We start from the raw sequence: 72089 nt of genomic DNA, 5'->3' as shown, positions 1-72089 counted from the left end.
CGCGGTGCAGATACCCTCCGTCGTTACTTTATGACCCAAGTAACTAACTTGCTTCTTGAACAGAGAAAACTTTTTGGGACGAAGTTTCAGACCAGCACCAGCTATTCTTTGGAAAACCTCCTCCAAGTTCTTCAGATGTTCTTCGAAGTTCTTCCCCAATACGATGAGTCTTTCAAAAGTAGCTGGTGCATTACATATTCCAAATTGCCAAAGACCATCACCGACACTGAAGGCTGTTTTCTTTTTGTCTTCCTCCTTCACTTATACTTGCCAGTAGCCGCTTTTCAAGTCCAGTGTGGAAAACCATTTCGTACCAGAGAGCGAGTCCAGAGTGTAGTCAATTTTTGGCAATGGGTAGCTATCCTTTTTCGTAACGTCATTCAACTTCCGGTAGTCTACGCAAAACCTCATTTTCCATCCTTCTTCTTTAAAAGTACTACCGGAGAGCTCCATGGACTAGCTGATGGTTCGATGACGCCGCTGTCGCTCATTTCTTGTATGATTTGACTCACAACTTCCCGCTTCGCCAGTGGAATACTACGTGGAGCTTGACGGATCGGCCTCGCATCTCCAGTGTCAATTTGATGTCTCACAACGCTGGTTTGGAGCCATCTTGGTCTAATATGTTCGCGTACTTTAGGAGCAGTTGTTTTGCCTTACTCCGACATTCTTCCTCTAGTCTCTCCGTCCATGCCATGATGTCATATGAAAGACCAATATTGCTAGTTGAAACCTCTTCCTGGCCTGTTCACAATTGATTATTACTTCAGCCTCTTGGCATTTTCCCAAAATAGCTTCTCTTGTCAGTTTGAGTGGTGACTTGAACTCATTGAGTACTCTTACCCGGATACATCCATCCTGTTTTGTTATAGCCAGGGCTTTTCCTACAAGTACGTTCGATGTTGATTTGTTTGCTGCTTCGACAACCCACAATTTGTCCCACAATCTCCATCAACCTTTGCCCAGATGACTGCTTCTAATTTTGGTGGTATTTGCTGACTCTCTTCCACCAGCAATCGTTTACTGCTGCAGTCTCTCTCGTAGCAGAAATTAAGTGGCACATCCATGTTCCTATATCACATCTTCTTGCTTTGCATGTCGATCTTGATGCCTCTGCGACTATAAAATTGTATACTACCGTGACGTTTCCAATTGCGACTTCACATGATACTTCTCCTAGAACCGTGGTGTCTTCTCCAGTGGCTGTACGCAATCTTGCTCCGTTCAATGGTCTTATCTTCTTATTGACTAAATCCGCTCGAATGATGGAATGCTATTCTTTGGAAAGTATCTAAAGTCAGTAAACGTTCCTTTTCATCCACATGTCCTCCGACAGTAATATTGTTTGACCTTCTTCCAATTTGTGAGATAGAAATTATGGGGCATTCAATTGCAGGAGCCAGCTGTTGCCCCTTGTGAGCTTTGTACGCTGGCTTACTCAAAAGTGAGGCTGTTTCCTGAGTCAGTGCATGCGATACCGTTTCATCAAATGTTAGTTTTGGATTCGCATATGTAGCTCGCTTCGTTATCACATCTCGTATGCCATTTATGAAGCTCTGGATTTTTACCCTTTCAGTGTATTCCACGGGTGTGTCCGCATTTGCAAGATGAGCCAATCTTTCAATATCTGAAGCAAACTCCTGCAAAGTCTCGTAAGATTTTTGGTAGCGATTTTGCAATTCTATTTGGTAGATTTTTTCCTGTGTTCGCGTCCGTAACGTGCGGATGTTATGCGTGTATCTTGCGTTTCCAGTTGGGATGCCATATATGTTTTCTGTTCTTCCAGTTGAGGTTCCATCTTGGATGTTATCTGTGTCGACATTTCTGAAATACGTGTTTGTTTCGCTTCAATTTTCGATGTTATTGTCGACGTTTGTGCAGATATTGCAGCCAATATCACGTCCAAGTCTGTGCTGGTAACTGCCTGCGATGTTTCGTTGTATGTTGTTTGTTGTTGTATGAGGTGGGTTTTGTCTAAAGCTGGGGTAACGCTCAGTCAATCCAGAGTCAAGTAAAGGTCCCACAAACCCGTACTGAATAAATACACAATATTTATGTGTTACGAACACACGCACACACGGCTGGAGATATTAGGTGGGCAGCGGCTTTCCGTCGCAAGATGGCGAGGGGGCGGAGCGGCGGCTAACGGTCGTTGGAGTAGAGGAGGTTCGGTAGGGCGGTTGAACGGTCGGGTAACGGACGGACTGGTACGGCGGTACGGAAGCAGCGGCGGGAGAGAAGCAGCGGCTTGACGGGGGTAGGATGGCAGGCGGCCAACGGTCGTCATAGCAGCGGCGGGACAGATACAGCGGCTTAACGGCGGTAGGGTGGCGAACGGCTAACTGTCGTCGTAGCAGCGGCGCGAGGGATGCAGCGGCTTAACGGCGGTAGGATGGCAAGCGGCCAACGGTCGTCGTAGCGGCGTCGTGACGGATGCAGCAGCTTAACGGCGGTAGGATGGCGAACGGCCAACGGTCGTCGTAGCAGCGGCGTGACGGATGCAACGGCGGTGGGCTATGGAGCGCGTACCAGGGCCGGGGTGAGAGGGGAGATAGGCTGGCGACGGGGTTTACCTGGACAGCGGCTGCGTGTTCCGGGCGGGATAGGAGGGGCGTACCAGCGGGCTTGTGTTGGTCGGTCGGCTTCGGCAGGATCGGGCTGATCGAACGTCTTCGGCAGGCTCGGTATCCGGCGGGGTCAGTCACCTGCGGGAGAAACTGCGAGGACTCGGTTAGTGCTGGTTTCACCGCTGGACACCCCCGCCTCCCTACTTGCACGCTAATAGAAAGTGCGTAAGGGGGGCGGGGCTGTACCAGCCGAGACACCGTGGGTCGATCCGTGCGCGGAGGGGAAGTGCACCTTAACGGCACAGCGATAGCCCCTGTGCGCACGCATCGGCTCACGGCTCAAACCAGAGCTATGGAGAGGGGTCGTGCGGTCGTTCTGGCAGCGGGCCATTGTTTACCAGACCAGGGCGACGGAGGGAAAAGTAGCCCAGCAAGGGTTGACTCACGCCACGGCCGCACCCTCTTCTCCCTAGCTAACTAGTGGGAGTGGTCACACCGCTCCGGCAAGCCTATTAAACCAGAGCCAGGGGTAGGGATGCTTTGGGTCATTGAGGCAGCGGGCCGCTCAAGCACCAGGGTGGGCGACGGAGGGAAAAGTAGTCCGAAGACACCGCTCTCGTCGTCCAGGCCTGGTGGAGGGTGACCCGCGCCATGACGGCGCCCCTGCTACGCAACCCGTGCTGATGGGGAAGGAGGCATGTGGTCGTTGACGCAGCGGGCCGCTCAAGCACCATGGTGGGCGACGGAGGGAAAAATAGTCCGAAGACACCGCTCTCGTCGTCCAGTCCTGGTGGGGGATGACCCGCGCCATGACGGCGCCCCTGCCACGCAACCCGAGCTGAGGGGGAAGGGGGTATGTGGTCATTGAGGCAGCGGGCCACCCAAGCACCAAGGTGGGCGACGGAGGGAAAAATAGTCCGAAGACACCGCTCTCGTCGTCCAGCCCTGGTGGAGGGTGATCCACGCCATGGCAGCGCCCCTTCCACTCATCTAGCTAGCCGGAGTGGTTATTTTGTCTTTAACAAGGACTGAATTGCAAAAATGCAAATTCGATGTTTATATAGATGGTGCCGCAAACTGGTTGAGAAGTCAACGCACCATTATTGTGCTTTTCATTGGTTTGCTATCAGTGGTTGTTGACTATGCTATACAAGTGGTTTTTGGCTATGCTATAGAAACTGGTTGAGAAGTCAACGCACCATTATTGTGCTTTTTCATTGGTTTGCTATTAGTGGTTGTTGACTGTGCTAAGCATAAGTACAAGGAGGTTCAGGTTTAAGTGAATAAGGAAATACAGGGGGTGGTTACGTTATTGTAACGCTACGTTACAGTCCCCCTCCCACTTCGGTTGACGGAAAGCTGCGGTGGGGAGAGATGGATCACCAGGCATGGCCTAGGTATTGTGCCGGTGTGCGTGTGGGCGAAGCACTTTATTTAAAGGAAAAATTTTTTTTCCAAAAATATACAGAGTCACTCCACTTAAGTTATAACAGAGTTAATATTAACATTTCAAGAAAAATTTTATTCGACCTAAATAGACAATTTTTTTTTTTTTTCGGGGGTGGAGGCGTACTAAACTGTGTCCGTTTTCGTACTTGTCTTGTTCCCTTTTTAATGTTATATGGTTGCTTTTTGTTTTTTATTTTTTTTTTTGTTTTTTTTAATTTGAAAAATAATTCATACTTCATTTTTGTTTTTGTCTTAAATCTAACAAGCATTCTTGTAATTGTATATAAAAATTGATTTGTTTGGCCTCCTGTGTTGATGTCTTATTCGATTGGTACCATCTGGGTAATCCCATCAGAGAAACTTTCGCCTGGTTCTCGCCCATCATTTTTACTTTAACCCGCTGGTTCTTCCAGTGGAACTTCCAGGTTTTCTTTCCCCCTCTTTTCGGTCGCTTCAGCCTCGGGATCCGGCAATTTGTCTTGCGTTGTTTTTGTCGTTTCGGCGGTTTCGGGGGCGCGGCGTTCTTGCGGCTCTGTTGCCGACTCCTCCTCCCGGAAGGCCATTAGGTGGTCGTAGATCGGTGGGCCGCGAAAAATTTGTATTTTTTGAATTTTTGGCTTATTTTCCGGCCATAATGTTGCCTCAAATGGTGGGCGCCATGGGCGGATAGGTTTTGGTGAGTCCGGTGGTGTGGGTTGCCGGTGTTTGTGACTCATGTCGGGCGATTTGGTTTCTGGAATGAATAAGTAAACGGGTTGTTTAGGATTCGTACGGCTTCAGGTCTTGCAAATGTGAGTGCGCGTGGTGACGCTTTGGTCGCTCCGGGTGGCTTAAATCACCGTGTTCGTGGAAACATATTCCATCACCAAGTATGGGCCGGAAAATTTTGGTGCTAACTTCTGGGCGAATTTGTCTGCCGCGGATGAGAGTGGGTGATCCCTTTTCATCACCTGCTCGCCTATGCGTGGTTTCCATTGCCGTCTGCGTAAGTCGTAGTGTTTTTTCTGTCGCTTTGAAGCTTTGGCTAGGTGCCCTTTTATCTCGTCCCATAACTTGGTGATGGACGGTGGTACAGTTGGTGGCTCTGCTGGTACTGCTCCCTCCGTGCGCACTTGCTGCGGTGCCGTAAGATGTCTACCGAAATTGATTTCTGCTGCCGATGCTGTTGTAGATTCGTGGCTAGCCGTGTTTATCGCGAATGCTATTTGCGGAATCTCCTGGTCCCAGGTGCGGTGGTCGTCCTTGCATCGCTGAGCTATCATGGTTTTCACGACTCGGTTGGTTCGCTCGGTGGGATTTTCGTGCGGTACGTAGGCTGCCGTAAACTTGTGATCGATGCGGTGGTCGTTCAAAAACGTTGCTAATGCCTTCCCGACGAATTGTTTGCCATTGTTGGTGAGGAAGGTTTTCGGGCAGCCAAATCGATATATGACTCTTTCTTGGAGTGCTTTGATCACGCTTGCCGTTGTCGCCTGGCGCACTGGGATCAACTCCACCCACTTGGAGCATTTATCCACCATGACGAGGAGACACGTATTTCCTTGCTTGGAACGAGGCAGTGGTCCCACGAAGTCAGCGGTTACTATTTCCCACGGTCGTGATGATTACATAGTTGCCATCAATCCTGCTGGGCGTCTTTGCTCGACTTTGTATTCCGCGCATCTGATACACTTCCGTACGTGTTTTAGTACGTCGCGGAACATCCCGGGCTAGTAATAGTTCTGCTGTGCTCTTTTGAGCGTTTTCTTCACTCCGAGATGTCCAGCTGCGGCGGCATCATGGACTTCCTACAGTACTTCGTTTCGTCGGTCGGCTGGGACGCACAGCTTCCATTGCGGTGCCCGCGAGAGTTGATTCCTCGGGGAAATGTGGCGGAAGAGTCGGTTATCGACGATCTGGTAATCTGCATGTGCCTGCGGTTGTTCCTGCACTTGCCTTGCTTTCCTCTCGTGCCAGTCGTTTGTTTTGTTGGTTATGGTGTACAAAACATCGTCTTCCGCGAGTTTTAGCGGCCAGCGGGAGAGCGCGTCGGCTACCACATTTTGTGCCCCTTTCCTGTCTGGACAACAAAGTATTGGCGCGCTGGAAAGCTTATCCTTGAGTGCTTTAAAAGCGTGATTTTGTTGCGCCTCCCATTTCCAGACTTGTCCCTTTTTCAGCAGCTGGTTAAGCGGCGCGGCGAGCGTAGAGAAGTCTGCCACGAAACGGCGGTACCAAGACGCGAGTCCAAGAAAACGGCGGAGCTCTTTGAGCGTTTTCGGTGCAGGCATCTCCTGTGAAGCGGATACTTTTGCTGGATCGGTGTGAATTCCCTTCGAACTGATGATGTGTCCTAGGTGATGGAGTTGTTGCTGGACGAAGCAGCAATTTTCGAAGTTTATTTGCATCTTGTGTCGTTGTAGGCGCTCGAACACTTCCCTCAAGATCGCCAAGTGTTTTTCGAAGGTATCTCCCAATACGATGATATCGTCCAGGTAGGCGAAAACTTTTGGTTGGAGTTCGGGCCCAAGTATCGAATCTAGAGCGCGTTAAAATATAGCCGGAGCAGAATGTAGGCCAAATGGCATGACTTTTCACTGGAACAATCCCCTGCCAGGAACTGTAAATACGGTGTATGGTCGAGATGCTCTGGGGAGCGGGATCTGCCAGTAGCCGTTCTTCAAGTCGATAGTAGAGATGAATTTCGCTTCTTTCAGCTGGGCGAGAATGGCTCCCATTTGCCGCAACGAAAAAGGATCTGGTTCGCTGGCGCCGTTGAGCTGACGGTAATCTATGCACATCCTCCAAGTGCCCTGTTTTTTGCGGACTAGCACGATTGGCGAGCTGTACGCGCTTCGTGATGGTTCTATTCTTCCTCCTGCTAATAACTAGTCTACCTCTTCGTTGATGACTTGTTGCATGGCCGGGTTGCGGGGGTAGTATCGTTGCTTCAGCGGTCGGTTGTGTTTGAGTCGAATCATATGCTCAGCTGCAGTGCTTGGTCCGATGATTTCGCCAAACCGCTTTTGGTGATGTGCCACGAAGTTTCCCAGTTCTGTGTTTTGGTTGTCGCTCAGGTGTTCTCGGCTCGTCAATGCACATAGCGTATCCAGTTCGGGTGCTCTCTTGGTCATGGTGGCCTCCAGTGGCTGACCATCCAGCGTGAGGATGATTCCCCTTTTTTCTTAGGAAGTCCATTCCGAGGATTACCTGTTCGGCAGAGTTTGGGATGACGAACAGCATCGCATCTGTGGCTCGTCCTTGTAACACAATCCTTGCCGGGTAGGAGTTCGAGGTAAAGACACACGTTTGGTCTGCCAGCTGGATGCTTCGCTTGTTGGGGCGCGCCTTAATGTTGTTCTTTTCTAGGTGTTTCCGTACGGTGTCATCTACATAGGATAGGTTGGCGCCGGTGTCCACTAGTGCGCGCACGCTCATGCCCTCGATGGCCACTGGTATGCAGAATCGGCCATCTACTTGTGTTTTTGCGGTTGATTTGCCGGCGGGTGGTTCCCTCGGCTTCTCTGGTCGGACGTACGGTGCTTGGCGGCTTCTTTTAATAGCGTTGGGCGGCGTTCGGGATGCGTTCTCGGTACTTGGGCTAGTCGGAGGGCATGGGCAGTCCCTGGAGAGGATGTTGTCTTGGCCACACCGGGACCATAACTTCTTTCAAGGGCCCTTACATTGGAAGCGGTGGTGTCCGCGTTCCTTGCAGCGCCAACAGCACTCATTGCTGTCGTATTCCATGGGTAGGTGGTATAGGCTGTGGACCACCATTTTTCCCTGTTTTGCTTCCTCGCCTCTTAACAGCTCATACTCTTCCGTTAGCTCCAGGAGCTCCTCGATCGTCCTAAACTCGCTGCGCTTGACGAAAAGGCGGTATTCCATCGTAGATCCGTTCGAGGTGATTCTCTTCGCACATCGTCGGGTGTTGGCGGATCAGCGTTTCCAGTGCGATTATGTAGTCCTTGGCCTTTTCCCGGCCTTGCTGTTTGCGTTGTCGGATGGCCTCTTCCAAATGTCGTATGTGTCGCTTAGGTAGAAAAAAATTTTGTACCTCCCTCCGCAGATCGCTCCAGCGGTGTATGTGTTGCTTACGGACGCGGTACCATTGCAGTGCTTTCAGGCGTAGAAGCTCCGGCAGCGTTGGGAGAAGCCGGTCGACGGGGATGCGGTAGCATTCGGCGAGCTCCCCTATCCTCTCAAGAAATTCGTGCAGTGACTCCTCTCCCGAAAAGTGCAAATCCCAGCGGCGAACGGTATTCATAAGTTCACCGTCGCTCATTTCCTCTCGTTTCGGTGATGCGTTCTCTCTCTTTCCTCCGTGCGGCTGTGGGCTGTGGATCTGGATTGAAGGGATCGGCTTTGTTGCTGGCTGAGGTAGCATAGGGGACTTCCCCTCTTCCTCGTTCACTTCTTGTTCCAGCTCTTTCAGCAGGTCTTCACTGGATTTTCTGGCGCGTTTCGCTCGCACGTAAGTACTCAGTGCGCGACGCAGCTCGGCTACGGTTTGGCCTTCCACGTCGATTCGGTGTTCCTTACACTCCTCGATCAGTCGCTCCCTCCTAAGTAGATAGATCCAATTGAGCGAGTCGGTGTTCAGCAGCGTGCCTTCCGCAGCCTGTGTGTGTGTTGTTTCTAGCGGTGTGTTCGTTGAACCCGCCCCGGCAGTGTTGGTGGTGGTTGTAGTTGTTTTTCCACGGCCATCTGCGGAGGAGGGTCCCTGCTCGGGCGCCATTTATGAGGTGGGTTTTGTCTAAGGCTGGGGTAACGCTCAGTCAATCCAGAGTCAAGTAAAGGTCCCACAAACCCGTACTGAATAAATACACGATATTTATGTGTTACGAACACACGCACACACGGCTGGAGATATTAGGCGGGCAGCAGCTTTCCGTCGCAAGATGGCGAGGGGGCGGAGCGGCGGCTAACGGTCGTTGGAGTAGAGGAGGTTCGGTAGGGCGGTTGAACGGTCGGGTAACGGACGGACTGGTACGGCGATACGGAAGCAGCGGCGGGATAGAAGCAGCGGCTTGACGGCGGTAGGATCGCAGGCGGCCAACGGTCGTCTTAGTAGCGGTGGGACGGATGCAGCGGCTTAACGGCGGTAGGGTGGCGAACGGCCAACGGTCGTCGTAGCAGCGGCGGGACGGATGCAGCGGCGGTGGGCTATGGAGCGCGTACCAGAGCCGGGGTGAGAGGGGAGATAGGCTGGCGACGGGGTTTACCTGAACAGGGGCTGCGTGTTCCGGGCGGGATAGGAGGGGCGTACCAGTGCGCTTGTGTTGGTCGGTCGGCTTCGGCAGGATCGGGCTGATCGAACGTCTTCGGCAGGCTCGGTAATCGGCGGGGTCAGTTACCTGCGGGAGGAACTGCGAGGACTCAGTTTGTGCTGGTTTCACCGCTGGACACCCCCGCCTCCCTACTTGCACGCTAATAGAAGGTGCGTAAGGGGGGCGGGGCTGTACCATCCGAGACACCGTGGGTCGTTCCGTGCGCGGAGGGGAAGTGCACCTTAACGGCACAGCGATAGCCCCTGTGCGCACGCATCGGCTCACGGCTGAACCAAGAGCTATGGAGAGGGGTCGTGCGGTCGTTCTGGCAGCGGGTCATTGCTTACCAGACCAGGGCGACGGAGGGAAAAGTAGCCCGAAGACACCACTCTCGTCGTCCTGGTGCAGCAAGATTTGACTCACGCCACGGCCGCACCCTCTTCTCCCTAGCTAACTAGTGGGAGTGGTCCCACCGCTCCGGCAAGCCTATTAAACCAGAGCTGGGTGGGAGGGGTGCTTTGGGTCATTGAGGCAGCGGGCCGCTCAATACCAGGGTGGGCGACGGAGGGAAAAGTAGTCGGAAGACACCGCTCTCGTCGGCCAGCCCTGGTGGAGGGTGACCCGCGCCATGTCGGCGCCCCTGCCACGCAACCCGTTCTGAGGGGGATGGGGCATGTGCTCATTGAGGCAGCGGGCCGATAATGCACCAGGGTGGGCGACGGAGGGAAAAATAGTCCGAAGACACCGCTCTCGTCGTCCAGCCCTGGTGGAGGGGGACCCGCGCCATGACGGCGCCCCTGCCACGCAACCCGAGCTGAGGGGAAAGGGGGTATGGGGTCATTGAGGCAGCGGGCCGCTCAAGCACCAAGGTGGGCGACGGAGGGAAAAATAAATGCAAATTCGATGTTTATATGGGTGGTGCCGCAAACTGGTTGAGAAGTCAACGCACCATTATTGTGCTTTTCATTGGTTTGCTATCAGTGGTTGTTGACTATGCTATACAAGTGGTTTTTGGCTATGCTATAGAAACTGGTTGAGAAGTCAACGCACCGTTATTGTGCTTTTTCATTGGTTTGCTATTAGTGGTTATTGACTATGCTAAGCATAAGTACAAGGAGGTTCAGGTTTAAGTGAATAAGGAAATAGAGGGGGTGGTTACGTTATTGTAACGCTACGTTACAGTTGTCTCGTCCCCATCAGAATTAAAGACATCATCGTCCACATTAATTCCTTCCAACTCCAATACCTCTCATAGCCGTACTTGATGTTCGATCTTATTGCCGGTTGTATTCAATCCACGGCTCTCCAACTCCTTCTTCAGTTGGTGGATCCTCAATTCACTTAACATCGCCATGTCCTCGTTGTGCTCTGCAATTCTGGAATTTATTCAACAATTCCTCTTCTGACACCAATTGTTACAAATTTACTGCAATTCCTCTTATTTACAACCTTCTGCTAACGTTCGAATCACTAAACTGTTGAATAAATAACTCCACTATTCAATAATGCAAAATGGCCTTTATTAAAGTACTTCACAATATACTTATACTACGCACCTAATAGCTTGCTTAAATCAAACTGATTGTCGTGCCTCTACTGTTGCTGCCTTTTATACTCGGTGTTAGTTATCAGCTATAAAAATACTACGTTTATCACTAATATTCGTCACAATATGTATTACATATTCGAGCGCATCTTGTGAGTGGCTCATTGAAACCATAATTAGTGGCATGAAAAATGACATGGAATAAACGAGTTGTCCTTAGATTAAGACTTGATGAGTGAAAATGTATTAAATTAGAAATGAGTTCGCAGTTGATTCTAGAACTCATCACATTATATACAAAAATAATAAAAAATAAGCCCTTCTCTCTTCCAAACCTTGTAGACCTAGCAACTTGCGTCTGCCAATATAGTTTGGAAGCCCACTAGGCCATGACAGAGGACGCAAAGCCATTCTAGTGAACACCATTTGCACCTTTTCAATTATAAAAGTAAGATTTTAATAGTAAGGGTTCCAAATTATACAGCAATAGTTCAAATGACTACGCGCTAAAGATATATACAGCGCTTTGAGAGTAAGTGGTTCCACAAATCGACAGTGTTTCTGCGCATAAAACCAATCATAGAAAAGGACTTCGACACCATATAGTCTACATGGTTGGAAAAGGACAACTTAGAGTCGAAAATAACCCCCAGATCCTTAATAGTGTCTTTACGGCACAATTTTGTCCATTTAGAACATAGCCGCAAGTCACTGTCTTAGACCTTTTAGCAAAAGTGACGCAACATTTATTAACATTTAGATGGAGATTAATTATATATATAAAAATGAATGCCATTTTTCGTTGTGATTTTATAACACAAGAACGGTCTCACCTATCCAAGCTTAGGCTTTGTTCTGACTATTCAGTAGATGGTTTGTGTTTTGAAATTTTAAGAATCGGATACAAGGGTCTCGAGATATAGGCCAAAACGTGGACTCGGGTAACCCTAGGATGTGTTTGTACAATATGGATATCAAATGGAAGCGTTGATGAATGCTATAGTATAGAGTATTTGTCATGCAGCTCCGTGACTAGGGTCTCGAGATATAGACCAAAACGTGGATCCGGATAACTTTAGGATGTGTTTGTACAATATGGGTAGCAAATGGGAGCTGTTGATGAATTCTCTTTATTGACGAAATTGGTTACTTTGTTGTTTTTGTATTCTTTGACGCGTTTCGACGCTTACTGCGTCATCATCAGAAACCTGTTTTTATTTGAAAATATATCAAATATTAACAATTTTTTTTTGTTGTTATATCGGCCTACTGATTTTAAGATCGCGGGTTCGAATCGAGCTCAAGGCCTAACAATAATTTTTTATCATTATTATTGTTATGATAATTTTTTTCTTAATTGAAAAAATTTTTAAATTAGAATAGAAGAAAGAAAAAATTTAGACAACTGCCAAAGCTCGTTGTATAGATCCATTTCGGGAACTGCTAAATTCCTTCATCGGCAACGTTTAGGCGCCGCTGCTATAACCATTCAGCCATCACAGCGGTTTTTTGTTTGTCTTCATTAATTCTACTTCTATTCTGGTTCGTGCCAATTTTATATTCACAACACTGCGACATCTGTTGCAGAATGGATGTGAAAATTGGACTTGTTTGATGGCAATGCCGCCATAGTGTCATATTTTATTGACACTTTTTCCCCGTGCTCTGGGATGTATTAACAATTTTTTTTGTTGTTATATCGGCCTACTGATTTTAAGATCGCGGGTTCGAATCGAGCTCAAGGCCTAACAATAATTTTTTATCATTATTATTGTTATGATAATTTTTTTCTTAATTGAAAAAATTTTTAAATTAGAATAGAAGAAAGAAAAAATTTAGACAACTGTCAAAGCTCGTTGTATAGATCCATTTCGGGAACTGCTAAATTCCTTCATCGGCAACGTTTAGGCGCCGCTGCTATAACCATTCAGCCATCACAGCGGTTTTTTGTTTGTCTTCATTAATTTTACTTCTATTCTGGTTCGTGCCAATTTTATATTCACAACACTGCGACATCTGTTGCAGAATGGATGTGAAAATTGGACTTGTTTGATGGCAATGCCGCCATAGTGTCATATTTTATTGACACTTTTTCCCCGTGCTCTGGGATGTATTAACAATTTTTTTTGTTGTTATATCGGCCTACTGATTTTAAGATCGCGGGTTCGAATCGAGCTCAAGGCCTAACAATAATTTTTTATCATTATTATTGTTATGATAATTTTTTTCTTAATTGAAAAAATTTTTAAATTAGAATAGAAGAAAGAAAAAATTTAGACAACTGCCAAAGCTCGTTGTATAGATCCATTTCGGGAACTGCTAAATTCCTTCATCGGCAACGTTTAGGCGCCGCTGCTATAACCATTCAGCCATCACAGCGGTTTTTTGTTTGTCTTCATTAATTCTACTTCTATTCTGGTTCGTGCCAATTTTATATTCACAACACTGCGACATCTGTTGCAGAATGGATGTGAAAATTGGAATTGTTTGATGGCAATGCCGCCATAGTGTCATATTTTATTGACACTTTTTCCCCGTGCTCTGGGATGTATTAACAATTTTTTTTGTTGTTATATCGGCCTACTGATTTTAAGATCGCGGGTTCGAATCGAGCTCAAGGCCTAACAATAATTTTTTATCATTATTATTGTTATGATAATTTTTTTCTTAATTGAAAAAATTTTTAAATTAGAATAGAAGAAAGAAAAAATTTAGACAACTGCCAAAGCTCGTTGTATAGATCCATTTCGGGAACTGCTAAATTCCTTCATCGGCAACGTTTAGGCGCCGCTGCTATAACCATTCAGCCATCACAGCGGTTTTTTGTTTGTCTTCATTAATTCTACTTCTATTCTGGTTCGTGCCAATTTTATATTCACAACACTGCGACATCTGTTGCAGAATGGATGTGAAAATTGGACTTGTTTGATGGCAATGCCGCCATAGTGTCATATTTTATTGACACTTTTTCCCCGTGCTCTGGGATGTATTAACAATTTTTTTTGTTGTTATATCGGCCTACTGATTTTAAGATCGCGGGTTCGAATCGAGCTCAAGGCCTAACAATAATTTTTTATCATTATTATTGTTATGATAATTTTTTTCTTAATTGAAAAAATTTTTAAATTAGAATAGAAGAAAGAAAAAATTTAGACAACTGCCAAAGCTCGTTGTATAGATCCATTTCGGGAACTGCTAAATTCCTTCATCGGCAACGTTTAGGCGCCGCTGCTATAACCATTCAGCCATCACAGCGGTTTTTTGTTTGTCTTCATTAATTCTACTTCTATTCTGGTTCGTGCCAATTTTATATTCACAACACTGCGACATCTGTTGCAGAATGCCCGAAATGGATCTATACAACGAGCTTTGGCAGTTGTCTAAATTTTTTCTTTCTTCTATTCTAATTTAAAAATTTTTTCAATTAAGAAAAAAATTATCATAACAATAATAATGATAAAAAATTATTGTTAGGCCTTGAGCTCGATTCGAACCCGCGATCTTAAAATCAGTAGGCCGATATAACAACAAAAAAAATTGTTAATACATCCCAGAGCACGGGGAAAAAGTGTCAATAAAATATGACACTATGGCGGCATTGCCATCAAACAAGTCCAATTTTCACATCCATTCTGCAACAGATGTCGCAGTGTTGTGAATATAAAATTGGCACGAACCAGAATAGAAGTAGAATTAATGAAGACAAACAAAAAACCGCTGTGATGGCTGAATGGTTATAGCAGCGGCGCCTAAACGTTGCCGATGAAGGAATTTAGCAGTTCCCGAAATGGATCTATACAACGAGCTTTGGCAGTTGTCTAAATTTTTTCTTTCCTCTATTCTAATTTAAAAATTTTTTCAATTAAGAAAAAAATTATCATAACAATAATAATGATAAAAAATTATTGTTAGGCCTTGAGCTCGATTCGAACCCGCGATCTTAAAATCAGTAGGCCGATATAGCAACAAAAAAAATTGTTAATACATCCCAGAGCACGGGGAAAAAGTGTTAATAAAATATGACACTATGGCGGCATTGCCATCAAACAAGTCCAATTTTCACATCCATTCTGCAACAGATGTCGCAGTGTTGTGAATATAAAATTGGCACGAACCAGAATAGAAGTAGAATTAATGAAGACAAACAAAAAACCGCTGTGATGGCTGAATGGTTATAGCAGCGGCGCCTAAACGTTGCCGATGAAGGAATTTAGCAGTTCCCGAAATGGATCTATACAACGAGCTTTGGCAGTTGTCTAAATTTATTCTTTCTTCTATTCTAATTTAAAAATTTTTTCAATTAAGAAAAAAATTATCATAACAATAATAATGATAAAAAATTATTGTTAGGCCTTGAGCTCGATTCGAACCCGCGATATATCAAATATATAAACATTAACTAATTTATCCAACAATAAACATGAAAATTTAATCTTGACAATTGTTACTTACATTGATTGTTTAACTAATTATAATATCACAGTTTAAAAACACACATACATATTTACATATTATCAAGTAGCACTGATTTGCGATTGTTTCTTTGCTCTTTGTACAACTGCGGTATAGATAGATGTTGCGTATATTGTTAGCGTCCTCTTTGAAATTCATAACCTGGTGTATTTTTTGTTGTATTCTTAAGCTCTCCAAAGTTAGTCGTCTTTTTTCTCTTTTTTCTATGTCTAATAATCTGTAATAATGTGTGGGATCTTTCTGTATCTTTTTGTATACATTACGGTCATCTAACAATTTGTTCATTTTTTCCTCATAAATATTTTTGTACATACAGACTGTCTTGTTTCCTTTGTCAGCCTGAGTTAAAACTATCTCATCTTTGTATTTAGATATGAACTCTTTTGTGTTCTCAAAAGTTTTTAGCAAAAGTTTATCTTTTGCGTTATTGTTGCGCCTACTCTGGTAATTAATTATCTTCATTGCGATATGGCTTCTTACACTGTCCTTAGTTCTGTCATCTTCGATTTCTTGTACTCCTTGTTCCAGTTCCGCGATAACTTGCAATGGTGAGAAATTTTTGTTTGAAACCGGTAGTGAGAATTTGTAGCCTAGCGACAACAAATTGTTAGATGACCGTAATGTATACAAAAAGATACAGAAAGATCCCACACAACAGCTTATGAGAAACAACAACCTAATTATAAATGAAATGTTTAAGCAAAACGAAATCGAGCTAAAACAGAAATTTCAATTATCTAGTGTTGCAGCCATCGCTCCTAGAATATACGGTCTTCCAAAAATACATAAGAAAAACATGCCCTTAAGGCCAATTGTATCGTCGACAAAAGTACCATGCTACAACTTATCTAAGCATATTGGAGTTGTACTGAAGAATATAATATCTGAAGAATATAATATAAAGAATTCATTTCAATTAAAAGAAAATCTCAAAAATATCCATATAGAAGATGACGAAATTCTAATATCTTTTGATGTACTTTCATTATTTACGAACATCCCAATACATTTAGCAATACAAACAATAATGAAAAAGTGGCCAGAGTTGAAAAAACACACAAAAATTTTAAAGAAACGTTTCCAGACTATACTCGAGTTTTGTCTAAGAGAAAATAATTATTTTATGTACAACTCGACTTTTTATCAGCAAATATACGGCATGCCCATGGGCAATCCCCTATCGCCAACCATAGCTGACATAGTTCTTGACAAAATACTTGACGACAGCATAGCTGAACTTAAAACCCATGACATATATATCAGATACATAAAAAAGTATGTAGATGATATATTCGCAATTATAAAGAAAAAGGACTCGGAAGACATCTTGAAAATATTGAACGCACAGCATACTAAAATAAAATTCACAATGGAAATAGAACAAGAAAATGAAATAGCCTTCCTAGACCTAAAAGTAATCCATAAAAATAGAAAATGTACAACGAAATGGTACACGAAAACCACTGCATCGGGGAGAATAATTAATTACCATTCGAACCATCCCACAGTGGCCAATTTGGCTTCGCTAGCGGCATTTTATTCATAGCTTCCAAAGTAAAGAAGTTATCTTCAAAATTTTTTTTTTCTCAATTCAGAAAAAAATCAAACAATTTTTGGAAAAAAAATAAAATTTTTTTTTTAATTTTTAATTTTTTATTTTTAATTTTTTTTAATTTTTAATTTTTTTTTATTTTTTAATTTGTTTTTAATTCAATAAACATTTTCCACCATATATTCATATATAAAATAAGAAAAAAATTGTCAACTCAAAGAGAAACCATATTATAAAAGAAATATTAATCAGATTCTTCAGTATCAGATTCAGAGAAATCATCTTCAAAATGATGCATTATAAGCAAGCTTTTAACTTCGTTATCGAAACGCATGTAAAACCAAGGGTATAAAGTAACAAAAATTTCGGCAGTTTCCATTGCGTAAAGTCTGAATGCCTCCGTGTTTATATCGTATCCACATGCAAGTGCTCATAAGAAGACGCTGAATCGATATATTAAATTTTCGTTCACCCCAGTTATACGAGCGGCTAAATCTGGTTGTTGAAAGAACCTTCTTGCCGTATTTCCGTTGTTGGTATTTCCAGTAACAGCCATTGGTATGTCGACCAACAAATGCATTTCTTCTCGTAGCTTCTGCTGTATATTTGTTTTATTTTGTCCAACAATATCCTTGTCAGCACCACGAGTTTGCCACTTTTTTATTGGTATTCTATAGGATATGTGCAAAATACATTCAAAAAACCTTATAAAGGCGTGGAGACTGGATAGCCCATATTGAAAGAGGTTCACTTTAATTGGAAAGCTCTTCACCAAATTTAAGTCATTCATATTTTTCGGTGTTGCCTTGCAGATTCCGCATATTTGCGAAGAAGATTCTGAAATGACGCTGAAAGTTTTACCATCAAGCATGGTCATGTGAAATTGGTGATCAATAATCAATGAGTTTACATATGTTGGTACAGTATTTAATATTTGGCTCTTAATATTTTCAATTTCCCTGCGACTCAGGTCCGCCGTTTCCTTGTCGCAAAGTATTTTGATTGGTCGACAGTATCGTGTAGAAGAAGGTGGATTGTTTTTCCGTAAAACTGTCGGTCCGTTCTGCACTTGCAGTGGTACAATACAAATTGAAAATAAATATTGGTCTCTCATGTTTCCTTCGCAGTCGTTAAATTTTTGCCTATATGTGGAATGGCCGCTGCTGCCATCACAACCCCATTTGTAGACAGCAGTTAAATGGGTGTTATTATTACTTCTAGATGGGATTTCAAAACTTTCAGAGTGTGCTTCCATGATCCTGTTTATTGTATGGTCCACAAGACTTTGTAGTGGCACTTCAGCATAATAATCAGTGACTGTAATGTCACTAGGATAGCACTTTTTTTTGGCGAAGCGTAATTTTTCGTAGCATGAATATATATCGGCGTTTTGGTTTTTTGCTGCTTTCTTATTCAAGTTCCAAGTGTATCTGGTATGTCCAAGATCTACAAATAGCGCAAGCGCTTTATCGTCCGAAAATTTGGATGGAAGGGGTTTTGGTTTGTTTATATTTTGTATTACCTTTCCGCTAAACTCCTCATCGCCATTTACCATTTCTACAACTTTGGAAGCACTGCGCTTTCCAGCTTTATATAAACTGCAGCTTGCAGCTACCAACAATCCTTCACATGACACTTCCTCTGTAAGCCCTCACATCTTATTGACTTGCGTTTTTCTGCAGCACTTGGAAAGCTCTTTTCCCGGCCGTCCAATATTTTCATTTGCTTTTTTTCCCAACAATACCAATGGTGTATCTAGCCATTCTTGGTTAATTTTTTCGAAAAACACCTTACTTCTGCCACAGGCCTTCCACTTTTGGATAAGCCTACTAACAAAATTGCGCAGTTTCTTTCCATTTTTGCACTGCTCCTTCTGAGTATAGGTATTTTTACTCAAAACGGTACCAAAAACATAATTTTCTACGGCGAGAAACTTCTTGGTGGGGATCGCTTCTTCATGCCATATTAAAAAAAGGGTGCGTTTTGACACAGACATTTTGCCTAAAAAGTACAATAAATTGAAGGCTCGCAGGTACTCCCAGTTCATTTTGGACATTTTGGACACACAATGGTTTACACATATAGGAAAATTTAAAATTACACTGAATCTAGATGAATTTTGAAAGTTCTACTCCACGAAAAACATGTGTACGTTACAATGGGCGAGTTGCTAATACACTTAAACACGATTACGTTTTATAAATAACATAAGTATACACAGATCACAACCACAGTCTTTTTATATAATACATACCTTGGCGTTAGTATATAACAAAACTTTTAATGAAAATAATAAAATTTGCAAGTTTAACACGAATACGAAAACGATGATCAAAAAGGCGGAAATATTTTGCACAACACTTGCAGAAACATGTGTGAACTTTGACAGCTCACAGCTGTTCATCAGCTGCAAGCTGAGCTTTAAAAAATCGATACAAATCTAGTGAATGTATTTGTTATCGATTGTTAAAAAAAAAATTAACGGTTTTTCAAATTTGAAAATTTTAATTAAATGCCGCTAGCGAAGCCAAATTGGCCACTGTGCATCCGTGGAAACAAAAGTTAAACACAGCGAAGAACCTAATTAGAAAATCAATATTACTCACTGACCACGAGTTTATGACAGAAAACAAACAAAAGATTAAAAAATTTTTGTACAACAACAGCTATCCACACAAGCTTATTGATAAATTAATGGAAAATGTAACAAATAAAATTCGCGAAGATAAAAAGGAAACTCAAAAATCCGATGAAATTCACCAAAAATACATCGGAGTAACATTTATCCCGGGTTTAACGGACAACCAAAATCTGCTTAAAATAATGCAAATTAAAAATGTGAACTATGCACACAAGCCAAACTTCACTCTAAGAAATATTTTTACAAAAACAAAGGATCCGGTGGAAACAGAGCAACAGAACAATGTAGTATATCAAATAAAATGTAATGGCAAAGTGGGTGAAAAATGTGATCAATACTATATAGGCACAACAAAACGACAACTGGGTATACGGCTAAATGAACACAGAACAGATGCGAAAAATAAGAAGATGACAACGGCTCTCGCACAGCACCTTACAAAGAGTAACCATACAGCGGATTTTGACCATGCACCAATATTAGACATAGAAAAAAGAGAAAAAACACGACTAACTTTGGAGAGCTTAAGAATACAACAAAAAATACACCAGGTTATGAATTTCAAAGAGCACGCTAACAATATAAGCAACATCTATACCGCAGTTGTACAAAGAGCAAAGAAACAATCGCAAATCAGTGCTACTTGATAATATGTAAATATGTATGTGTGTTTTTAAACTGTGATATTACAATTAGTTAAACAATCAATGTAAGTAACAATTGTCAAGATTAAATTTTCATGTTTATTGTTGGATAAATTAGTTAATGTTTATATATTTGATATATTTTCAAATAAATACAGCTTTCTTATGATGACGCAGTAAGCGTCGAAACGCGTCAAAGAATACAAAAACAACAAAGTACACTTTTTAAAACGACCATAAAAGCTCTACCCAGCAAACCATATAGTTTCAAATTGGTCTAAATAAAAATAGTGAAATTGATTACTATTTATACAAAAGTTCTTAGCCTATACATATACACATACTTACATTAATATTTACATACTTTAGGTGCATGACTCAATAGTGAGGAATGCTTTGTCAGCAAATTATTATATTGACCTACATATTGTCAATATGATTTCTGCTTGAGCAGTTTGGTATGACGCATCAATACATTAGGCGACCTGGCAAACGCGAATGAACTCATGGTAGTTATCTGGGTCAGTGAACGAATGTTTGTAGTGTTAAGTGTGTTTAAAGTGAGGTGAATTCCACGCGATACTACACCATCGGCCCTTTAAGTGAGCGTATATAATTGTATGCTTAATTATAGACGGTCACTCAAATGTCACTGTGATAAGTGTGCCGTATTGTTTCATTTTACGTTGAATGACCCAGTCAAATTGCTTGGTGTTACCAAAAAAAACAATTGTTTGAGTTTAGTTGTAATTTATGTCATAATTGTAACTTGATATTATGAGTTTTATGTGCTTTTTGTTTGTATTCGTTTGCATTTGCTTTACATACAGTGCCCGTTATACTGATTTTCGCTTTTTTTCATAATATGCTGACTTTTGCTATTTTTGTTTTTTTTTTTTTTGTATTTACTATGATGAGTAAATTTTGCTGACTTTATTTTTTTGTTTGTACATTTTTCTTTGTGCTAATTTTCTGTGGTTGAGTGCTTACGATTGACATTTCTTTTTGCATATCAGAATTTTAAGTTATTTTGCATAGCCGGTCTTTAAGAGCGTCGACTCACTTAAAAATCGGCATGTGTTTACAAATTATTATGAGGCAACCGTAACTTGATGCCAACATGACTATATATTTGTATATTTTGTTTTTTTTTTGTTTACATTTTTATTAACGAGTAAATTGGAATGTTTATAGTGTAGTTGTTTTTGTTTTTTAATTTTCAAATCCATTGGGGTTATTTGCAAATGTACTATACTGTTTTAAAACCTATTCTTGTGGATTATATGTGTAGGTTAAAGTAAAAATATTTCCTATTATTATTTTCTATTCTGTATGGGGGTTTGAAGTAAAAATATTGTTTTTTTTAATACTATATTCTATTCTATTTAGAATAAAAGATATTTTTCTTTTAATATTTCCTATTCTACCTGTGGCTAAAGTAAAAATATTTTTCCTAAAGTTATGACCTCTCTAAAAGCTAGGTTTCCTAACTGAAGCACCTCATACTTATATCTATTTCTTTAATTATTTCTATTTCTATCTTAAATTATTTCTATTAAATAATGATTTTCGTAGTTATTTTATTTTGTTAGGGTTTTATTGAATTAGTGTATAACAAAAATCTGTAGCTAATTGTGCAGGAATTTTGGAGCTGTGGTTGACGGAAGAGCAAGGTAGTTTATATTAGTAGTATTAGTTCGGCTAATGGGTAGGCGTCACATGCACAACCTCTTTGGTTAGTGCAATTGATTGATCGTAGAGAACTTGGGTACCAATTATTATTTTATAAATTCCCCTACTGCAGTAAATATTCAAATAATTTTTCACCAATTTGTCCCTCAGGACTACTGTGTTTTTCCTTATTTTCAAGTCCTAGATTGCCGGTTTTTTTCAGCCTGGTCGAATATTGTCCTAAGTCAATAACTTCCTCAACAATCAGGTTGCTTGAACATTTTGCTACGCTAACATTTTTCTATCCTAAGATGAAAATGAGCGCGACTAGTCCTTTGTTGCAAATTTATATAGCGCTTCACATATATTTTTATAGGTTCTCTTAATGACTTTTTCTTCATTTTTCTTTTGTTCTTATTGGCTGGTTTATTAGTGTTATTATTTTTATTTTTTTTCGTTTTTGCCTATTTCCACTGTCCTAAAATTTCCTATTGCTTCATCCATCTTTGTCAGGAGCATTCAAAAAAACCATGCAAATTTTTGATTTGCTGTTCGCTTTAGGCAGGGCTGCCTTTAATGTCGATTGTGACATTTTTAGATTTATTATTTGAGATTTACTTGAATTGTTTATTGCTCTTCCTCAGCTTTGAGTTTGGAAATTTGGGTAGAGAAAAAACATTTTAGACGCGCTGTTTCACGTTATTCAATTGCCTATACTATGGCTATCATAATGCCTTGATTGAAAGAGAAAATTCAAGGGAAAATAAAAATTTATTTCTGGTTCCTTGGGGAAAAAAATTTTCTAATTTAAGCTCTAATTTTAACGTTTCTTCAAACATTCCATTTTACTCTTGACCTTCATTAATTTTTAATAAATTTACCTCTAAAATTGTAATTTTTGTTTTATTTTATAAAATATTTTCTAATTTTTTCAAATTAATAGTTAAGTACACTTTTATTTTCTTTTGTTTAATTAATTTTACAAAATAATTAATCTTTTTCTTTAAATTTTAGAAATGTAGTTTTTTTCAATTTACAAAATATTTTAAAAATTAATTTTTATGCCATTTTGCTGATTTATTTTTCCTTATTTAATTAACATTATAGAAGCTATTGTATAAAATTTGTTTCTAAAATTTTTGATTTTCTTAAAAAAGTTTTTCTTTGAATTTATTTTACAAAGTATTGTTTAAAATTAAATTTTATGTTATTCTTATTTTTTTTCTACGCCACATCGGTCGTCAATCTTTTTCACTATTTTTAGGTTTAGTTTGTGCCATTTTCAAGGCTGACATCAAACTTTTGGAAAAAAAAATTGTTCATCCTACCATATTTAAAAAAAATGAATTGTGAGGAATGCTTTGTCAGCAAATTATTATATTGGCCTACATATTGTCAATATGATTCCTGCTTGAGCAGTTTGGTATGACGCATTAATACATTAGGCGACTTGGCAAACGCCAATGAACTCATGGTATTTATTTGGGTCAATGAACGAATGTTTCTAGTGTTAAGTGTGTTTGAAGTGAGGTGAATTCCACGCGATACTATATATGGTCTCGAGATATAGACCAAAACGCGGACCCGGATAACCCTAGGATGTGTTTGAACCACATAAGTATCCATTGTAAGTTGTTGATAAATGCTAATGAAAAGAGGGCTTTTCTTTTCGCTGGGTAACTAAGGACTGGAGATATGGACCAATTGGGAACTCGCCTTCAGGTTAAGAGATTGCATTCTTATGTACTACAACCAGTTAAAATGGTATATTCAATCACATAACAATATAATCTTTTTACCTGAAGGCGCTGAAAAGCGCTAAATGTATGGTGAAATTATTTTGAAAAACACACCAAAAACCCATTTGTTTGGTCAGATTCATCCCACTTAGCCAGCGGGTTATACGTTTTCATATTAACATACATACATCAATAATAGTTTAATCATTTACTAAACGATTTGCCACCTACTTAGCTACGCTCTTTCGCTCTTAAAATGTATATACTTTGCAGGCAGATCGACAAACAAAGTAAGATTTGAAACAACATCGAACAATATTACGGTGCATTCTATTGCATAGAGAAATACATGAATATTTTGTATAGATAGGTATATAGAGCTTTGGTTCTTAGCATTAAGAAAATTCAAATTAGGAGAATAAATGACATTGGAGTGTAAACATCGCTGGAGCGTTTTTTTTTGCCTCAACACCATTCGTTAGCAGAATAAACGAAGCAGCCCAATACGTTCAGTAGAGTCTGAAATTACCGCGGTGCAAATTATTACATAAAAATGCAAATAGTGTTTTTGTTTAATAATTATTGAAGTTTGTGTGAATTTGTGAAAAGAAGACATATAGCGCAAAGCGAATTTCCGAGCAAAAAACGATAAGTTTTCAACTGTTGAAGTGAATTACACGAATGCATGTGTGTTTCCTTATTTGAAAAAACATATGGTGTACCACCATTAATGTAGAAATTTTTTTAAATTTAATTTATTCTTTTTTAATTGAAAGAAAAATGCCACGACCCACACGGGGAAATATAGGTCGCCAAACACGTCATGCAAGTTCTGCGGCATTACAAAGGCGATCACAGACTCCAGATGAACGAGCACAAACTAATGCATCGCAGCGTGAACGTAATGCGCGAAATAGATCTGTTTTATCTGAAATTATGCGTGCTGCTTTTAATTACAACAGTCAGATTTATTACAGTATGTACGGATATATTGGAATAATGGACGCAATATGTCCACATTGTGATGCGGCTAAATTTCCAGGTAAAACGCCCGGCATGTGTTGTGCTAATGGCAAAGTGAGATTACCAGCATTAGAAACTCCACCCGAACCATTGTCTTCATTAATTTTTGGGACTTCTGAAAATTCGAAGCACTTTTTAAGTCATATTCAACAATACAATTCGGCATTTCAAATTACTTCTTTTGGTGCTACTAACATTATTAGAGATTATTGTATGCCGACGTTTACGGTAAATACTTAAACAGGATTGTCCCAATCAATCTGAATCACAAAAGTATTCTATAGTTTTAAAAATTATTATGCAACATATACCTAAAATTGCATACATTTTACAGATTCAGGGCCAAATTTGTCATCAAGCTGGTTCGTTATTGCCATACCCCGACGCTGATTATAAATTTTTGCAAATTTATTTTATTGGTGATGAAAATCGTGAATTGGATCAACGTTGTGCAATTGCTTTGAATACAAGACGAGAAATTATTTGTGAGCTACAAAGGTTTTTCCATCAGCATAACGCATTAGTTCAATTGTTCAAAATTGCTCTCGATCGTATGCCATCTGATACTCACAAAATCGTAATAAGTGCTGATAGAACACTTTTGAAGAGCATGAAAGGCGATTCAATGCACCGACAATTGATGAGGTTGCAATTGTAATTCTTGGTGATCAGTTTCAATCCCGTGATATTATACTTCATCGCAGAAATGAGCAACTGCAACGTGTTTCGGAACTTCATCGTAGTTACGACGCATCACAATACCCAATATTGCATAGGAAAGGTGACGATGGCTACCATATCAATATACCAATGATTGATTCACGAACAGGTAAATAATATTTTCAGTGTGTTGACATTTTCTCATTTGTATAAATTTCTTAAGTCACATTTTGCACTTATTTTCAGGTCTACATGAACAGAAAAAAGTTAGTGCCATGAGTTTTTATTCGTATCGATTGATGGTTCGTCCACAAGAACAAAATTATATCTTGAGATGTGGTAAACTATATCATCAGTACATCGTTGATATGTATGCCAAAATAGAAACAGAAAGTCTTAATTTTATTCGTTTCAACCAAGCAAAAGTAAGATCTGAACAATATATTAATTTGCAAGATGCGTCAGCGAATGATGCTAATATTAATGACATCGGACGTTTAACTATATTGCCATCTTCGTATATTGGCAGCCCACGGAATATGAACGAATATACACAAGACGTATTGTGTTATGTACGAAAATAAGGTCGACCGCATCTGTTCATTACATGTACATGTAATCCGCAGTGGGATGACATCAAAAACAATTTATTTGCAGGACAGTCGACAACCGATCGTCATGACATTACTGCGCGTGTTTTTCGGCAAAAATATAAAGCACTTATGGATTTAATTGTGAAATTATATGTATTTGGGGAGGTGCGTTGCCGTATGTACTCCATCGAATGGCAGAAAAGGGGATTGCCGCACGCATATATACTAATTTGGTTGGTACATAAAATAACACCGGATCAAATCGATAACCTTATATCAGATGAAATTCCTGATCACACTGCTGATCCTGAGTTATTTCAAGTTGTCGTTAAAAACATGATACATGAACCGCGCGGTGAACTAAATGTGAATTCACCATGTATGATTGATGAAAAGTGTTCGAAACTATACTCAAGGCTATTTACTTCAGACACAATAACGGGCAATGACAGATATCCGTTGTATCGACGTAGATCACCTAATGATAATGGCAAAACCGCAACCATTAGAATGCATAACCAGGAAGTTGAAGTTGATAATCGTTGGGTGGTTCCGTATTGTCCATTATTATCGAAAATATTCAATGCGCATATATAATAGTGGAATATTGTAATTCTGTCAAATCCATTAAATATATTTGCAAGTATGTAAATAAAGGGAACGATATGGCAATTTTCGGTATTGCTGGTGATAATACAAATGATGAAATTACTCAGTATCAAATGGGGCGCTATATTAGTAGCAATGAAGCTGTCTGGAGGATTATGTCGTTTCCAATGCACGAAAGACATCCTGCGGTTGTTCACTTGGCTGTGCATCTTGATAATGGTCAACATGTTTATTTTAGTGTAGCAAATGTATTGGAAAGAGCAGCGCAACCACCAGCAACTACGTTACCAACTTTTTTCAAATTATGGGAAACTGATACATTTGCGATAACTTTGTTATATTCTGAAGTGCCTCAGTATTACACATGGAATGTGTATTCGAAAAACTTTCAAAGACGTATACAAGGAACAGCAGTTCATGGGCATCCTGGCATTTTCCAAACAGATGTATTTGTGAGAATATATACAGTACATCCAAACAATGTTGAGTGGTTTTGTTTGAGATTGTCATTAGTTAACGTGAATGGGCCAAAATCATTTGAAGAATTGAGAACAGTCAACGGTCATTTGTGTCAGACATACCGCGAAGCATGCCAACTTTTGCATTTGTTGGAGGATGATGCACATTGGGATTCAACACTTCATGATGCATCTATTTCGGCTCATCCTCAACAAATACGAATGCTTTTTGCCATTATATTATCAACATGTACTTATGCCATCAAATCCACTTGATTTATGGAACAAATATAAACATTATATTGCAGAATATATTTTAATTCGTATGTGTCATCATGCAAGAAATCCTGATTTGTTGATAACTGTGGAAATGTACAACGAAGCTTTGATAATAATTGAAGATATGTGTCTAACGATCACCGTGGTGTGATGGTAGCGTGCTCCGCCTATCACACCGTATGCCCTGGGTTCAACTCCCGGGCAAAGCAACATCAAAATTTTAGAAATAAGATTTTTCAATTAGAAGAAAATTTTTCTAAGCGGGGTCGCCCCTCGGCAGTGTCTGGCAAGCGCTCCGATTGTATTTCTGCCATGAAAAGCTCTCAGTGAAAACTCATCTGCCTTGCAGATGCCGTTCGGAGTCGGCATAAAACATGTAGGTCCCGTCCGGCCAATTTGTAGGGAAAAATCAAGAGGAGCACGACGCAAATTGGAAGAGAAGCTCGGCCTTAGATCTCTTCGCGCCTTACATTTATTTTTTTTTTTATGTGTCTAACGATTGCAAATAAAACATTAGTACTATTGGTACCAAATCGTGAGATGCATGATCTGTTTGATCGTGAATTGCAATGTGAGCAGGAATTCAATTATAATGATTTGCGTTTATTTGTACAATCGAATATACCAAAATGAATATTCAGCAAAAACATATATTTGACAAAATCATGCAAGCCATTTCCAAAAATGCAGGTGGATTATATTTCTTGGATGCACCTGGTGGTACAGGCAAAACGTTCGTTATATCGCTGATTTTAGCGACCATTCGATCGGAACAGAAAATTTCATTGGCACTTGCATTTTCGGGAATTGCTGCTACATTATTAGAAGGTGGTCGGACAGCACACTCTGCATTAAAATTGCCATTGAATGTACATGTGATTGAAACTCCAACTTGCAATATTTCAAGAAATTCTGCTATGGCAAAAGTTCTGCGATTAACGTCAATTATTTTATGGGACGAGTGTACAATGGCAAATAAAAAATTACTAGAAGCATTTAATCGAACAATGCAAGGTTTACGTGGTAATCAAAAGCTTTTTGGTGGTACTTCATCCGTTCTTTGGAGATATGTACAAAAATTGACACTGAACATTAATATGCGTATTCACCTACAAAATGATTCAGCTGCCCATAGTTTTCAAAACAATTGTTAGAAATTGGTGATGGCAAAATACTAATCGACAGAACCAACGGATTGATCAATGTACCGAACAATTTTTGTACAACAACGAAATCGATAGATGAATTGATTGAATGTGTTTTCCAAATATTCTTCAGAATTACAGAAATCATGATTGGTTGAGAGAACGCGCCATTTTAGCACCGAAGAACATTCATATCAATGCCATTAATTTTCAAATTCAAGCAGTCACGACATATAAATGGAAACCCACAAATTTTACGTTTCGTGTTGATATATCGATAGATGAATTGATTGAATGTGTTTTCCAAATATTCTTCAGAATTACAGAAATCATGATTGGTTGAGAGAACGTGCCATTTTAGCACCGAAGAACATTCATATCAATGCCATTAATTTTCAAATTCAAGCAGTCACGACATATAAATGGAAACCCACAAATTTTACGTTTCGTGTTGATATATTGTCAAAAACTTTTAGGATTTTGTCTCAACTTGGATTCAATTCTAAACATATGTCAGGTTAGGTTGAACTGGCCGGCCCATGAGGACCTCACATACACTGATTGAATCCGTTGTGTTACCAGAAGTTTGTTTTAATGACCAAACTGAAGAACCCTATCAAAAACCAGGACCTATGTTATAAAATAACTCAGTCCTCTTGGCAAATACTAGAAGCTTCTTAGGACTTAAGCCATTTGCTGCTACTAGATCTGACAGCTGTATCACTCCTAATAGTTGGAGTCTAAGCCAGACAAATGCAGGGCACGAGCACAGCGTGTGCTCGATCATTTCCTCCTCCAACACGCACTTCCTACATCTGCTATCACTGACCAAGCCTAATTTAAAGGCATGTGACGCCAGAAGGCAGTGTCCAGTCAGAATACCCCTCATGAGTCTACATTCCTCTCTTTTTAATGATAGAAGCAACTGTGTTTATCTAAGGTTGTAAGACCTACACATAATCTTCGACACTTTACAGCCCCGCGCTTGAACCCACGCCTTTCCCGCTTGGTCGAACATGTGCACCTCTCGCCTTCGCTTAATCTCGCCCAATCTTATTGGGACGTCTACGGAGCAAGCTTCAGGGGATGCGCCCTTTTTAGCTAGTTCGTCCGCTTTTTCATTCCCATCTATTCCCATATGCCCTGGGACCCAATATAGTATGTTTCTCCCTGTCCTGATTCTCTCCAGAGTCTGCTAACACACATTTAGATGCTGTGCTATGCGATATTATTGCCTTAATTGTTGCTTGACTGTCAATATAAAAGTTAACACGGTTGCAGCTTAAGCTATTCTCTTCCAAGGATTCTACTGCTTTGGTTACGGCTAATATTACCGCTTGGAAAACGCTACAGTAATCCGGCAGCCTGTAGGATCTGCTTATGTCCGGATCAGCGCAGTATACCGCAGACCCTACTCCTTCCACTGCTTTGGAAACATCGGTGTACACATGTATCGCCCCGTCCGCCATTTGCGCACACTTGCGCCAACCGTCCACCACTATTGTGGCCTTAAGATCTCCCTCGAAGCGCAGATAGGGAATCAGGTAGTCTGTTCGTCTTGTGATTGATGACGCTATACTACTATGGCCATATGGTCAGCGCTCAAGCTGCCCGAGGCACCGAGCCTGGTTGCGGTCGTTATGCTTTGTTCTTTGCTACCAGGTCTACAGGTGGAATGTGGAGAATGGCATACAGTGCAGCCGTCGGGGTTGTTTTCATGGCTCCCGTAATGCTAAGCAACGATAGTCTGCATACCCCCTCTAATTTTTTGAGGTATGTTGTTTTTGTGTGGCTTTCCACCAAACAAGAACTCCATAGTATAGAATAGGGCTTACAATCGCCGTAAGAACCAAATGAGAAAGAGAGGGAGATAGGCCCCACGTACACCCCAGCATTGTTTTACATGGATAGAGTGCCGTTGAGGCCTTCTTGACCCTCTCCTCCACGTTGAGCTTCCATGACAGCTTACTGTCTAGGATGATTCATAGATATTTTTTGCAAGGTTTCTCCTGTAAGGTCACCCCTCCTAACTTAGGCCTGGTCCATTTTGGGACCTTGTACCTCTTTGTAAAGAAGACCATATCCGTCTTCTCCGCATTTTCTTTCAACCCGACATTGGATGCCCAGGTATGAATATCCCGAAGCGCCCGATTCATCAAAGAACTAATCGTTGGAAGGCACTTTCCACTTATGACAATTGCAACGTCATCTGCGTAAGCCGTAAGTTTTACGGGTCCCTCATAGAATTGCCTGAGCAGTTGGTTGATGACCAGCGTCCATAGCAGAAGTGATAGCACCCTTCCCTGCGGCATGCCCCTGTCCACTGATTTCGTGGCCTCGTACAATCCCCATTGTGATATAATCTTTCTGCAATTTAACATGCAGTCGATCCATCTGATTAAGGCATGATTTACTTTAATGTAATTAAGACCATCCATAATCGCTCATTTTGCAACATTATTGAAAGCCCCGGAAATGTCTAAGAAGACTCCTAGAGCATACTCCTTATATTCCAGGGATTTCTCTATGCTTATTACCACCATATGCAATGCGGTGTCTACCCACTTGCCTTTGGTGTACGCATGCTGTGTTGTGGAGAGCAGCTTTTCATCTATGTTGGACTTTATATACACATCTATCAGCCTCTCAAAGGTTTTGAGCAGAAATGATGTTAAGCTAGTCTTTGGGATACACGTGACCGATCTTCCCCGCCTTTGGTAGCAAAGCTGCACTAGCAGTTCTCCAAGAGTGCGGTACATGATTCAGTCTTATGCACCCATCGAATATTATTTTAAGCCATTCCACGACCGCCCTACTTGAGAGTTGTAGCATGGCCGGGAATATACCATTTGGGCCCGGCGATTTAAACTTAGGAACCGTCTTCACTGCCCACTCGGTCTTGGTATCGGTCACCAAGTCCGTCACTACTAGCTCCGTGATAGAAGTGTGAGTGATGTCTGCTGGCTCTTCTAAACCGTCTCCCGATGGGAGATACACATCGACACACATCGAGACGCACCTCAAGGGATTCCTCACTATTACGTGATCATTCCTCGTTCCCTTTCTTTAAGAGTCCCTGGACTATGTTTCCCTATGCTAGGACATTTTTCAACCATGCTGTTTCGCTGGAGCACTCTATGTCCGTACAGAAACTTTTCCATGAGTTTCTCTTCGCCCTGGTAATTTCACGCTTGTAGATCCTCAGTAGATCCCTGTACTCGTCCCGACACGCTTCGCTTTCCGCGGTCTTTGCGAGCTTAAACATTTCTTTTACCTGTCTTCTTAGAAGACTCAGCTCATTGCTCCACCATGGCGGCTTTGCTTTTCCTCTGAATCTTCTTAGAGGACAAGCTTTGTTATACGCAGTCATAAGCTTCCTTGTTAGGAATTCATTCGACTCCTCCAGTTCCTCTACATTACCAACCTCTTTGGGTTGTCCCAGTTGTGTTTCTACATGTTTCTGGAATTTAGCCCAATTCGTTGACATAGGTTTTCTAAAGGTTGCTCCCTTCTCTACATTCTTTAGGGGGATGCTGAAGCTGATATAAGCATGGTCGGAGAAGGATGGTCTATCAAGAACCATCCCATCATACCTTGATATATCACGCTCGGAGCTCAATGTAATATCCAGAACATTACTGGATGTTGGACCACTGTATGTAGGGACATTTCCCCTGTTGGCTATCTGCAACTTGGTTTGCAGGATGTAACAAAATAGAGATTCGCCTCTCTCGTTCGTATCTGCTCCTCCCCACGCATTGTGGTGCTCATTTGCATCTGCGCCTATGACCAACCACCCTTTGCGCCTTCCTCTTGTACTAGCCTTTTGCACTCCATCGGTGGAACCTCCGCAGCATGGGCCGTGTAGCAGGACGCCAGGATAAATACCTGTTTACTCTTTTGCTCAACGGCCACCGCTACGAGATCCTCAGTGGTGTAATTAGGCAGCATATATGGATGCAGCTGTTTCCTTACCATTACTACAGCTGGCACCCGTCCTTCCGTTTGCGCGTTCTAAACACCAAACCCGCGCGCGCTAAGTCCAGAGACCTTTCCTCCCGATGAGAGCCACGGCTCCTGGATCAGCGCCACGTCAAACGAACCCTCCTCAAGGGTTAGGAGGAGTTCTCTCGACGCCACTTTACTGTGTTGAAGGTTTATCTGTAGGACTCGCAGTACTATTGGGCTGTTTGTCCCCCTCCAGCACCTTCGTCTTGACGTCAACGTCCTCCCCTTGCTCTTTTAGTTTAGAGTATTCGAGGCCACTTTCAGCCTCTCATGACTGTTGTGCCGGGTGTTCCTCTGTGCGAGTCACAGCACCATTTAGCGGTTGGTCCTCTTCTAGCACGTTCGTAGTGACGTCGGGGACCTCCACCTGTCTTTTTCCCCTTGGGCTTTTGAGGCCCTTTTCGACTTCGCCCACTAGCGTGTTAGGGTTTTTATCCTCGGGACTTCTTTTCCTGAGTCGCATGTAAATTTTGCCAGTGCCAAAGGACATTTTGCCAAGCTGCGTGTACAAAATATCCTCCGCCTGCTTGTTTATTTGGAAGATGTATAAATGACCATCCTCGGTAGGCCGAGATACAGTAAGTACCTTCCAATCCTGTGTCGGTATGTTCTGGTTCTTATTCTGAAGAAGTCGCAGTGTATCCTCCGACTTCATCACGCATGGTATCCATACCTTAACTTTTGGTACCGTGGGGATTTGCGCTTTATCCACCACCTCAAACCGCGCGTTCGTGCCTTGCCTTTGGAGGTTTGGAACCACTTCCTCCAGCCACCGCAAGCTAGCGATGTTGTCGCACGCTATCATCTTCACACCATTATACCATCCCCCCGAATCAAAGGTTGGAAGGGGCTTACTTGGTTGTTCCCGCATCAACTTAAGCGTTAAGCTAATAAGCTCCTTTTCCACAGAGCTCCACCTTTCAGTAGTCATTTGTCCGAAAGGACTGCTACGATCAACCAGCGCCACAGTCAGTGACTGCTTTGCCACATCACTCATCTTCTCGGGAAAAGCAGGAGCCTTAGTGTTATCTCCCTTTGACACCTACGAGAAAGCCGGAGTCTTAACTTTAACTCCCTTTAGCGCCTCCGAGAAAGCCGGAGTCTTAGCGTTAACTCCCTTTGGCTTATCTCCTACTTCAATAGTTGGAACTTCCCTCTGAATCGCAGCTTTCGCGGTAGTTGATACCTCGCTATTGTAGCCCTTCTTTCTTACAGCTTTGCGCCTACTTCTCTTTTCTATGCGACTGCCCTGCCTCGCGGCTCTGAGACTGGGTACTTTCTGCCTCTTGAAAGCAGGCTTGTCGCCTTTCACCGAACGTTGCCTCTTCATTCTGCCATTCGACGCTTCTTCCTCCTCGTACCGGTTGCAGAACCGAGGGTTTCTCGCAGCAAACCCTTTGAACTGCCTTCTACCTACTTCTACCGCTTCATGGGCCCATTCCAAGCGCTCGATCTCCACTTCTGTGGGGTCGACCACTGCTCCCAAGCGTTGTACAATTCTTAGTGCTGCACGGTACTGCGAGAGAGATCTTTTACTTCCTCTGCTCCGTACCCTTCTCCTCTCTTCTACTCCGTTTTCATTTGTGTGCTTCTCCAATACGGAGTTCATTGAATCAGCACTACTCTCGCTCCCCGAGTCCAACGCATCGCTTAATTCGTATTTGTCGTCCTTGGATTGCGACTCAGTCCTCCTCTTTACATCGTCCTTATTACAATCAGGTAATGAGTCGTTCATCTTCGTCGTACGACCACCTGCCCGACAAGGCGGGCTCAGTGGTCCAGTATTACATACGGGGAAAGAACCGTCCGCCAGAGCAGCGCCCCTTACTGTGGTAAGGCCATAAATACTTTCCGAGGTGGCCCGGTATCGGGAACGCTCCGTTCGAATGCAGCCGAATTTATCCCCTGGCTGCAAATCGTCCAATAGGCACGGTCCGCATAACACCCTGGATTAGGGGGTAGGCAGTTCTTGGTCACTGACATCCCGCGGCCCTTCTGTGAGGCGAAACGGCGTAGATGTCAGTCCTAAACAGAGAAAATTATTCAAACAAAGTCATTTCTTAGACGGGTGTAGACTGAATGATTGGCCTCTGAAGCCGTTGTTTTATATTTTTTGTAGGCTTTATTTTTATTATTTTTTAGGTGATACATTCTGTGATTGAGCCACGGGGGCTTATTGTTGGGCCTTAATTTATGTTGATGAACAAAATTTGAAATCATAAGAATAAATATATGGGTTATGTTGTTGTATAATAACTGTGGATCATCTAGGGAGTCTAGAAATGACCAGTCAATATTATTAATATAATTATTAATTCCTGTTACATCAGCGTTATTATAGTTATGTGACTTGGTATCATCAACGAATTTCCTATCGAATTGGTAGAATTGAAATTCTATGGTTAATGGTTTGTGATGAATACTATTATTTTATAATAGTGCAATGCATTCCCCACAAGAAAAATTCAAATCAGCAGAAATAAAAACTAGGTCTAAGAAGCGATTTAAATAATTAACAATACAATTAATTTGATTTAAGTTATAAGATAATATATTCCTCACAAACAGTATATCGATATCTGATCTCAACTTGAATGGTGAGGTTAAATTATCAGATGTTGGTATCGATTCAATATTACCTAAATTCTCAATATTACCCTCAAATTCTCCAAGGTAAATAAGTTCATCGAATTGACTTAAGTTATTGTATACCAAGATTAGGTTGACTAAATGCTTTTCATAAACATCAATAGTACTATAGGGAGGAACATAAGACAATACAATAAAAATACATTTTGATTCAGAAAATTTAACTTTAACGCAGATCTGTTCAATCTTATTGCCATATGAGTTAAGATCCACAGCACTACTGCACAAGTCATTTCTAATAGCAATCAGCACTCCACCGCCACGCTCAAGCCCTGAACTTTGCGATCCAAGCGATAAACATGGTAGTAATCATCAAAAAATTCACAGGATGAAATATGTTGATTTAACCACGTTTCACATATCACAACAATATCATAATTATGAGCACATACGTTACTACGAAATTGCGTTGATTTTTTCGCATACCGCTGACGTTGTGATAATACATTGTATATTTTTATGTCATGTTACTTAAAGAAGAAGACGCATTGTTGTCGTCATTGTTCTTGGACATTTGGTTTGGCGGATCGAAAAACCCGAAATGGTTGGACCCTTACATTGTTAGGCAACTCAGCATTAAACAATGATTCATACTGAGGTTCACAAATACCCAGTTTAAAGCTTATTCTCTTGGGAGAAGCTTTTTCGGTATTATTGCTACTATCATTATCGGCGATTTGTTTTTACTAATTTAAAGCACAGCAAAGAATTCTTATCTAGATTTGTTTGTTTACAAACATAATCCAGAAAACTGTCAGCGCTAACAGTTGGTTTGAAAGATGACAACTGAACCCATTTAAATCGAACAGCAACAACCAACTCGTTGTTTATGTTCGAACGAACCGACAACAACAGTGTGTTTGTTTTCATTGTTTTTCTTTTTCGAGAAGAAGAACGCATTGTTCTTATTAGCAACTGGTGCAGGTATATATTCAGCTTGCCTGGTAGGAAAAGTTGCGCTCGCAGTAGCAGCCTTAGTTTTAGCTGCATTTGCGTAAGAAACAATACCAATATCATCAGCAGCGGCTAGAGGTAGAACCAAAGATTGATCGAAGAGTAAAGATGTTGCAGGCGCTAACTTCGGTGGAAAGCAGCGGAGCGTAACAAAATTCTAGTAGGTCACTTCTACCACACCACAAAATTTAACACAAATTTTAACATAATTTAAGGACACAAAATACACTGATTTGAGCTTTAGAGTGTAAAAATGTAAATTCTGAACACATTAGCTGAATTAAAAGTGTACAAATCATTGTTAAGTAATATATACAAACAGTTGTAGTTTTACAAATTCTGCTGTGGTAAGTAGTGAATGTGACCTACTAGAATTTTGTGAAGGTTGCTTCGCACTATTTTTCGTCCCTGCACCATCTTTATACTTCGATCAGTCTTTGGTAGAACAACCGAAGAATATTCTGCGCCCGTGTTCTGTTTGTTGTTATCAATTTTTACGTTGGAAGGCAAAGGCGAAGAAATTTGCTCACTTGCTTGTTTAGCAACAAGTTCAGTGACCTTTGCTTGTAATCGTGTCGTGACACTTCTGCTAATAACACCAGTATTGTTGGTGGGGATATTATCATTATGTATATTTACGAAGGCTTGAACGAAATCGTTAAGTAGATTAATGTTATTAAGCGCATCATCGAGTTTCTCTTTGCTAAATGGAACAATTTTGTCCCAACACTTGTCACATTTAAACACAATATTTTTGTTTGTGGATATTACGTATAAACAAGTTGAATTCAGTTTAGTGCACTTTAGGGGTCTTTTTGAACAACAAATACCACACGCAAGGTGGTCGTTGGCTGAACATTTAGATTTATATTTAATGCAGTAAGGCATTATGAAAACGTACTAAAATATTACGCACAGCGAGAGCGATCGAAAAACGCGTCCGCACTCGACGACAGACAAAAGATTACATTTATATTTGTACTTTGTAGCCATATGCGTGTGTATATTTGAGTACTACTTCGGTTGTTGATTACATGTGTTTGTAAATATCTCTCCGTTGCCTTGTATGTATGTGCGTAAATGATGATTGATTTGTTCACGTACATACGAGTGGCTGCTTAGTATCAGTTTAGTTATGCTAGTATCACTTAGTGATGCTAATATTCGTCACACTGCCCTCCACCTAAGTCTAATCGTCTCAATGGAACCCCAAATGGGCCACCCTTCTATTTCGTGGTTTCCCAATTGTTTGTATGCGGCAGGAACACCTTTCCGCCGGTGAGGGTCGTATAGCATTACCAAATCTCCCTCCCGGAAACCTTCCGAATTATTGTTCTTGTCGTACCTGTGTTTCATCCTACTACTCATTATCCTGTACCGTTCCCTCACACTCTGTTGTTTGGCCAATGAACTACTTCGCAGAGCTTGATCTTGACGAATTGACTTTGCATCAGTTCTTTGCCGTCCACATTTCCTCTGACGGTAAGACTGCTCGATTTTCTTCCGATTTGTGATACAGAGATAACGGGACATTCCACAGCTGGAGTTAGCTCTCGACCTTTACATCTGACTCGATCTTGCTCATCTCCTCCAGCTTTATTCTTAAGACCACCCATGCTGTTAAAACCACTAGGATCAAGATCGCAATGATGTGCAATGTGACCTGGCTTCCCGCATTTGAAGCATTTGATAACCCTTTCACTCCGCTTTTGCTATCCTTTCAATGCCTCCAATATTGTGTTCACCCAGTCTGGCCCTTCTACCTCCACACGGCCACCAGTGGTCTGGACTTGGCTTGCAATAAAATTAGGGAAATGAAAAAAATATTAGTTTATAACACAAAAACTTTGATGGGGATCGATTTTAAGTCTCATTACATGACGTTTTTATATATGAGTATTGTTTCATAGGCCCGGTTTCACCAACTCGACTTAACTTAGTTAAGTTATATTTTTAAATTTTTCTGTTTCACCACCAATGCTTAGCTAAGTCGCAAACCTACCTGTCAGCTGGCTTATTCTCGACTTTCAACAGTGTTGCTGTAGAACAAATTTTGAGTCGAATTAAATGGCACTATTTATACTTATTTCATTATGCAAATATAGCAACCCCCCTATTGTTGACATCTGCAATTTCTCTGAAGTGGCTTATTTTATTTGTATTCTCGGTGGAAAATTTACAAAAAATTTAATGGATCTTCGCGATTCTGGCGAAAGTGATTGCGACTTTGAAGCTCTGCAGGTAATCGTGCTGCGACGAAAAAGAAAAATTAAAGAGCGTCCTCACTTTTTTCTTCATTATGACGATGTTGACTTTCGCGAACGATTTCGTATGTGCTTGGTTTGTTTTTTCTTTAATAAAAGACAAAATTTATCTTGGAGCACGGTAAGTTTACATCATATTTTATAAATTTTGCCCTAAATTAATTCTTCGTTTACAGCAACAACGCAATGCAGCCACATCAAATGTTTTTCATCGCACTCCGGTTTTATGCTTCAGGATCTTTTCAGCAAATTGTGGCAGACCTTTCCGCAGTTTCAAAAGCAAGTGCCTCACGTGCAATTACGCTAGTTTCCTACCATCTAGCACCCTTGCGACCAGATTTTGTGAAATTTCCTCAAACGGAACAGGAGCGCTTGTAAACACAGGCTGCTTTTAAAGAAAAGGCAAAATTTCCACGTGTAATTGGGGAAATGGACTGCACCCATGTTAAAATCAATTCCCCAGGTGAAAATGCGTCAATAGTAATTGGAAAACAATATCTCTATATTAATTTATAAACGCTTCCCAAGGCAGCTGGTACTGTCCGGCTGTCATTTCAGTGTAATCCCATTTAATCTCCCTCCCACGTCCCTCCCACAAATTGTCATCCTCCCAGCAGATCCTTGCAGCGGAGTAAAAATCTAGTTGAGGGGTCGACTGCTAATACGCTACCAAAAATATCGAGAGAGGTATCAAAAGACGCGTATTAATCTCGAAAATAATAATCCGAAGGCGGAAAATAAAAATGTTATCTCAGTTCGCAGATATTTGCAGTTGAAGTTGGCGATTTTCATGTGGTTGTGGTAATGTTGTCGTACCCACAAAAAAAATTGTGAACATAAGTGTTTTGCGCGGACGATAACCACGGACAATAACCACACCCACTTTTTCAAAATTGAAAATTTATAAAAATGGAAAAACACCTAGGCAAATTAAAATTGCTGGCCGTTTCTACGGTAATATTCAGGCTGTTATTAATAATTGGTTGTATTGGAAGGTCACAGTATCGACATTGGTGATACAATTGGTGATCCTCAAACTTATAATGCAGATGTCAATTAAGAAAACCAAAAATGATGTCATTAACGTTATTCAAAAAGCGCACAACATGGAGTTGGACCAACACCTGGTGCGTTATCTCACGTGCAATACATTTTCTTTTGATCTCTTAAACTTATTTTTCACTTACAGGTAATACTTTGCGTCAAATTTCGAAAATCAAGTCAATCGTATACTAAAATATGCTCGTGACAAAACTGGTGGTTCTCCTAAGAAATCGCCTACCGAGTGTAATAATTTAAAGGCTATGGTCGTGTCGGGTTCTAAAGGTTCCAATATTAATATCTCACAGGTTATTGCTTGTGTGGGTCAATAGAACGTTGAGGGTAAACGTATAAAATATGGTTTTCGCAAACGTACTTTGCCACATTTCATTACGATTATGGCCCTGGATCACATGGTTTCGTAGAAAATTCATACCTTGCCGGTTTGACGCCATCAGAATTCTATTTTCACGCTATGGGAGGTCGTGAAGGTCTTATCGATACTGCTGTAAAAACTGCTGAAACTGGTTATATCCAACGTCGTTTAATTAAGGCTATGGAGTCTGTTATCGTTAACTATGATGGCACAGTACGTAACTCTGTGGGTCAACTGATTCAGTTGCGTTATGGCGAAGATGGTTTGGCTGGTGAAACAGTAGAATTTCAAAATCTACCTACCGTTAAGCTATCGAATAAAGCATTAGAAAAAAGATTCAAATTTGATTGGTCAAATGAACGTTATATGCGTAAAGTTTTTACAGATGATGTTATAAAAGAGTTGAGCGAAAGCGGTAATGCATTCCCTGAATTGGAAATTGAATGGGATCAATTATGTCGCGATCGTGAAGCGCTGCGTGAAATTTTCCCCAATAGTGATTCGAAGGTAAAGCATTTTGTTTACTTTTTAATTAAGCAAAAACATATGTTATAACCTATTTTAATTGAGTAGGTCGTATTACCGTGTAATTTGCAACGCATGATTTGGAATGTACAGAAAATCTTTCATATTAACAAACGCATGCCAACCGATCTGTCGCTTTTGCTCGTTATTAATGGCGTGCATGATGTATTACAACGTTGTGTTATTGTGGTCGGTAATGATCGTTTGGCAAAACAGGCTAATGAGAATGCTACACTACTGTTTCAATGTTTGGTACGTTCGACGCTCTGCACGAAATATGTAGTAGAAGAGTTTCGTTTATCGACTGAAGCGTTTGAATGGTTGATTGGAGAGATTGAAACACGTTTTCAGCAAGCACAAGCGAATCCTGGTGAAATGCTGGGCGCTTTAGCTGCACATAGTTTGGGTGAACCTGCTACACAAGTGCGTAATTATGGTGTGTTGATAAATATTTGTCTTACTTATTTTTTATTTGCATTGTAGATGACACAACACTTTCCATTTTGCTGGTGTATCATCGAAGAACGTAACATTTAAAAAAAAAACCAAAGGCTTCCTCACTAACTGTTTTCCTCAGAGGCGATGCTGCACGATATGCTGAGAAAGCAAAGAATGTGCTGTGCCGTTTAGAACACACCACATTGCGTAAAGTACCAGCTAACATGGCCATTTACTATGATCGCGATCCACAGCGAACTGCGATTTCAGAGGATCAAGAATTCGTGAATGTTTACTATGAAATTCCTGATTTTGACCCAACACGCATTTCACCATGGCTATTACGTATTGAATTGGATCGTAAACGTACATATAACAGATAAGAAATTAACCAAGGAACAAATTGCTGAAAGGATTAATGCGGTTTTTGGTGATTGAATTGTATTTCCAATGACGATAATGCAGATAAATTAGTACTTCGCATACGTATTATTTATTCATTTATTTACAGTCTTGTAGACTTAGTTTCTTAAATTACATCTATGCGATCTCTTTATGTTATTGCTAATTGATTTTTGGTTTTACATCATTAAATTATCTAAAAGGCATTTTTTTTTTTTTGATTTCTTAAATTGATTTGATATTTGAAGTTAATTATTTTGTCAAGTTATGACGGGTCGTCTCCAATAGTCGTCCATGTCGTTGGACTTTTAATATAAAGGTAAAATAGTTAAACTATTTCTATCTCATTTTATGCTTTAAAGTTTCGAACTTTAAGTTTTAACTGTGGTCTTTAGTGATATCACAACGAACCGTTCATGATTTCCAAGTGAGCTTTTCCTACATTGAGCATCTGCAACATAACTAAACTCAATTCACCAATTTAAAATAAAAAAGCAAGTATAATTAACGTGATGGCGCGACTTTCACGCGTTATTTATATTTTTAAGTTCCAATTTAACTTTTTGTAATTTAAAACTTAATATCTCCATCTCAACCGCTTGCCGCTCCCTGCATTGGAGAATATCTATCTCATGCCTCTAACGCATAAATTTCATTTGAAGCTCCACCCTCTCTTCTTCCTTCTTCGCCAAAGATACCTCTGCCTGCAATTTGGCTTCTGTCCATTTACTTTTAATTGAAGCCAAATGCTCCCAGGACGTGACTTTAGCATTTTTGTCACACTGTTTTTGAGGTGCCCACAGTTGTGTGCTCGTCTTCTTCCGCAGTGTGGCAGGACCGGGTACAGGCGTTTCTACATTCGGCTGTGGAAGTTCCTCGTTTTTATCTGCTGGAAAAGTCTAAATCAGTACTCAAACAACTACATACAAATTTTAGGCAATTTACCATAAATATCTTCATTAAGGGCATCTGAATCGGCAGTATTCGGAATACCCTCCATCTCTTTGCCATTTAACATGGACAACATCCTCTCCTCCACACCTGACAAAGTCTGCGGTGTAGCAGGACCGCCGCCAGTGCCATAAACCGCCCTACGCTCTTCAGCTGCCTTGTTTTTTGCAGCAAATTTAATATTTTTATATTTTTTTTTTTAGTTCTTTGCTTTCACGATAAATATCGTTACTTGCGTTGAACTCCTGCGCAATTTTCTTCCAAGCATCGTCTTTATCTTTCACGCTGATGCAATAGATTTTTTTCCTTCGATTATTCCCGCATATTTGCCACACAAGGAACAAAAAACACAAGGAAAGCTAGACGTCGAAAAGCTTCAATCACAACAGACTGCCAATGATTTCGCAACTCGACTCTCACACCTGCTCTCTGAGGGCACAACTCATCCTGAAGGAATACAGGAGCAGTGGGAGCATATCTCCAAAGCACTTCATACTGCCGCCGAGGAAAAAATTGGTTACCGGCGGTCACGAAAAAACAACTGGTATGATGAAGAATGCCGCGTTGCAACCGAAAGAAAAGACGCTGCCTACAGGGCTACGTTAAAAGCGAGCGCGACAAGAGGAGTGTGTGAACGCTATCGTGAGTTGAAGAGGGAAGCGAGACGCCTTTTCAGGAAGAAAAAAGCAGAAGCAGAAAGGCGTGAGTGCGAGGAGCTTGAGCTGCTAGCCACCAGGAATAACGCCCGAAAATTCTACCAAAAAATACGGCGACAGACGGAAGGTTTTAAGACCGGGGCAAACTCCTGTAGGAATGAAAACGGCGACCTTGTAACTGATGTCCAGAGAGTGCTTAGATTATGGAGGGGACACTTCTCTGCTCTCCTAAATGGAGGCAGCAATTCACCGCGCAGAGATGAAGAACCCGATCCCGCAATCGATGATGATGGAATATATGTCCCCCCGCCCGATTATGACGAAGTTAGAATAGCAATAACCAGATTGAAAAACAACAAGGCCGTGGGCGCTGATGGATTGCCTGCGGAGCTATTCAAGTTCGGCGGCGAGGAGTTGGTAAGGCGCATGCAGCAGCTTCTTAGCAAAATATGGGCGGACGAAAGCATGCCCGACGGTTGGAATCTAAGTGTTCTTTGCCCAGTCCACAAGAAGGGGGATACTGCAAAATGCACCAACTATCGTGGAATCAGCCTTCTTAATATCGCATATAAGGTCCTTTCAAGTGTATTGTGCGAAAGATTGAAGCCCACCATGAACCGGCTGATTGGACCTTATCAGTGCGGCTTCAGACCTGGTAAATCTACCATCGACCAGATTTTCACAATGCGCCAAATCTTGGAAAAAACCCGTGAAAAGAGAATCTACACACATCACCCCTTCGTCGACTTTAAAGCCGCCTTCGACAGCACGAAAAGGAGCTGCCTATATGCCGCTATGTCTGAATTTGGTTTCCCCGCAAAACTTATACGGCTGTGCAAAATGACGTTGAGCAACACCATCAGCTCAGTCAGAATTGGGAAGGACCTCTCCGAGCCGTTCGAAACTAAACGAGGTTTCAGACAGGGTGACCCCCTATCGTGCGATTTCTTTAATTTGATGCTGGAGAAAATTATACTAGCTGCAGAACTTAACCGCACTGGAACAATATAATATAAAAGCGTGCAATTACTGGCATATGCTGATGACATTGATATCATCGGCCTAAACACCCGCGCTGTTAGTTCTGCTTACTCCAAGCTGGAAAAAGAAGCGGTAAAGATGGGTTTGATGGTGAATGAGGACAAAACGAAGTACCTGCTGTCATCGAGCAAAGAGTCAGCGCACATGCGCCTTGGCAAACACGCTACTGTTGGCAGCCATAATTTCGAAATAGTAAAAGACTTCGTTTATTTGGGAACCAGCATCAACATTAGCAACAACATCAGCACTGAAATCCAGCGAAGAATCAATATTGCCAATAAATGCTACTTTGGACTAGGTAGGCAATTGAAAAGTAAAGTCCTCTCTCGGCGAACGAAAATCATACTCTACAAGTCACTTATCGTACCCGTCCTGCTATATGGGGCAGAAGCATGGACCATGACAACAGCAGATGAAGCGGCTTTGGGAGTGTTCGAGAGAAAAGTTCTTCGAAAGATTTATGGACCTCTACGCGTTAGCGATGGCGAGTACCGAAGAAGATTTAATGATGAGCTGTACGAGCTATACGCAGACATCAACATAGTCCAGCGAATTAAAACGCAGCGGCTGCGCTGGCTAGGCCATGTTATGCGAATGAAAGATGATGCTCCGGCCAAGAAAGTGTTTCTATCGGAACCCGCCTATGGAAGCAGAGGTAGAGGGCGGCCCCCACTCCGTTGGAAGGACCAGGTGGAAAACGATTTAAACTCCCTTGGTGTGACCAATTGGCGCCGGTTGGCGGAGCGAAGGAGCGACTGGCGCGCCTTGTTGGACGGCCATAACCGTTTAGACGGTTAAGCGCCAATTAAGTAAGTAAGTAAGTATTTGCCACACATTTCTAATAATTTGTTGGTTTCAGATGCATTAAAAGTGCATTTCCGCGACATATTGCAATTTTATTTTTAAAGAAATTAAAAAATTACCAAAACCAACTGACACCGTAACTGACAATACTTCAAATTCACTGGGTGGCGTGTAATTAAAACGTAGCCAAAAATACTACTATGTATAAAACAGCTGATAGGGTTGTTATATGTCAAATGGGTTTAGTAACTAAGTTGGTGAAACCGAAAAAAACTTAGCCTCAAATCTGCAACTAAGTTTTAGCCTTAGTCGAGTTGGTGAAATCGGCCCATAAAGTCTTAAACAAAAAAGTTATAGCAAATAAAAATTTAATGAATGGAAAAAATCACATTTTTTCCGTTAACTCATTTTTCTCACATTTCCTCAAAACTTGATTAATTTATTTATATAGTTAGGGTTATATACTATGCAATGTACTCGGTTTCATGGCTCGAAAAGTTTCGCGTTTTTTTAATTTTGGGTAGAATTTAAAAACAAAAATATTTTTTTTTTAATATTAGTATTGCGAATGACTTTTTAATTCTGGGTAATATTTAAAAACAAAAAATTTTAAATAAAAACAAAAATATTTGATAATTCATATTATACATTTAATTTTTTTATATTGAATTTACATGTAACAATCCAAAAAAGTTCAAATCGAAAATTTAGCTATTCCAGCTTGTTCGTTAGTACCAAAAGAGTAATTAAAAGCAAAAATTATTCGATCGGTCAATAGTCCATGAAATCTCCAAATATACATATAGGTATATTACCAAAAGAAAAAAATCTATTTTTATTATTTTAAGTAAATGTTTCGTTTCATATATGTATTTCGTACCCAATTAAAATTGAGAAACCAAAATATTTAGTGATCATAATTAGCGAGCTTTGCTCATATCGCTTTATACAATGGTTTTTGTAATTGATATTAGAAAAAAATTGTAAATTTACAAACGGCGATGGTTACTAGAAAATGTCCTAGTAACCATCGCTGTTTGTAAACTTACAATTTTTCTCTAATATAAATTACTAAAATCTTTAGTTTTCTCTATCATAATCGAGGTCGGTAAGAGTAGTAGAGATTTCACTTCTTCCTCATGCTTACTAGGTAATTTCGATCTCCTCGATGAAATAAATGGGTCAGAAGTAACTAACAAATTATTTAAAATGTCCTTATTTGTGGCTTTGCTGTTAATTTTTCTTACATGGTCTCGACGATATGCTCTAAAACCTTTATTTCTGGATTCAGCGGCTTCTTTGGACAACTTTCCAATAGGAATGGAACCAAAAAGCTCTATTATTGAAGCTCCGTGTACTAAAATTTTATGCACACTTGAAGGCACGTAATACCATTCATATAGTTCGGCGTAAACTCGAATGATTTCTCTGGCGTACATGTTGAACTTTTGTACATCTATTGGACACCCACATGAAAGTTCCCCTAATATTGTAGAGAATCTTTGAATGAGATTTTCACTAACACCAGTTATAGCGTTTTAATGTCCGCGAAAAATCGTCTAGCGGTATTTCCATCATTCGTTTTACAGTGTTCTTGCTTTACCACGTCTACCAATAAACTATCTGATTTCTGAAAGAATTCTGTATTGCTCTCCGCTTCCAATTTAGATTTATTATCTCCTTTCGCTATCCACGATTTAAATTCTAATCGGTAAGATATATGAATAATACACTCCATAAACCGAATTCTCGCATGCAGAGTTGACATCCCATATTTGTAAATGTCAGTAGCAACGTCTATGTCAAAAATTAAAGTGAGGTCATTTATCTCTTTTGGGGTAGCCTTACAACGTTTACGTTGGGTGGAAGCAGGGGCGTAGCAGCGGGAGGAGGGTTTGGGGGTTTAAACCGCGCCCCCTCTTGCTACAGGATCATTTGATTTTTTAGGTCGATACAATTCATATATTTTAATAACTTTCTTTATAATTCTGCTCCGTAATTACTTTGTTGGTGATATTATATTTTTAATATGCAAGCATATATAAGTACGAAGTGAACACTTATATATTTTCATCATTTTCTGTTTCATAATAATTCTGCAATTTATTAAATATACAAATGTACATGTTAACTTTTACTATAATTTCATAAAGAAGTTTCCTTGTAAATTTGCCTACGACCATCTACGTACATATCAGAGAACAGCAAAAATCGAACACAACAACGTTCGATTACATTCGGCAACATGATCGTGTTCAATGATCCAACTTGCTTAAACGAACATAATCGACATTGATTTAAGATCAACCAAATTATTGCATGCGTGAATATAATCAATGCAGGCGTTTGCTCGTTTGCCTCAACAGTTATTACATTCATCGGAGTGAAAAGGCAAATATTTTTAACATTTAAATAATGTTAAATTTACAGCATTTTTTTTAAGCACACATTTCCTATTTTGAAATATAATGCAAATTTGATATTATTTTCCATGTGGAAAACACATTATTATAATGTAATATCTACATTTTTTTCATGTCAAAAACACATTGCAAAAACGTAAAATTCAAATTATTTGATAAATCAAAAAATAATGTGTTTTTTACATTTTAAAATGTGTTTTTTCCGTGTAGATATGACTTTCTTAAATTACATTTCTTTCTATTCGATCAGTTTCTTTCTTTTGAATTTCATATACGTATACGTTAGATCTCATGCATAGGCTCAAAAAGCATGAATACTACTTATTCCTGAAGGAGGTACTTCGCTTTTTTTTATCAATCTATCTATGACTAATATTACAGGAAGGCGAATCCGTGGCTTTTCCTAATGTTCACATGTTGTTGATGATCTTGTGTACGCTTCCAGTAACAGTAACCAGTAACTCTTAGGTTGATTAAAAACTATTTGAGAAACACGATGAGTGAAAATCGATTGAATGGCTGTGCATCACTAAGCATCCACCGTGATCAAATTGTTACCGTTGATGAAGTTTTAGATGAAATGACAAAGAAAAGCCGCCGCATGCGCCACTTCAGTGATAAAGCTAAGCCCAAAGCTTCATCCGATGAAAATGAGACTTGTTTTTTGTTTTGGAAAAGTAAATTTTTTACTTTATCTACATCTTCAGGGTTTTTGATTAAGTATTCAGTTATTTCTAGGACACTCTTATCTCCTGCTGCTTTTAACTGCGCGGCATTTGCATATGATATTTCATCATTTGAATAACTATTGGAGAGCAATTCAGTGCGTCTCTTCTTTTGTTTGTTACCTAATTCTTTGAAAGGTTTTCGAGGAGCTATATTGGTGGAGGTTCCTATAGATTTTTTTGTAGTCAAAAGCTTAGTAGATGTGCTGGGTAAACTGGATTCATCGGTAGCTTTTTTATATAATCTGGCCAAGCTACTTACTTTTGCAACCATTCACTGTTTGTATCTTTAAACACTTGATCTTTTGATCGTGATTTTTTCCACCTTCTATGCAGATTGAAGAAGTATTTTGAGCAAAAGGCTTTTAAACTGTTAAAATGTTTACCATTAAGATGTATCAAAATTTTGGATTTAATAAAATTGTATAAAAATATATAGTCTTTAATATTGCCACATTCTTTCAATTTTTCAAACAAATCAGAATTTGTCACTAAATCACAATCCATTTCGAAAACAGCGAGTCCTAGATAGTAAGTTAACAGGGTAGCCTTAAGCTAATGACTAATGATTGATTTGATTCTCTGAATTTGACCAAAAATCTATTATTGATTTGTTAAAAATATCGTTTATAGCAAAAAAATATATGTCGCAGGATTTATTGCAATTTAAGTTAGTTTGACGCGCACTGCTTAATTTTGCTTCCACTTCCAAAAACTTAATGCCCAAAAACTTCAATAATTTCCTCAACTTTTGTGTCATGACCTACTATCAATTCTTTGTAACCTTTTTTATAGCAAGTAAATCTAAGCGTCACTTTGATTTCATGGCCAACTATTAACTCTGTATAACATCTAAGATTCGTCGAGTTTTCGCGAATTTTGCACACATTTTTAAAATAACTATTGAAGGCTTCTGGGTTAGAACTTGATACATATTTTTATTAAGAAATAGTAAAAATTATTTTAGTGAAGCCAAAACTGCTGAAAATTGGAAAAAATACCTAGATGTACACATATGCTCGTTAGGGTATGTCGATGTTTTTATATTCAGTTGAGCAGAGCTCACAGAGTATATTAAGTTTGATTGGATAACGGTTGGTTGTACATATATAAAGGAATCGAGATAGATATAGACTTCCATATATCAAAATAATCAGGATCGAAAAAAAATTTGATTGAGCCATGTCCGTCCGTCCGTCCGTCCGTTAACACGATAACTTGAGTAAATTTTGAGGTATCTTGATGAAATTTGGTATGTAGGTTCCTGAGCACTCATCTCAGATCGCTATTCAAAATGAACGATATCGGACTATAACCACGCCCACTTTTTCGATATCGAAAATTTCGAAAAACCGAAAAAGTGCGATAATTCATTACAAAAGACCGATAAAGCGACGAAGCTTGGTAGATGAGTTGAACTTATGACGCAAAATAGAAAATTGGTAAAATTTTGAACAATGGGCGTGGCACCGCCCACTTTTAAAAGAAGGTAATTTAAAACTTTTACAAGCTGTAATTTGGCAGTAGTTGAAGATATCACGATGAAATTTGGCAAGAACGTTACTCCTATTACTATATGTACGCTTAATAAAAATTAGCAAAATCGGAGAAGGACCACGCCCACTTTTAAAAAAAATTTTTTTAAAAGTAAAATTTTAACAAAAAATTTAATATCTTTACAGTATATAAGTAAATTATGTCAAGATTCAACTCCAGTAATGATATGGTGCAACAAAATACAAAAATAAAAGAAAATTTAAAAATGGGCGTGGCTCCGCCCTTTTTAATTTAATTTGTCTAGGATACTTTTAACGCCATAAGTCGAACAAAAATTAACCAATCCTTTTGAAATTTGGTAGGGGCATAGATTTTATGTCGTTAACTGTTTTCTATGAAAATGGGCGAAATCGGTTGATGCCACGCCCAGTTTTTATACACAGTCGTCCGTCTGTCCTTCCGCATGGCCGTTAACACGATAACTTGAGCAAAAATCGATATATCTTTACTAAACTCAGTTCACGTACTTATCTGAACTCACTTTATCTTGGTATGAAAAATGAACGAAATCCGATTATGACCACTCCCACTTTTTCCATATCGAAAATTACGAAAAATGAAAAAAATGCCATAATTCTATACCAAATACGAAAAAAGGGATGAAATATGGTAAGGTAATTGGATTGTTTTATTGACGCAAAATATAACTTTAGAAAAAACTTTATAAAATGGTTGTGACACCTACCATATTAAGTAGAAGAAAATGAAAAGGTTCTGCAGGGCGAAATAAAATACCCTTAAAATCTTGGCAGGTATTACATATATAAATAAGTTAGCGGTATCCAACAGATGATGTTCTGGGTCACCCTGGTCCACATTTTGGTCGATATCTGGAAAACGCCTTCACATATACAACTACCACCACTCCCTTTTAAAACTCTCATTAATACCTTTAATTTGATACCCATATCGTACAAACTCATTCTAGAGTCACCCCTGGTCCACCTTTATGGCGATATTTCGAAAAGGCGAACACCTATAGAACGAAGGCCCACTCCCTTTTAAAAATACTCATTAACACCTTTCATTTGATACCCATATCGTACAAACAAAGTCTAGAGTCACCCCTGGTCCAGAAAGGCCCACTCCCTTTTAAAATACTCATTAACTCCTTTCGTTTGATACCCATATTGCACAAACGAATTCTAGGGTCACCCCCGTTCCACCTTTATGGCGATATCTCGAAACGGCGTCCACCTATGGAACTAAGGATTACTCCCTTTTAAAATACTCATTAACACCTTTCATTTGATACCCATATCGTACAAACGCATTCTAGAGTCACACCTGGTCCATCTTTATGGCGATATCTCGAAAAGGCGTCCACCTATAGAACTAAGGCCCACTCCCTCTTAAAAGACTCATTAACTCCTTTCGTTTGATACCCATATTGCACAAACGAATTCTAGAGTCACCCCTGGCCCACCTTTATGGCGATATCTCGAAACGGCGTCCACCTATAGAACTAAGGCCCACTCCCTTTTAAAATACTCATTAACACCTTTCGTTTGATGCCCATATTGTGCAAACAAATTCTAGGGTCACCCCTGGTCCACCTTTATGGCGATATCTCGAAACCGCGTCCACCTATGGAACTAAGGATTACTCCCTTTTAAAATGCTCATTAACACCTTTCATTTGATACCCATATCGTACAAACGCATTCTAGAGTCACCCCTGGTCCATCTTTACGGCGATATCTCGAAAAGGCGTCCATCTATAGAACTTAGGTCCACGCCCTTTTAAAATACTCATTAATACCTTTCATTTGATACCCATATCGTACAAACGCATTCTAGAGTCAACCCTGATCCACCTTTATGGCTATATCCCTAAATGGCGTCCACCTATAGAACTATGGCCCACTCCCTCATAAAATACTCTTTAATGCCCTTCATTTGATACACATGTCATACAAACACGTTCCAGGGTTTCCCCCGGTTCATTTTCCTACATGGTTATTTTCCCTTATGTTGTCACCATAGCTCTCAACTGAGTATGTAATGTTCGGTTACACCCGAACTTAACCTTCCTTACTTGTTTAAATTAGGTTTTACGAAAAAATGTTATATAACAATAAATTATGGAAAAAAATCACAGAATACGAAAATGTACATTTAAAGTCCTAAGTCCCAGCTTTTCAATTTCGGTACACTGTGCGGCGTGCTTTGAAATCTGGCTTACACAGAAGTAATGCTGTTTCATGAATTAGATCATGTGATACCGTTTCTGTGAATGTAGGTTTTGGGTTTGCGTATGTCGCTCGCTTCGTTTCGATATCCCGTATTCCATTAAAAAAGCTCTGGATTTTTACCCTTTCGGTGTATTCCAAGGGTGGGTTCGCATTCGCTAAATGTGCCAGCCTTTCAACATCCGACGCAAACTGTTGCAATGTTTCACCAGGCCTCTGGAAGCGGTTCAGCAACTCCATTTGGTATATCTGTCTTCTGTGTTCGCTTCAGTATCGCCTCTCTAGAGCACTCATCAATGTTTCGTTGTTGTTTCGCTCTTCCTCGGGAATAGTCTGTAGGATTTCAGCAGCAGATCCTTTCAATGCCACGAATAGTGCAGCAACTTTATCTTCAGCACTCCAGTTGTTGACTGCTGCGGTCTTCTCAAACTGAATCTTAAAAACCAGGAAAGGAACAGAACCGTCAAAGGACGGTGTTTTTACCTTTGTGCTTCCATGTTTGATGTTACTGTCGATGTTTGTGCAGTTATTGCAGCCACAATCGTGTTCAAATCTCTGCTCGTAACTGTCTGCGATGTTTCGTTTTTCTCTTAAATTTTGGTTGTTGTCTCGTCCCCATCAAGATGAAAGACATCATCGTCCACATTAATTCCTTCCGACTCCATTACCTCTCGTAGCCGTGCTTGAAGTTCGACCTTATTGCCGTTTGTATTCAATCCACGGTTCTCAACTCCTTTTTCAGTTGCTGGATCCTTAATTCACTTAACTTTCCCATGTTCAACTTGTACTCGAATTTTTCGGAACTTATTCAACAATTCCTCTTCTGACACCAATAGTAACGAATTTTGGGAAATTCCGCTTCTGCTAATGTTCGAATCGCTAAACTGTTGAATAAATAACTCCAATATTCAATAATGCAAAATGGTCTTTATTAGACTACTTTAAGAGTACTTCACAATAACACTTATACTTCACAACCAATAGCGCGCTTAAATCAAAACTGATTAGTCATGCCTCAGCTTGCGCTGCTTTTATACTCTCGGTTTCCTCGTTCACCCAGTTTTCATAAGGTCTAGAAATTTCGTGGACTTCATGTGTGGTTACCAGCCATATACATGTATATTTGTAGTTTGAAGCCATATGCGTGTGTATATGTGAGTACTACTTCGGTTGATGATTACACGTGTTTGTGAATATCTCTCCGTTGCCTTGTATGTATGTGCGTAAATGATGCTTGATTTGTTTACGTACAAACGAGTGGCTGCTTAGTATCAGTTTAGTGATGCTAGTATCACTTAGTGATGTTAATATTCGTCACAATATGTACATACATACATATATATGAAACATTTTTTACTTTTGAAGTTGCTGTATCACGCCATAACGGTGATATATAAGCACAACCACCTGTGACCAGTGTTGGAATTTTGGTGCTTTTGGAGCCAGATCTAACCCCTTTTTTGGCCCTCTTTAAAATGTTTTCCCCTTTTTGGCAAATCTATTTCGGCAATACGTAGTGTGAAATGTGTTTTATGTGTGTCGAAGTTTTATTTCATTTGTTTCATTATGTCTGATGTGGCAACTCGGTACTCAACTGATAACAAAAACTTTAACCGATAAACTGTGTCATGAGGTTGTATATTTGCTTTCCAGCTTGTGCAGCAGCATAGTGGCACCTTCTAAGAATTTCGACCTTTTAACTTCAGTTTATAATAAATTGTTGTCTTCCGTACCTTATTTTCATTATACCTTTGAAGAATATATACGAATTAAAAAATAAGGTAAATGTATAAACGAATTCATTGAAATAAAAATACGTAATATATGTCGCGATTTCATAATTAAATTAATAGAGCAATTAAAGTAACGCTTGCCGCACAATATAGAAACGCTTAGCAAAATAGATTTATTTTCGGTTGAAAACACATTGGGAATTGTAAAACCTCAAAGGTTTTCATATTACACAAATGAAAAAACTAATAGTACTGATAAAGTAACGAGATTACAAATGCAGTGGAAAAATATCTCCAAAATTGGAAAAATGTAACTTCAACATTAAGTTTTTGGTTTCATGTTAAACAGTATAATTCCAAAAGCTTGTAGATTTTGTGCTGCCACTAAGTAATGTTGAAGTTGCAAGAACGTTTTCAAACATGAGCTTTATTAAGAGCAAACACGACAAACATGAGTTTAATTATGTTGAATTCGCTTCTGACAATAAGAAGTGGTCTGAATAAATACTGTAATGACTTTGAAATAAACAACGATCTCTTAAAATTAATGAACACAAAAAATATTTATTAGTGTAGAAAAAATAATAATTCATCTTCTGAGGATGAAATCATAGATTTGAAGTCCAAGGCCCTTAAAATATTTCTCGTCTCAACATAAACTTGAATATCGCACACGTGTATTTTAATGGTGATTCGTACACCGGCCGGACGTTAAAAATTGAATAAAAAATTGGAAAAAATATAAATTAATTTTCGTCGGCCAACATTTTGGCAAGTAGTATTTTTGGCGAACCTATAGCCGTGCCGTCATTGTAGTAGTGTAAAAAATAATTCTTAGTTTTTAACAATAACTCACCGCCAAACGGCAAAACAAACGTTAAAAAAACGTATTTTTGTTATTAAAAAATATAAAATGAACTATAAAAACAATATTATTTTTTGTTTATTTAACTGTACCTTTTTTATAACTTTGTTAAATTTGAATTGAAATAAATGTGAAAACTTACATTGAAAAATATACATATACTTTTAGCTCTTTTTGTAACGGGTTTTGGATTTTGAAATTTGGCTCTTTCTAGCCCTTTTTTTCTAGATTCTAGTCCCAAAGAAATTTGTTTTCTGGCAACACTGCCTATGACACCTTTAGCAGGCACTACAGTTAAAAAGCGGTAAAATATAAACAAGCCATCAACTCAACACGAGAAAAAAACGAGAGAGTCAAAGAACGAGTTGGCAACAGCAGCACCGTAGATGACAGCAAAGAAAGAAAAAACAACAACTCATTTTAGCAAGTTACAATTCAGTGGAGACAGCACAAAAGGGCGGTACAGTAGGTTTAGATTAATACATACGTATATAATATTTGAATTCTGTACATAAGCAGACACTTTGCTTTTGATCATAATTTTCTTAAAACAAATGTGTAAATTAAAATAATTTATTTAATTTTTAATATAAGTTATTTATTAACTTAAGCAGGGTATACTATTGACACTACTTTGTATCGTACGACCTTCGCATTCTAATTGCAACCAAAATCTGATTAGCAAGATTTCCCATAAGAATTGGCCGTTATCATGCAAACAGATCGCTCTCCCAGCAATAACCCACTCTTACACTGCAAGAGATGGCTATGCCGTTAAGTGTTGTGCTAGTGATGTTAAAGTGTGCATCACTTATTCTTACATTGCAAGTGATGATGATGTCGCAAAGAGTTGTACTCGTGATGTTAAAGTGTGCATCACTTATTCTTACATTGCAAGTGATGATGATGTCTCAAAGTGTTGTACTCGTGATGTTAAAGAGTGCATCGCCTACTCCTACACTGAAAGTGATGGTGACGGCGTTATGTGTTGTACTCGTGATGCTATAGATTGCATCAGAGGGCTGATCGAACTACATGGGTGGTCATTGTGACTTAACTCCTCTCCTTCTAAATTAGGAACGTCTTCGGTCCGGGATTTCTTGTATTTTGGTATATCTTCACAGTTAATTAATTTTATACGACATCATTAGATAGTGCCTGAAATCCCTCCTCGGATAGAATGTTACTGCAAGAGGATCAGCTCAATGCGGTTAGAAAATTTAATGCATAGTAGTCAACCAATGGTGGCGGTAAGAAGAAATGTCCTGCATAATGCTTTTAATGGCAAACTCGTGCCATATTACCTTAAACTGTTCCCTTGCAGTAATCGGTAAAGGTTTTGTACTATTTTTCTTACATACTAGATTACATATATAAATATTGCTTACATTACATATTTCTTTCAAAACTGAATTGTTAAGTACAAAATAGTTATAAAAAAGTGAAACTTCGTGAAATGCTCAGTTTACGGTCATTCGAAATCTTTACCATGGACTCATGCCGGATTAACTCAAATGATGAAGCATCATTTTACTTATTTTCTTAAATTCATAGTTGGGCATCAGTCCAATACGTTTTGATTTAGATAATAATTCGAATGAAATTTTGTTGTAAAAAAATTATTAAAAGTGAATTTATTCCTGAATAAATTGTTTCTCAGTAAATACTTTGGTAGATAATTTATTTTTAAATATTTTTTGATTGAATTTTTTCGAAAACTCACAATTTACTCATTTAAATTTTCAAAAATTATTTTGTGTGCGCGTAAGCTTTTGAAATGTTAGTGTTTTCTTCTTTACATATTTATAATTCGAATAACAAATAAAACTAATTTGTTCGTCATTAGAATGAGTTTTTCTCGACTATGTTTACATTCATTTTAAATCAAATGTTATTGTAATTCGGATACAATTCAGACCTGTTTCAAATTGTCTTTATGGACCACCCTCCCTTTAATAAGAACCGTAGTTCCCAAATCTTTTTCTATTGTCTGTTCTTCGTATCTGACGGTATTCGAATTTAATGACTTCTCATTATCGCAATAAAGAACCTTAGCGTTAGGAAATATGTTCAAAAGTTGTATGAGTTGGGGCTTTATATCAACAATTGCTCTGGATGGTATAGTTTACACCACCGCAAATTTGGAAAACTTATCCAAGCAAGTTACAAAATATTTTGAATCTGTAGAAAAAATATCAACGTGAAGGATTTCTCCTAAAATTTCTGGTGTTTTTGCTATTTTATGCTTTTGATGACGTCCATTATATTTCGACCTTGAACAGATTTTGCAGTTTCCGCCCGCTTCTTTTGCTCGCTTTCCCAGTTTTGGAAAAAAGTAATCATTTAAAATTTGTTTTACGTTTTCTTGTGCTGCGCGGTGACCGCGGTTATGTTCTGTTATTTTGATTTCAAGTTGGTCATTTGGGTCAAAAATATCGCTCACAAATAACCTGGCATATTTAAACTTGGTATTTGGGAATAATTTTACTACATCATGTTGGAAGCAGGCTAGATTAGGCAAGCTGCAATTAATTACGTTCACTAAGTTGGTATTGACAAGGTCTTGAATAGCACCTAAGAGAGTGTTTTTGTCACGAAATTGAATAACATGTCTTGTCCTGTTTCCAAATATAATGAAAGTCAGTATAGATGGATTGTCAGACTCTTCAATAATAATCTGATTTTTGAAGCAATTTACAGGTTTTTCAACCGTCTGAATGGTATAAGTGAATGACTGTTCGCTATGAATAGTTGCACAGTCGGAATCTGAGTTTTGTTCCAACATGTTAACCTGTTGTCGCGACAAAGCATCAGCAACATTGTTTATGTCCTAGTTTATAATGCAATTTCGCATTGTGCTCGTCGACAAACGCCTTCCAACGCTTTAGTTTTGCATTTGGGTTTCTATCTGAAACTGCAAACCTTAATGGTTGGTGGTATGTGAAGATGTTTAAGTGGCTTACACCATAGAGATAACTTTTAACGGCACCTAGGCTATGGTTGGAAGCATCCGTTGTTTAGTCAAACGGTTTTTTAAAATCACGGTAAGCTAGCATTACATCTTCAGATATCAAAATACGTTTCAATTTATCAAAAGCTTAAAATTATAATGTTATTTTTACTTTCATTGACTGATTAGCACTGATTTTCCCGTTTTGACCTTTTAGGATGTCGGTCAGAGGTTTGGCTATGCCGGAAAAGTCATTAATGAAGCACCTATAATAGCTTGCCGGTCCTAAGAATGATCTTAAGCTGTATACGTTTTCGGTGGCCGGGAAGTTTGGAATTGTATGTATCTTGTCTTGGCATGTTTTAATGCCTCCCCTTGATACAACAAACCCGAGGTATTCGATTTCGTTTTTAAAAATTTTGGACTTTTCTACTGATACTCTCATGTTAGCATCATATAAGCTTTTTAAACCCCAGTTCACGTCTTCAATGTGTTGTTCTTTTGTTTTTGAAAATATTATGACATCGCTTACGTAAACATATGTAGCAGCTTTTACCTATCTGCTCCCTTAGCACATCGTCTATAGCCCTCTGGAATATGATAGGAGCTTTTTTAGGCCGAACGGCAGTCTGCACAATTCATGTTTCTCGTTGCTTACAGAAAAGGCCGTTTTCTCTCTATCTCGCTCTGCAAGTTCGATTTGGTGGAAACCCGATTTTAAATCAATCGTTGAAAAATATTGTGACTGACCCGTGTTAGAAAATATGACCTTACATTTGGTATTGAATATTTGTCGTCAATGGTAACTTCATTTAACTTTCTAAAATCTACAACCAAGCGTTTCTTCCTGTTGCCCAACTCGTCAAACCCTTTTTTGTCTCTTCATGTATTGTACGAATATTTGCGACTATGTTCGTATTATATCGTAAAGACTCGTCTGGATCGGCAAACGCGTTTGATCGTTTCCTAATCATTTTTAAAAACTCGCCTTTTACTGCGAGCGGTACATTATCATGTTGAACTTGTGAAATATGTATGTTTTCACATTTAGTAAATAATAACCTTTCTTTTCCAAAGTCGTGAGCAATTTCACTTTTCTTCAGGTCGACTATGGCATTAACCTGCGTAAGCAGGTCAAGCCCGATTATAGCATCAAAATTGATCAAAATTGGTAATATAACAAAATCAGTATTTATTCCGAATATGTTTATTTTACACCTTTTACTTACTTTAGTTTCGACATGAATTGACTTAAATGGTTTAGCTAATGGCACAAATCCCTTTAGCTCTTTAAAGTGCCTTATATAACTTTTTGAAGCCCCAGTATCTATTAACATTTTTATAACTTTCCGCTCGGTCACTTTTGTTCTGCTAACCCAAGGAAGCAGGGTCCATTCCCTAAAAAATTTATCTCTTCCTCAATATCCCCAATTTCATTTTCAACTTTTTCGTCGTAATAAACTTTATCAGCATTATCTTGCGTAATGTGATTTTTTTCTTTGAACTTTAGGCACAGTACTCCTATCGAAATCGGACCGACGCTTAGCTTGCGTTACTTGATTACCAGGATTTTGTGGAAATTGTCTTTGTTTAGAACCCTGGAAATTGTTTGGTTTAGTATGCTCTAGGGTCTGGTTCGGTGGATTTTTGAGCTCATATTTCGATGAGCGACGGAAGCGACACGTTGACGGATCCATGTTTTTGCTGCCTTAAGTAATTATTTTGGTAATGGGGACTTTTATGGGTGTTTAAATATTCTAGCTGATTAGTGTTATTTTCAAGAGGTCTTCTGTCAAAAAGTTGGCCTTTGTTATTGTCATCACAACGCCTTGAAAATGTGTTGCGAACGTGTAGCGTTCGTGATTCGCTTCTAGCTCCTGAGCAAGTGCCAAAGCAAACGGTAAGTCAGTTGGCCTTATAGAAAATAATATGTCAGAATTAAAATGTCTCAATCCAGAAATGAAAATGCGTAACGCATTCCTTCTGTGTTTTTCATTTATTGAATTTGCTAGGTCTTTATTGTTTTATTGGTAAGCAGAGTGAGCTTTCTCTCCACTTCGTCATAGAATTTTAAAACCGTCAGACTTCTTTGCCTTGAAGTACTAAATTCTTGTTCGATCAGATAAACGGGTCTTTTATCCGCATAGGTAAAATCTAGCCTAGCTATTATGACTTTGAAATTTAATACAGTATTAAAAGAAGTGCCAGCATGGCCCCTAATTTTGTTCCTAATTATTGCGACCGCTTGATAGTGCACTTCCGTCATACCTCTCATATAGTTTGTAGGCTATGTGCGTTGCTTGCCTCCATGAAACATAATGCTCTTGTTTGCCGCCAAACTCGGGCAACAATTTGACAAGGTCAAGGATTTCGTCGCAATGGACATATCCTACAGTTTTCACCTCTTCGAAGGGTTCTACGTTTTGTAACGTAACTGGCTTTTGGTGGTAAGTCGGAGGTGGCATGCGGCATGGTTGCAAGCCCCTGCTAGCTCGCCGAATGGGGTGGGTTTTGCACACCCTCCTTACCTGCAGTTACCTTTACAAAAATAAGAGTGGTTCATGCCTAGCTAAAAAGAAATAAATAGGAGAATTCTAAGGAAAGTAGGAGGAGAAGAAAAGGTTGAAGGCCTGTCCTGTCAGGTGGAGTCTTCCCACCCTCTTCAGCGCAGCTTGCGCTGAACCATGGGCGCTGTGCTGACTCCTCTTTCCTTACAGCGCCCCCAAACCTGACGTCCTTAAAATAGAATTTACTTTTTTCAACATTTATAGTCAGTTTTGCATCGCGCAAGCACTTAGCGACCTTTTCTAGCAGACACAAATGGGAAGGGAAATCAACTGAGCACACAAGCAAGTCATCTAGATACACAAACACTGATTCACGCAACGAGGCTGGAATAACTTTATCCATAAGTCGGCACATTCTCTGCGCTGCATTACACAACCCAAAAGGCATAACTTTAAATTGATATAGGGGCCGACCAGGTACCGTGAACGCTGTCTTTTCTCGAGATTTCCGCTCCAGCGGTATTTGCCAAAAAGCGTCTTTTAGATCTATGGCTGAAATGTATCGCGTGGTTTGCAACCTACTCAAAATTCCCTCTATATGCGGCAACGGGTAAGCATCTTTTATTGTACGAGCATTCACCTTCCTTGCATCTAAGCATAACCGATTTTTCGTTCCTTTTACCACTAGGGAGACTGGCGAACTCCAGCTGCTATTGCTCTCTTCGATTACTCCCAATTCCAGCATTCGATCAAGCTCTGCGTATATCAATTTCTGGATAGCCGGCGATATTGGGTAGAATCGTTGCTTCACGGGTAAGTTTTCATCAGTAACCTCGATTGTATATCAGTTTTGCCAAGCCCTAAAACTTCGAATGATGGAAATTTGGCTTTTACTCGCTCCAGGGCTTCGTTTTTCTCGTTGGAAAGTTCGTGTCGTACTGCGTCAAAGGACAGATCACCATCGGTGGGTACGAGCTCTGTCACACCGTACTCATTCAGACTCACATTCACACCTCTACTAACGACACTCATCCCGAAGGCCTGCCAGAAATCCACTCCCAAGTATACCTCTTGTTGTAAATCGGGCACAATTAGGAACTCCAAATCCCTCACGGTATTATCCCACAAAACAGGCAACGTAACAACCCCAGTGACCGCAGTTTCTCCTCCGTTCGCCGTCCTAACATTTTGACCCCTTATTGGCATTATCTGGTTCTCCTTACCGCATAACAAGTTGTCTGCGTTCCTACCAATACAGCTTGCGCCTGCCCCTGAGTCTAGCAATGCTAACACTTCGTGACCTCCGATCTTGGTTTTCGCAAAAAAACGATTATCCCCTTTGAGCGTTACTATTGTTGAAACGATCTTGTTCTTAATCCTTTTAAAATTTTTTCTCTTTTTTCTCATTTTCTTAATCTTAACATAGTTTCTATTTTTCCTTTTAGCTACTATTTCCTCACTAAAGATTCTCCTACGTGCTTGTTCATATTCTATCTTACGTTGATGCAAACTCTTCGGTTGTTTCTCCTTTTCCTTCGTTTTACATTTCTCTTTATCTAAATGAAAATTTTTAAGAATTATAGTTTTGTTTCCGGGTTTCCCTGATCCTGGCATAAGTTCCCGGAAATCTCTGCCAGTTTGTGGTTTCCCTTATCGCACTTGTACACACAAAACGACGAATCTCCTCCACACGCAAAGCACAACATATTATGGAACGAGGACTTACATCTGGTTTCTTTGTGGGCTTCTGCCGGGTTTTTCATGTAATGATCCACCGGCATGCCACAAGAGAAACACAGCATGAGATGGAAAGGTGAAGGACAAAAGGATTTTACACTGGACTTAGACGGATCACTACAAATTGACGAGGAAGCATCCTTTCTGTATTGACTTTGTGTTGTTACTGGTACTTTCCCATATTGGGTTTTATTAATTGCCTCGACGCTTCTCCCTATAACCCCACTCTCCTCAAAGTCTATTTCGCTGACCTGTTTGGACCTGCTCTTGTTTTCTCTGATTAGCTTTTCTGCCCTTTTTCATTCTGCCTTCAACTCAGCAATCGTTTCTATTTTGGATGCAAATGTTAGGTTAGCTAGATATGGTTTCAGGTTTCCCCGGACAATGCCACTAAGCTCCTTTTCCCTTATGCGCTTCCTCAGACGAAACGTTAAATTATGAATCTCCCCGTAAAATTCGTCAAAATTTTCGTTACTCTGTTGTTTTCGCTCCATTATTTCACGTATTATCTCATAGTCTGTTTCAGCGGTCTTAAAGTGGCATAGCAGTTCGGCTTTTAGTTCAGGATAACCAAAGTCGGGGTTTTCTGCATGGTCTTCGAGTACCTGCCAATACCACTTTAAGGCATCGCCGATTACCAGGCAGTGAAAATCCGTGAACAACTGCTTATACGTGATTGCATGCTGTTCACGCATTTTTTCTACGCGAAAAATGAAGCTTTCTACACTCATACCTTTACTAGAACCGTCGAACTTAATATGCCACTTTTCAAGATCGATTTTCTTCCAGCGTCTGAATTCACCTGAAGGCGAAAAGTTTTCGCCCTGGGTCCTATCCGCTGCGCTGTTTCGCTCATCGTCCTCTTGCATAACGTTGGTCACTTCTGGCGTGGATGTGTTTCTTGATTGAGGTTGGGGTATCTGGGTAGGTGCGCCCACTCCCCTCACACGCTTATTGAGGTCTGCTACAGCGGCTCGCAGGTGGTGAATCTCGCCAGTATACTGCGCAAGCATATCCCCTTGTTGTGCCATCATCGCCATCATTCGGCTCAGCTGTTCCATTTGGGCATCTGACGAAACCGGCTTCCCACCTACGGCCCCCGCACCTGACGTCAACGGATCGTTGGGTGAGGCATTTCCCCTTCCTCTCTCGTCTGAATCGGCCATAGCGAGCACCTCCTCAATCTTCCGCGAAAAGTTAATAGTATCGTCGGTTCTGCTACACGAAAATTCGTCTGTTATTCTAATACTTGGCCTCTCTTGCCCTTGTGACCCGAAAACCCTAGCAGTACAGCGATTCAGTAAATCGATAGGAACGAAGTCAACGCGACGAGGTATCCCTGTATCGATTTGGGTAAATATAGAGCCAGCGATTTGGTTCTGGAGAGCCCTCGTCGTGCTCCTAGTAACTCTACGACTTGTGTCGAATATGCCTAGCCCGCCTGACACTATCCAATCAATCTCTTCTTCTTGTTCCATACACTCAGAATTACCGTCTTTCTCTTTATTTATGGGACCGGAAAAATTGTATGCTCAACTATCTGGGAAAGCAACTATGGATCTTACCAAAAACTTACACTCCTCCCAGGTTAAAAGTCACCAGCAGGTATTAATCAATCGTAAAAAATATAACCCATGTACAAAAAATTTTGTTATGAAGACCACAAAATTCAATTCAAAAGACTTCAAAATTCGCCTTAAATGTATGGGTATAATTGAGTATAATTAAGTACAAATATATGCTAATAAGAGTAGGTATAGTTTTAAATAATAATAAAACCATCTACTTCCATATAAAAAAATTGTAACCGCATCTACCGTAGAAAAAAAAATAAATTCACATAAATATAAAAAAAAAATCGTATAGCGTATATTAGAAATAGCTTCATACAAGAGATAATTCAAGTAGGGGTACGCTATACAGCCAGAATGGATAATCTCTCCAGCACTGTGTTATTTAAAAAAAAAACTTTTCGAACCCTGCTCAAAAAAAAAAAAAAGAAAAAAATAGAAATATAGCAAAACAATAAAAATTATAAAATATATACCTAAAGATAATATCTTTGTATAGACGGTATAAAAAAATGTTAAAAATTATGTCCTTCTAGACTTTCAACTGAAGTTAAAACTAATCTATCCAAATAATTCCTAGATGCAGTTACTTGTTATTTGCTTTGGGGTGCGGAGTTGCCTTGGCGAAGGTTCGGCGAAGGTCATCGAAGGAGGCTGATGGTGTCCGTATCTTCCGTTCTGTCTTACGTCAGTCTCAGTGTCGTCCGTGGGAGCGTAACACTACACGCCCTTAACTGATTTCAGGTGTGGATGCAGCACTCCCTTGCTCCGGTAGTGGCAACTTTGTTTTCAAACCTCACCTACCAGTAATGCTGGATTGCCAGTAGAGTAGCTTGACCAGTTCCCTCTATCACGTAAACTCCTTTTCCTAGCTAAATTCCACGTCAGGTACCACTTAATTCAACTGCTGAAGTCAGACTAAGGAACCCTGACCTGAACAACTTGCTAATTCCATTAAGTTTGCCATGAAGACACTAGTCGCCAAGACGGGTCTCAGCGGCGCTGTCATCAAGACGGTCACTGTCAAAAGTCAAGAGAAGGAAATGAAAGGTAATAATAAGGAGGTCAGGTATTTAGGATATGTCGTTGGCAATGGTTGCATTCGCACGGATTTTTTTTTTTTTCTTCTCCTCCTACTTTCCTTAGAATTCTCCTATTTATTTCTTTTCAGCTAGGCATGAACCACTCTTATTTTTGTAAAGGTAACTGCAGGTAAGGAGGGTGTGCAAAACCCACCCCATTCGGCGAGCTAGCAGGGGCTTGCAACCATGCCGCATGCCACCTCCGACTTACCACCAAAAGCCAGTTACGTTACAATGGCGCCCAACGAAATAGCCCAGTCTTCTTTTGATATATTTCCCACATTTTTTTTTTATTACTTTTAGCTTTGCCTTTCTAAATTCTCTAAGTATGAATCTGACTTTTCTGATCTTTTAAGTTCCCTACATAAATATCGCAGTAATGATTCCACTTACTTCTGATCATTTTTCTTTCACTAATATTTGCTGTTCCTTTACTTCTTCTATCCCTCACCATCCTTATTATTACCTTTCATTTCCTTCTCTTGACTTTTGACAGTGACCGTCTTGATGACAGCGCCGCTGAGACCCGTCTTGGCGACTAGTGTCTTCATGGCAAACTTAATGGAATTAGCAAGTTGTTCAGGTCAGGGTTCCTTAGTCTGACTTCAGCAGTTGAATTAAGTGGTACCTGACGTGGAATTTAGCTAGGAAAAGGAGTTTACGTGATAGAGGGAACTGGTCAAGCTACTCTACTGGCAATCCGGCATTACTGGTAGGTGAGGTTTGAAAACAAAGTTGCCAGTACCGGAGCAAGGGAGTGCTGCATCCACACCTGAAATCAGTTAAGGGCGTGTAGTGTTACGCTCCCACGGACGACACTGAGACTGACGTAAGACAGAACGGAAGATACGGACACCATCAGCCTCCTTCGATGACCTTCGCCGAACCTTCGCCAAGGCAACTCCGCACCCCAAAGCAAATAACAAGTAACTGCATCTAGGAATTATTTGGATAGATTAGTTTTAACTTCAGTTGAAAGTCTAGAAGGACATAATTTTTAACATTTTTTTATACCGTCTATACAAAGATATTATCTTTAGGTATATATTTTATAATTTTTATTGTTTTGCTATATTTCTATTTTTTTCTTTTTTTTTTGAGCAGGGTTCGAAAAGTTTTTTTTTTTTAAATAACACAGTGCTGGAGAGATTATCCATTCTGGCTGTATAGCGTACCCCTACTTGAATTATCTCTTGTATGAAGCTATTTCTAATATACGCTATACGATTTTTTTTTTATATTTATGTGAATTTATTTTTTTTTCTACGGTAGTTGCGGTTACAATTTTTTTATATGGAAGTAGATGGTTTTATTATTATTTAAAACTATACCTACTCTTATTAGCATATATTTGTACTTAATTATACTCAATTATACCCATACATTTAAGGCGAATTTTGAAGTCTTTTGAATTGAATTTTGTGGTATTCATAACAAAATTTTTTGTACATGGGTTATATTTTTTACGATTGATTAATACCTGCTGGTGACTTTTAACCTGGGAGGAGTGTAAGTTTTTGGTAAGATCCATAGTTGCTTTCCCAGATAGTTGAGCATACAATTTTTCCGGTCCCATAAATAAAGAGAAAGACGGTAATTCTGAGTGTATGGAACAAGAAGAAGAGATTGATTGGATAGTGTCAGGCGGGCTAGGCATATTCGACACAAGTCGTAGAGTTACTAGGAGCACGACGAGGGCTCTCCAGAACCAAATCGCTGGCTCTATATTTACCCAAATCGATACAGGGATACCTCGTCGCGTTGACTTCGTTCCTATCGATTTACTGAATCGCTGTACTGCTAGGGTTTTCGGGTCACAAGGGCAAGAGAGGCCGAGTATTAGAATAACAGACGAATTTTCGTGTAGCAGAACCGACGATACTATTAACTTTTCGCGGAAGATTGAGGAGGTGCTCGCTATGGCCGATTCAGACGAGAGAGGAAGGGGAAATGCCTCAATGCGATGCGTCGACCGACGGAGTAGGGGGTGTGCTGTTCCAACTAGACGACGACGGAAATGAGCGGCCAATTGCGTATATGTCTGCTAAGCTTAACAAGGCTCAGCGCAACTACAGTATAACCGAACTCGAATGCTACGCGGCAGTGCTGAGCGTAAAGCGATTCCGGCCATATGTCCAAGGGTTACCCTTCACCGTCATAACAGACCATGCGAGCCTCAAATGGTTGATGAACCAGAAGGATTTGTCGGGACGGCTCGCACGTTGGGTCTTAAACTGCAGGGGTACGACTTCGAAATGCAACACCGCAGTGGCGCACAAAACATAGTACCGGATACACTGTCACGTATGGACATGGACGAGATCGACATGAACAGCCGACTGTTAGACATCGACATGGATTCACCCAGCTTCTATTCAGACGAATATGAAGAGCTGAGGAAAACCTTGACAAACAACTTACACAGACTGCCAGAACTGTGCATCTCAGACGGATACGTTTATAAACGAACGCAATTTTCTAGGGGGGACGATATTCAGGAGGACCAAGCCTGGGAACTCTGGGTACCGACTGAACTTCGGGGAGGCTTGGTGGAAGCTTCCCATGGCTCACCATCTGCTGGTCACTGTGGAATTCATAAAACCTTATCAAGAATACGACAGAAATATTACTGGCCTGGTATGGTGACTGATGTCCGGATGCATATCAGCGAGTGCGAAACTTGTAGAGTGAACAAAACGCAAAATCTTTTTCATAAACCTCATATGGGCAAGCAACATCTAACTGAGCGACCTTTTCAGCGCTTATTTATCGATTTTATGGGTCCGTATCCACGTACGTCAAAGGGTAATGTGTTTGTGTTTGTATGTCTTGACCACTTCTCTAAATTTGTCTTCTTAAAACCGATGCGTAAAGCCACTTCAGCTGAAGTTATTCGATTTTTAGAAAAGGAGGTATTCCATGTATTTGGTGTTCCGTAATACATACATTCGGATAATGGAAAACAGTTTGTCTCCGAGATATTTTCTTCGTTCCTAAAAAAATATGGTACAAAACACATAAGGACGGCATTCTATTCACCACAAGGGAATGCTGCAGAGAGGGTTAACAGATCGGTGTTACAAATCGTAAGGTCATACGTCAAAGAAAACCAGAGAAGCTGGGACAAACACGTCAGTGATGCCGCCTTCGCTCTTCGCAGTGTGGTACATACCAGTATAGGAAGTTCCCCATATTTCGCAGCGTTTGGTATTCCCATGGTACAGCATGCAGCATCGTATGAGTTGTATCGTAAGCTCGGAGCCTTAAAAGATGGAGATTGCGAGATTTTGATGACCGATGAGAAAATACAAATGATTAGAGATAAGATCATGAAGGAGCTGAAGTTGGCCCATGACAAGAACGCAAAGGTTTATAACACCAGATCTAGAGAAGTGCAATTCAAAATCGGACAAGTGGTGTACCGCCGCAACTTTAGGCAAAGCTCGCAGATAGCGAGCTATAATGCTAAACTGGCCCCGAAGAATATTAAGTGTCTCGTCTTGAAGGTCATTGGAAATTCAATGTACGAGCTAGGCGACATAAATGGTAAACGAATGGGGATATACCACGCCAAGGATATCTTTGCAAAATAGTCCGTTGTGTCTTTGTAGCAAGTCCGTCTGCTTAATGTTGTCCTAATTACAGTCATATTATTTTAATTGTTTTGTCTTTTATTAATTGTCGCATTTTCGTATGTACATATCTCTTGACCAATGTATTATTTATTTACTTAACGATTGACTTTATTTATTTATTTGTGTATGTGTCTTTAAGCCCTTATTTATATATTTTTGATTAGTATATATACCTTTTTACCATATTGCTGTGGTATTTTCCGATCGCTTTGTTTATTTATCTTTTTTTAATTTTTGCTGTGATTTTTTTATAAAATTTTTTTTATCGTGTTACCTGTAATATATTGTTACTGCTAGGCACGTAGAGTATCTAAGTTGTCTGTGGTATAGTTTAAGTAAAGTATAAGATGTAGAATTGGAAGCACACTGAGTTAACCCCGGCACATGCGAAGGAAGGAATAACTAGAGAGGTTAGTAATGATGGTAACATTAGGCCCGGCATTATGGCGTGGGTCGAGGCCACACATTGAGCGAGGGAATCACACGTTGCCGGCTGCGTTGAACTTTTTTTACGCACTCGCTCCATGGTGCAGGCACCATCGGCGGTTGCGAGCCTGTAACGCCAGCTTTTTACCTCACGGGCATAAGCGAGAGGCAACATGTGTCCATGGTAAACGCAGCAGGATTGATGCAGGTGGCAGAAACAAAAGGCGCTAGCAGCACGACGTTTGCAGCAGCCACAATGTTGCAGAAGGCTTAGCAACATTACGGAAAATACACGTATGATTTACATCTAAAAGCTAGTTAGTGCGAGTGTGTGGGTGTATGATTGTGTACGTGTGAATTCGGGAAATCCGATAGGTATTTTGTATATGTACTTGTTAAAATTTTCCGTTTTTTTTTTTTTTTACTTAACGTTCCATGCCCCAGCAGTAGGTATAAAAGGGAGTGAGACAAGGCAACGGGCCAAAGCTTCAATAAATCTGTGCAAGTGCGAAGTGTAGTGATACCAAAACACAGTAGTACAAAAAAAAAAAAATTTAAAAAAATTTCAAAGTGAAAGTTAAGTGCGCGTATAAATTCACGTTAAAAGTGCGGGCGCAAAATAAGTAAACTCGAAGCGCTAAAATTACCCAGGCAGCCCCAGGAGCGTGAGGGGAATCCTCCCCAGGTATTGTCACGGCTATAGGCCCGATATAAAGGTAAGTGATATCCGTGCTCTTTGTTGCTAGGTGTTTCCCTTGGCTTACGAACAGGGGGCATGGACTGTCCAGTCCCTAACGTTAAAGCAAGGCAAATGAAACCCGCAACTGCTTTAACCCTAGCTGCTAGACATGCTTATGTCGATGCAAGCAACGGAAATCCAAGCAGACAAAGAAAAAAATAATTTTTTTGTGTGTGCCCGCGTATAGTAGAGGCGGATATACATTTATATAAACCTAATTAGGACCTTTTCTTTGTATTTTTTTGTTTTAGTTCACATCCCATCCATGAGGAAGGAAGGGCCATCAGCTCGCTCAACACCAAACAACAACAACTGAACGACGCACTGGTATGTACCGCACACGCCCACTGTCACCTCGCACAACACACAGAAACAACACCAGGTAATACGATACAGCCGTAGAGCAAATACCTCATAGGAAGCACAACTTTTTAAAGTCGGTGACGGCAACAACAACAACAACACCAGGTAATACGATACAGCCGTAGAGCAAATACCTCATAGGAAGCACAACTTTTTAAAGTCGGTGACGGCAACAACAACAACAACACCAGGTAATACGATACAGCCGTAGAGCAAATACCTAATAGGAAGCACAACCGAAGGAAGTGGTTTAGTTTATAAGTTTTTTTTATTTTATATTTGTATGTAATACTTTAAAGCTGCAAAGAAGTTTGATTTTATACGTATGAAGAGAGAGGTTTTGGAAAGGCGTAGGTAGCTGAGGTAGAAGGGGTGAAGAAAGGCACCTAGGCTTTTAATTAGTTTCCCTTTAATTAATTTTTTTTGTTTTTTTTTAAATATTGGAAATTTTCTTTCGACTTCGTTTTTCGATTTTTGTTGCGGACACATAGGTAAAAGGTGCGAAGTAAATCCTTTTGAAGTGATCTTCACTTTGATTTTTGCATTTTTTTGCACTCGCTGGAGTTAATTACTTCATCTCACCAGCGATTTCGTAAGAATTTTTTTCACGTCTTCCCTTTTTTTCATTTTTCGCTATTTTTGGTATTTGCCCATATACACATTATTTTTTTTTTGCCTTTTTCTTGTGCCTTTTTTTTGCCAAAGCACATGTCTTAGGTTAAACTATTTTTCGACCCGTTTTTAGGGATCTTAGCCTTTATGATTGCTAGGGCATAATTCAACCCCAAAACCAGAAACACCACAAAAGAAAAAAAAGAAGAAAAAAAAAACACACCAGAAACACATATTTGCTTACCAAACAAGAAATACCTTTGGTAAGGACCTTCCGATTTCGCGGCTCCAAGACGCACATTAGCTACACACACCGCCCGTGTTTGGCCGCCTCCACCTTTTTTTATTCTTGGCAGTTTTTTTGATATTAAAATTTTGTTATTCCGATTTTTGTTAATAAGACGACACGTTACTGCTAGCGCATACAATCGCGACCACATGGTGTGAAGTCTCACAAACTAATGTCCCAAAGTTAATGATAGGTGATAGAGCGGAGTGACCACGCTCCCTTTATGTATGTATGTATGTATGTATATTAGCATATGTGTTTCGAGTTACTTTTTTCAGCAACAGGTGCTCAAGAGCGACGGTACCAGAGCGACGGAGTGACCAGGTGAGTGCAAATACAAAACATAAAAACATATATGCGCTTATGTATGCACATAGATTAAGCTAGGCGCTCCTAATTCTATGAATTTTGAATGATTAGCAGCGAGAGCAAGAAAATAGATGTATGTGCATGCATTGTAGCTGAGAAAAAAAAAATATTATACAAACATACATAAACATAAGCTCACCAGAAAAGCGATCTCGTTGAGCGTATTTCCTTTTCTTCTTATACATTTTAGTTTTTTTTTCAAAACAAGTTTTTTTTATTATTATTTCCTATTTCCGCAGTTTCATATGCATTTTGTGGCAGGTCAGTAATCCTTCACATATAAAAAATTTGCAATTTCGCATTAGCGTTAGGCTAAGAGCAATTGTATCTTTTAGATTCGTTAGGTTTGCTTGTGCAAACGAAAACATCAAGATGGGGCGATATTTATAGGATAGTAAGAATGAAAGTTAAATTTTTTTGGGTCAGTTAGGTTATAATTAAACTATACAAAGGCTGTGTGAAAGAAGCCATAGTTTAAGACATATCTTAGTGGTAGCAGTTTTTTTGTTTTAAAACACTTTGTAAACTGGATTTGCCTTCAAGACTTATAATTAAGTAGACTAAAAGAAACACAATTAGATCGGATTATTATAGTTTATTCTTTTGCTGAGTCCGAGTTGTATGGGATTTTTTTTATGAAATAGCTATTTGTGAATATCTATTCTGGAGTTTTTAATCGTAGAGATAGGATTACTTATACTAGAATATACCTAGGTTTAAGAGAATCGTTTGTAAATAAACACCTGAAGAATGTATCCTTGAACTACGTGATCTTCATTGAAATGCAGGGCTGAGGTAAGAATAATTTTTGGTGTGTGGTTTGCCTTTGGGCGCGCTACGGTGGGTGAAGGATAACGGAGGAGAAATGGCTGAGTGACATATGAATACTTAGACGGACGTCAGGTTTGGGGGCGCTGTAAGGAAAGAGGAGTCAGCACAGCGCCCATGGTTCAGCGCAAGCTGCGCTGAAGAGGGTGGGAAGACTCCACCTGACAGGACAGACCTTCAACCTTTTCTTCTCCTCCTACTTTCCTTAGAATTCTCTTATTTATTTCTTTTCAGCTAGGCATGAACCACTCTTATTTTTGTAAAGGTAACTGCAGGTAAGGAGGGTGTGCAAAACCCACCCCATTCGGCGAGCTAGCAGGGGCTTGCAACCATGCCGCATGCCACCTCCGACTTACCACCAAAAGCCAGTTACGTTACAGTTTTCATCAGCGTAGTAGCAAACTTCTTCGTCATGTCGTCTAATTTTTCATCAAAAATTTCTCTTCTGTGATTTTAGTGCAGCTGATATCGCTGCCGTAACAATAGCCGTCAGCTCGTTAGTGTCCATACTAATATCGTTTTTCTCTTTTAAAACTAATTTGTCAAAAAGGTGGGCTATTTTAGAGTCGTACATAAACTTCAAGTACAAAACTCGGTTTTAAAGGTTTTTAACATAAACTGAGTTCTGGAGAAGGCACTTCACTGCACAGGAAATAAAACACGCGAAAACTTCCGTTTTAAATATCGAACTATGAACTTTATTATTTATTATTTAAGTACTTATTTATTCTAAAAATTTTCACTTTAGCGAATTTATTTAAAGGACGTTGATAGTTAGGCGGTTGGCGATTAAGTAACCTTAAAGCGGTCCAGTGCACTCCGTTAGACCGCTTACTTCTTAACTTAAAGAGAGAGGAAACGGTAAGTATATAAACATATAGGTGTATGCATTTCTTTTTATTTATTTTTTATTTATTTCTTGAAATATAACTATAAATAATTATATTACATAAAAAAGGCAACTAGCAACCTGGGCTATCGGCCTGACTTATATCTAATAGATTTTATAATCAAAAATAAATTATCCTTAGAATAAAAGTAACTAATGAAATTTTTAAGTAATTTCGAACAGTGTAGAAT

At 39.8% G+C, this 72089-nt stretch overlaps 1 pseudogene; it reads left to right on the top strand.

Annotated features, from left to right (window-relative positions):
• Positions 1 to 24311: 24311 nt before the first annotated feature.
• On the top strand, positions 24312 to 41086 carry LOC137238647 (DNA-directed RNA polymerase II subunit RPB1-like; annotated as a pseudogene).
• Positions 41087 to 72089: the final 31003 nt, after the last annotated feature.

Source organism: Eurosta solidaginis, chromosome 1, assembly GCF_040869045.1.
Source record: "Eurosta solidaginis isolate ZX-2024a chromosome 1, ASM4086904v1, whole genome shotgun sequence".
Lineage (NCBI taxonomy): Eukaryota > Metazoa > Arthropoda > Insecta > Diptera > Tephritidae > Eurosta > Eurosta solidaginis.
The sequence above is the reverse complement of the archived record's forward strand: the minus strand, read 5'-3'. Positions and strand labels throughout refer to the sequence as shown.